The sequence below is a fragment of the Garra rufa genome, chromosome 14 (assembly GCF_049309525.1).
Source record: "Garra rufa chromosome 14, GarRuf1.0, whole genome shotgun sequence".
In the NCBI taxonomy this organism is placed as follows: Eukaryota; Metazoa; Chordata; class Actinopteri; order Cypriniformes; family Cyprinidae; genus Garra; species Garra rufa.
In genome coordinates this window covers 35,462,555-35,534,135 of record NC_133374.1, presented here as the reverse complement: position 1 = coordinate 35,534,135, position 71,581 = coordinate 35,462,555, and the positions used below count along the sequence as shown (strand labels likewise).

The window sequence follows — 71,581 nt, the reverse complement described above, 5'->3', positions numbered from 1 at the left end:
CCATGCCCAGAATGATTAAGGCAGTGCCAGATAAAAATGGTGCTAACACAATATATTGACACTTTGGACAAGTTCACTTGAGGTGTATTCTCACTTTTGTTGTCAGCTATTTTGACAATAATGCCAGTTTGTTGAGCATTTTTCAGGGGACAATAAATCTATACTGCTATACAAGCTGCACAATGACTACTCTAAAATATATCAAGGTTTCATTTCTATAGTATTGTCCCTTGAGAAGATATACTAAACTGGTTGCTGAAATGTGAGGGGTGTACTCACTTTTGTGAGATACTGTATTTGACAATATTACTATTTAAAAAAAGATTAATATTGGCCTATAATGGTATAGTCAACAATATACTGTGCATCACAACTGATAACGTTATTGGTTGAATCTACCACTTACATTGAGACCTTGAGTGAAGAAGACTTTATTGCACACTGAAGGGAAAGACGTGACCAACACCATAGACAGCAGACGAGGCAAAGGAATCATTTCACTTGTCTGGAAAGCCTTGGACACCTCCGGCTGAGCTTCATAGATCTGTAACAATATCAAACCATGAGTAAGTAATATCTGTAAACCATTTCAGAGTTTGTTAAGGCAAAAGGGTGTACTTGTTATTACAGCTCAAATGAAATGAAAGCACTCCATCACACGATACAGCATAAAATCACAAAAAGGAACCAAAAGACGAAAAAAGATTTCATACTCACTTTCTTGAGAAGAGTAACATTTTCCAGCCAGGCGCTTTTGTTTCGTGGAATGAATGAAAAATTGGATTCTTTGAAATATCTGGCCAGTATATCAGGACTGGCCTTCAGAACACTAACAACCAGCTCCGCAACCATCTCATCCTCTTGTGCCTGCTTCAGCCCCACCAGAAACTGCAGGAGAAGAATGTTTCCGGCTCTGGATGAATACAAAGGGTGATACAAGGGTGAACTTAGTTTCTTTTTCACTTGTGAGATTTTTTTTGTGCTATTATAGCCATTTTTTACTTAGTACACAATACGAATTAACAACAGGCACTGTCCCACTTTTGCAAAATTTGCATTACACATAAAAATATGGCTAAAGACAAGCCAAAGATGCACTCATTAAACAATCTGCAATCTAGTAACCTGTTACATTATTGACCTCTTCTTTATTCATACCAATGCATTTTATTTATCACAGTGCAACATTGTAATGTATTTTTAAACATCAAGTGCCAGAGTCTGCTGATGAAATTTCTCTCTGTGGCAGTTATGGACTATTCACTGTCCCTGTTTAAAAGAATGAAAATATGAAGATCTCAAGGGCTTACCTTCCAGCAGTGCCCAAGCTCAGGTCATGAAAAATGATGCCATGTTTGCGAGAGCAGCAGAGGTCCAGCAGGAAGTTATGCACTAGCTCCCTTACTATACGTTTCCCTTCATCTTCATCCTTCTGTTTTTAAAGGATGTTGAACACAAAAATATTACATTGTTATTAACAGAAAAATGTTAAAGAACTTAAAAAATGTTATTGTCTAGAGGACGCAAGCACGTTTTCCCACTAGGGCTGTCACAAAGTCAGACTGGCTATTCATTTCTGTGGGGAAAATGAAGATTTTCCAAAAGATTTGGCTATTTTATTTAAAAAAAAAAATAATTTGTTCTGATTAATTAAAACAATATTTTTGCTAGCCATTTAAAAAAAATCATATTTATAATTCTAATACAGCTAAATATTGGATAACAATGTCTGTATAGAAATAAATGAATAACTAATATAACTGGGATTTGATTTCCCCATGCTAAATCATGAATATACACAGTTGTGGTAAAAAGTTAACACCCCCCTTTCAGAATTTGCTAAAAGTTATTTTACCAAAATGAGAGGAATCACACAAAATGCATGTTATTGTTTATGTAGTAATGACCTGAATGAGATATTTCAATTTCACATAAGAGACGTTTACATAAAGTCCACAAGAGAAAATTATAGTTAAAGTCATAAAAATGACCTGGTTCAAACGTTGACATCCCCTTGATTTTTAACACTGTGTTGTTACCTGAATGATCTATAGCTGTTTTTTGTATTGTAATAGTTGCTCATGAGTCCCGTGTTTGTCCTAAACAGTTAAACTGCCCACTGTTCTTTAGAAAAAATCCTTTAGCTCCCATAAATTCTTTGTTTTTTAGCATTTTTGTGTATTTGAACCCTTTCCAACAATGACTGTATGATTTTGAGATGCATTTTTTCACACTGAGGACAACTGAGGGATTCATATGCAACTATCACAGAAGGTTCAAACACTCACTTTTGCTTCAGAAGGAAACACAATGCATTAAGAGCACAGAAAAAAAAAAACAGCTGTGGGTCATTCAAGTAGGAACAGTATTCAGAAGTCAGTGATGGTGTCCAAACTTTCACTGTACCTGTTTCTCATCCACGCTGACATCCACAATCCCATTCCATTTATAGAGAGAGGCAATCTGTCCCAGTATGGAAGGACTAAAGAAACGCACTTTCTGAGTTTTCGTGATGGTCCTATTCTTCACAACCTATGGCAAAATGCAGAGAAAAGTTATGACATTAATGAACAGCACTTTGGTAAGTGGTATTAAAAAGGAAGGGTCTTACTCTGGTTTGCAGGGTGGACAGAACCAGGTTTACGATGGATAATCTGTCTTCTTTAAGTCCACCGGTCAAGATCTCAGTCAAAAATTCTAAAGAGCAACAGAAAAATAACAATTTAAATAGTAGTTTACTTTCAGAACAAAAATTTACAGATAACGTACTCACCCCCTTGTCATCTAAGATGACCATGTCTTTCTTTCTTCAGTCGTAAAGAAATGGTGTCTTTTGTGGAAGACATTTCAGGATTTCTCTCCATATAATGGACTTCTATGGTGCTCTAAACGATCCCAGCCAAGGAAGAAGGGTCTTATCTAGCAAAACAATGTTATTTTCTAAAAACATTTACAACTTATACTCTTTAATCTCAAATGCTCATCTTGCCGAGCTAGACAAGACTAGCATTTGAGGTTAAAAAAAACTATATAAATTGTATTTTATTTTTATTTTTTTTTAGAAAATAACCCATTGTTTTGCTAGATAAGACCCTTCTTTCCTCGGCTGTGATCGTTTAGAGCCATTTGAAGCTGCATTTTGGAAGTTGAAACTCGGGGGCACCATAGAAGTCCATTATATGGAGAGAAATCCTGAAATGTTTTCCTCAAAAAACGTAATTTCCTTACGACTGAAGAAAGACAGACATGAACATCTTGTACGTTACCTGTACATTATCTGTACATTTTTGTTCTGAAAGGTTCCTTTAAGACAATTTAAAGGCTCTACTCATAAACAAACACAGATTTAGTTTACTGATACCTTTAGTGTCCAGTATCTGGCCAATAGTTGTATTGTCTCCAGACATCAGGAATGAAAGGACAAACTGTATGTAAGCCATTCTAACATCTGGCTTTCCCTGGAAAATGAACACCATTATTAGAATTGCATTTCATTTGCAAGTCATTGAAGTGTTCATGAATGTTCCTTTGCAAGTTGCTTTGTAGATAAATGAATAAAGGTACAAGTTATCTAAAAGTTAGGCTATGTGATGTTTACAGTTTGTGAAGCACTTACCGTTTTGTCTCTTCTCCGTGCAAGGCTTGTGAGACCTTTACTAAAGTGCATTTGACTGAAGACGTCCCTCGCAGCTTCAGCACCCTGAGATACCACAGCGGATAGAAAACACAGACACTGGCGGACAAACCTGTGGAGAAATAAAGGTACACAAACCACATTGAGTGCATTCGAAACATTTGAAGTGATTAATTTCGCCTGTTTTTTAACATAATTAAGAAAAATAACCTAAAAATATCATGAAACGAATGCAAATATCTGATGAAATACCTGTGACTCTCCGAATGTAGAGAGGACAGCAGAAGTTTCATGTGAGTGGTGACAATCTTCCTGACTATGTTGGAGCCCACCATGCTCAGCTGAGACAGATCACTGGCCGTCCTCAGCAAGATCATTTCTAGACTTTGAAATATCAGCATCATCTACAAAACATATTAAATAGAATTTAAACTGATTATGATGCAACTTTTATACAAAAATTCTATAGTGTTTTTCCTGTAGATTTTAGGTCTATTTCTTTGTTTCTGCAGTCTGCAGCATGCATAGTGTGTGCATGGTATGAAAAGTTGACTGTTGTTATTTACAAATGTAAATACATTTTTCACAATGAAACACCAGTATTTAGAGGTTACAATAAACATCCAACAGTGCTGCAAATCTGTTCAACAATTTAAGAAGTAAAAGAAATACATACACAGAGACATAAACAGACTTACTTCAGACTCTGAAGTATTTTCTTCCTCCAGTAATGCGAAAATTTCTGAACATTCAACTGAGATCTTAATGTAGCCTTCGACAACGTCATATAATTCTGCGCATGGAAGTTTCTTCGCAATTCTTACGAAGTTCTCCAAACCTGCATAATATATGTGAGAAGTGTATGTTTAAGTACAATGGCAACATTAATTTTTTTCTTTTTTTTTTTGAGCAATATAACTGTGGCTTGGTTTAGCTGTTTCAATCAACGCATAAGTTTTCATTTTGTATTAATTCTGCGTTTCCAGGCACAGTATAATTTGAAAACAAAATAAAAGTCTGGGGGAATGAACACTGAAAGCGTTATATTCACCAGTAAGAGAAAAATAATAAGCAATGTAACGTTAAACGAATCGAGCCTTTTTTAAATAAAACGTTAAAAAACGTAACACATGAGCAGCTTTCAGCTGTAAACAGATGACTAGCCAGCTAAAATACACTCACCCTTTACCGCTTTAGATGGATCCTTCAGCATAGATTTAAAGATAGTGCCAGTAAACTCGCTTTCGTCTGTTTTGGTTTTCTTAGCTGATGTAACGGATTTAGGAGGATCCCCATTTTGACGTTTAGTAGCCATTGCTGTATCTCACTGTAAACGAAAACAGACACATGGAACAGCGGAAGTGGAAAACTAGAAGAAGCAAAACACGTGGAAACGCTCATCTTATGAATATTAAGTTTGACGTGCTGACGTTTTTAAGAAATTTTCTAGAGCGTCACAAGATCTAATTAATATTCATAAGCTAAGCGCTAATTCCACGCCCACTTTACAAGCGGATCACGTAACGTTTGAAACAGCGGCAATTTAAAAAAAAAATTCTCCTTTCGGTTTGCTTCTTATGGCTTTTTGTATTACATTACTTATGTAAATTATTAAACCACTTGTTTATTATTAAAAGCATTTGTGTATGTTTTGTACGTACTGTAATCTTTGTTTGTTATTATTGCAATAAGAAAATGATTACAAACTAGTGATTATCAAAAACAGACTTTGTCTTCCATTTATTTTTCACCAAAAAATTAAACCATGTCAGTTTCATGAATTTCCTATATTAAGTTCATTAGCATTACAAACGATGAATTAATACCAACCTATCAAATTCAATTAAGGACATGCATTAGAAAATTGAATGTTAGACATAAACATATAACAGGAATATAACAGCTTCAAAGTAAACTGTTTTAGCATATTGTCTTAAATTCACGTCCGTTAAAGCATGACTGTAAACAAACAAAATGTCTCCAAAATTATTTTACTTAGTTATGACAGACACAGCAATGCATTATGTTCTGTAAGATCATCATGTTTGTAGTGTGTCCCAGGGGATTAAAACGTACAATATAATGTATAATACAATATATTTTATACCTATAATAGACACTAATAGTAAATGTGCAAAGTTGCATAAAACGAAAATACTTAATAAAGCAGGCTCAAACTACCTCAAATGTAACATTAACACAATTGACAAAATAAAACATAAATAATCATACAATACAACATTTACTGTAGTAGTTATAACATTTACTGATGATTTCATTTAAAAAAAAAATTCTTTTGTGGCTCTGATTTGAATGCAAGGTTCGCCAATTTTTGAGTAAAATGTGATGGATTCTGATCCCTAAATAATCTAAGCATGTACAGTGACTTTTTGCACTTTTTCGTGTCACACACTACTTCCCTGAAGCTACCGAAGCGCCACCTAGTGGCTGTTACCAAAAAAAGCATCAGAGTTTCTTGTTGCTAGGAGACCAAAATGAAAACAACGAGTTCTAAAATCGGCTGAAAACTTCAAACATGTTTGATATCCTCCGACTGGATGGAATCAAAATCTGAAGCTAAAAGTAAGTACAGTAAGTGGAAAGTGTGATAAAATAACATCTCTACAAACATCTTCAGAAGTAGAGACCACAACTGATGACAGAAGGGTCACCAACAAGTATACTTATGTTAAATAAATGAAAGAAAAAATATACTTTAGTTAACCTATAAGAAAAGAAACAAAAGCATAGTTATCAGTATACATTGTCAGATAAGTTGTTCTTTTCGAAGTGAACCCTTAAATATTTAAATCACATTTAAATTAACACACACATTAGTGTGTAAAGCAACACCTCTGCAATAATAACTCAATGCGTTTGCATGTCTGTGTCTTCAGAAAGAGACCATGAAAAATAATGAGAGTCACTCACAAATAAGATTTTAAATGAAAGCACAAAGAACATAGCCTGGAAAAATCCAGACCCTCATCTATTAAGAATCTACTAATCTATTATTGCAAAGACAATTCAAATTGTGCTCTCGCGAGACCTCTGGATTTCCAGGGTACAAAGAACAGTTAAATGAGATTATTTTTAAGCATAGGTGTAAATGCTTATACTTGTTGTAAACTATTGTGCGTTACTTAAGAACCACACGAGGCAGGTCACCATTAACCAGAATCAGAATCAAAATCAGAAAGAGCTTTATTGCCAAGTATGCTTGCGCATACAAGGAATTTGTTTCAGTGTTATTAGCTTTCAGACAGTACACAGAGACAACAACACACAGACAATAAAAATTAGAGAATAACAATAATTACACATATGTAAGCATAAATAGACCAACAATAAAAATAGAAAATAATAATAATTTGTAAAAAAATAAATTGACAAACAAATATGTATAGTTCTGCTATAGGTGATAGGATGGAATGCAGGTATGTGTTAGGGTGGAGGTGGTAGCAATAGATGTCAGATTATTCCACACATTTTTTGCACAATGGGAGGAACATTTTAACTGTTCATAGGGTGGATTGCCTGGGGAAAAAACTGTTCATTCATCTGGTTGTCCTGATATTTGGGGCTCAGTAGTGCCGGCCGGATGGTAAGAGTTCAAAGAGAGGATGTAAGAAGTCCAGAGTGATTTTCTGAGCTCTTTTCCTCACTCTGAATGTATACAGTTCTTGAAGGGTGGGCAGGGGAGCACCAATAATCCTCTCAGCAGACCGAACCGTTCTCTGCAATCTTCTGATGTCTGATTTTGTAGCTGAGCCAAACCAGACAGTTATTTAAAAGTAATATCCCCTTTTTAAAATCAGGTCATTCTTAGCTTCTTGTCATTGTGACAGCACACAAAGAGAGGCCGCTCCCACAATAGTTGATTAACATGAGTGCCTTACCTTAGACCCGCCCTAACCGAGCTGAAACAGTCCGACTCCGATCGCCATTGTGTGACAAAGTTGCAGAGGAAGACAAGAATGTCTCCGATTGAGCGATTGAGGTGTTCTGTTGTTGGATGTTTTAATGAACATAGCAGTAGTCATTTACTCCCGACATCTGAGTTGCTGAAGACACAAAGGATAACGTTACTTTATTTTTTAAAAGGAAAGCGCCGATCACAATCTACATATGCGTCTAGTTCATGCGAATCGTTCCTGATGCAGCTTCACCCACAGCAGACGTGAGTATAAAGGGGGTCGCACACCGAACGCGAAGCGCAGCGCCGCGTCGCGTCGCGTCGCACCACATCTTTAAAATTCGAACACATAGTTTTCTATGAGCATACGCACACCGGCGGCGCCATTCGGCGTCTGTCCGCGGCGCCCAGCTACGACTCCGGAAGCTGTTCAAATTTCTGCCGCGCCACAGAGCGCCATCTGCATAGTTTTATATTAAATAACATCATATTTGTCTCAAATCGTCCTATTAGATTAAAAAAACAAGATAGGCCTACCACTGCTGCAAAATACTACTTACATTAGGTTTACAGCTTGAAAAAAATGTAAACCTATATAATTAATTCATATTTTATTTTCTCGAGACATTTTTACATAGGCTACGCAAAATCTAAAGTCCTATGTAACATTTGCCTGTCATTATTACATTCACTGTCTTTGACTGCCATCTATTGGATTTACAAGGCCACAACCGTCATTCAGGTCATTTAAATAACGGTGTAGCGGAGCGCGATGGACGACGAAAAACTGATCAAGGAAGTAGGGAAATAGAAATAGCCAGAATTATTTGCAACAAATCATAGATTCAACATAAGGAATTCATCAGCTTGGAGGAAGATTGCCGATGTCATCGGTTTTTCAGGTAAGAATGTTCAATTTTGTTTACGTACGATCTGAGGTAAAATGTATAGTGAGCAACTGTATGTAATTGTACAGTACAATCATAAAATAATGTACAGTACAGGCATTGTCATTTCATGTCCTTAAAAATATCAATACTGTTGACCACAAAATGACAATTATTTTATTTTAAATACAAACCCTCATGTTGAATTAAGACTCCAATAAACTGCCTCAACAACAATACGATTATAATTGAAGTTTACAAAGAAATAAGTATAACAAAATAACAAAATAGCATGTAGTTTTTTATTGAGCAAACAAATCATATTACTAGCTACAGCATAAGGAATGTTGAAATTGCTTGTAATAATACAAAATGCTACTAATTGATGAATGGGAATCTAGCCTAAAAATGAGCTGGCGCGTATAGAATGTGCGTGTCCGGTGTGGGATACCTCCAGCTGTCCTCGGCGCGACGCGACGCTGCGCTTCTCGTTCGGTGTGCGACCCCCTTAAGGGTTTTTTATGCATCTTTGCAAACTTTGCCTTTCTTTATAATGTGCTTGTTTGCAAGTTTTGCCGCTAAACGCGGCTAAATGTGGCTAAAGTAAACATTACTGCTCATAATCCTACACCAGAGAGGGCCGGGGCGAGCAGAGCTCACTTGCATTTAAAGGGACCATTCAATAAAATGAGTTATTTTTTTGCAGAGTTGATTTTGACAAGGTAAAAGAGTGTTTTATTTCACTACTATTGAGAATTTTTAATCAAAGTATATTTCATTAAGACCCTAAAGAATCATATGAACTTGTGCAAAATGGGCATCCGATGACCCCTTTAAAACAATCGTAGTTTGTGGTTCATTATTAGCCTATTAATTATAACACATCAGCCATAAAATAGTACAATGGCAAATTCGCATATATTTCTAACTAATATTAACAAAATGAATGAGACAAATAGTCTAGTTATGCTGAAACCCAAATAAAAAACGACTACGTTTTTTTTCTAAAAAAAAATTAATGCTTAGTTTTTGGTACATTTTTTTTTTTTAATGAAAACACAGCAACAATAAAGACAACCTTACTTATATTAAAGGTGCAATGTGTAATATTTAAGATGATCTCTAGACAGAAATGCAATATAGTATACATAACTATGTTTTCAGGGGTGTATAAAGACCATACTTAATGAACCATTATGTTTTTATTACCTTAGAATTATCAGTTTATATCTACATAGACCGCGGGTCCCCTCACATGGAAGTTGCCGTATTGTTTCTACAGTAGCCCTAAACGGACAAACTGCTCTACAGATCGAGTTTCATCACTGTTGTTCTAGCGGAAAAACACTGACACAATGATGAACATGTAACTGTAATATTCACAATAACATTGTTTTATTGAATTATTAAGTAAATATAATTCCTTAATTTACGTTTTAAAAGAAACCTAATTACTCTTTGCTGTCTAAAACGACAACATCTTAATCCCGTGTGGGCCACCGTAGCTTCTGTAAAGGGAGGGGTGAGCGGTGGACGGGAGCCGTTGGTTGCAATTCACAATCTCACCACTAGATGCCGCAAAAATCTACACACTGCACCTTTAAACAAAGAAATTAAACTTACTTTTATTAACCAAAATTATGTTTTGGATCCCCCATCGTAGTTTTCTCTCGCCACTCTCGCCATCATCGAAGACGGGCACAGCTGGTCATGTGATAAACATTAAGGTACAAACCTTGATAAATAGACTATGTGTGTGTGTCTTCAGGGGGCGTGGTTTGTGGATCTGGCTGTGGTAGGGCTCTGCGGCTCCCGATGCCCCTCTCCGACGTCGAGGGCGACCTCGACCACGAGGGGCAGGACGCTCTGGGTGGCTCTGATGGACCTTCTGAGTCCGGGAGATCCGTCACAAAGTCTACCCGGAGATAGGACCAGGGTCTTTGTGGAATGGGTAGTGGCACCAGTTTTCCTGTGGGCAGATGACGAGGAGTGTTAGTGGAAGCACAGACTGAGCAGCTTTGGATGTACCTGGTGACATCATGGTTCATACTGGACCACCAGTAACAAGATTGGATGAGCGAGAGGGTCCGTCTGCTACCTGGGTGTCCAGAGCCCGGAGATTGATGAACTGTGTCCAGATGGTGTTGACGTTGGGAGCTGGGAATGTAGATCTTGCCTTCTGGACATTCCGGCGGAGCAGGATCTTGGAGAGTGGCTTCTTGGATACAGGTGTCGATGTCCCACTGGATGGGGCTAACAATTAGATCTGTGGGTATGATGTTTTCGGGTTCGGTAGATGATTCGTTGGGAGAATTTTCTGGATAATGCATCCGCTGGTATGTTCTTGGATCCAGGACGGTAGGTAATCTTGAATTGGAAGCGGGTGAAAAACAAAGCCCATCTGGCTTGGCGTGGGTTGAGCCGTTTGGCTTCTCGGAGGTACTGGAGGTTCTTAAGGTCCGTCAAGTCAAGTCACCTTTATTTATATAGCGCTTTAAACAATACAGATTGTGTCAAAGCAACTGCACAGTATTTAAACATCCGTGATGATCATAAACGGATGGTTAGCCCCTTCCAGCCAATGATGGCACTGTTCCAAGGCCAGCTTGATGGCGAGTAACTCACGATTGCCTACATCGTAATTTTGCTCCGCCGGACAGTATTCGAAAAGTAGGCACAGGGATGGAGGAGAGTGGAGTCACCAGCTGCTTGTGACAGCACTGCTCCGACGCCGCTGGTGGATGCATCAACCTCAACTACAAAATTAGCAAAATTCGCTCAGGATCGGGATGACGTAGGAGAGGAGCAGTGCTGAAGATCTTCTTAAGTTGTAGAAATGCTTCGTTGGCAGAACTCGTCCAGACCAGGGGTTTGGGTTGGCCACGTAGGAGGGAGGTCAGAGGTGCAGTGATGATACTATAGTTCTGGATGAAACGGCGGTAGAAGTTTGAAAATCCGAGGAATCGTTGAAGTTCTTTGATCGTACTGGGTTTGGGCCATTTCTGAATGGACTGCACTTTGTCTTGGTTCATCTGCACACCCTCGGGGCTGATGTTGTACCCCAGGAACTGCACTCTAGTTTTGTGGAACTCACACTTCTCAAGCTTAAGGTATAATTGGTGTTGACGTAGGACTTGAAGGACCTGACGGACATGTTGGCGAAGTTCGGCCTGGTTTTTGGAGTAAATCAGAATATCGTCAATATAGACAACCACAAACTTGTGCAAAAATTCCTGGAACACCTCGTTCATAAATGTTTGGAAGACCGAAGAACTGATGGACAAACCATACGGCATAACCAGATATTCATAGTGGCCAGTAGGTGTTATGAAGGCAGTTTTCCACTCGTCTCCCTCACGAATACGAACAAGGTTATAAGCACTCCGCAGGTCCAGCTTGGAGAAGATGTGAGCCCCACGGAGTTCCTCGAGGGTGGCAGGAACGAGTGGAAGAGGGTATGGTTGTTCAGTGATCTGGGAATTAAGCAGTCGGTAATCAATACAGGGACGGAGACCTCCATCCTTCTTGCCCACGAAGAAGAAGCTTGAAGCAGCTGGTGAGGTGGATGATCGAATAAAACCTTGCTTTAATGCTTCCTGGATGTACTCCTCCATCGCCTGGCACTCCGGGTTGGACAGTGGGTAGATGCGTCCCTTAGGTAATTGAGCACCAGGTAGCAGATCGATGGCACAGTCCCATGGCCGGTGGGGAGGAAGATGGGTGGCAGCTTGCTTGCTGAATACATCCGAGTAGTCCACGTACTCCACTGGGATTTCGACCATACTCACAGTATCAAGGCTTTCAATCTTGGTGGATGCAACGGCCAAAGGAGCTGAAACTGGAGATGGTAAGCGAGTAAAACAGTTCTTAAGACAATGCTTACTCCAACTGATGATGTCACAGGGGTCCCAGCGGAGTTCCGGATGGTGTTTATAGAGCCACGGACGTCCTAGGATGATGTCGACGGTTGAATTCTCCAGTACCAGAAATTTGATTTGTTCTTGGTGAAACAATCCAACTTGCAGAGTGAGAAATGGTGATGACTACCGAATCCGCCCACGTCCGAGTGGTTTTCCTTGTACGGTCTTGACGGAGAGTTCAGGATTATGGCGGTGACGTGGTAATAGAAGAAGGTCTAGGCATTCTTGTGAAATGAAGTTTCCGGACGAACCTGAGTCAAGTAAGGCAGATACACAGAGATTTTGTTCAGCAGTATGAAGAGTCACAGGAATTAAAGTCAGATGAGCAGTTTCGATGTCTGATTGGATAGTACTCACCACTGGACGTGGGGGTCTGACAGGACAGGTCCAGAGAAGATGATCAGATTTTCCATAATATAGGCAGAGTTTGTCCTTAATTCTACGTTGGCGTTCCGACCATGATAGGCGTGTCGAGTCGATTTGCATGGGTTCTGGTACTGGAGAGCAAGCTGCCACCGTAGCGGACTGAGGAGCGGTTACAGGTGGCTGGCAGGCGGCTAGACGCTGGGATACCCGATGGAATCATCATAAATCGCCACAGCGGCGCGAACATCCAGGTGAAGACCACGCCTATAGGCACCCAGCAGTGAGATCTCATTCCACCCGCTAGCCGCTGCCAGCGTCCGGAAGTGAAGTGTGTACTGCTGTGGTTGCATCTTGATGTATAGTTGGACTTGATGCAAAAAAAGGCTACACTCAGCAGCTTCTGCTGAAAACGTGTTTGGTAGAGACATGGGACTTCCTGAGGCATATGGCGGTGTGGGAGGTGGTGTTAGTGCCGCCTTGAAGGCCTTGATAAGTTCGGTGAGTTGATCTGGTGCGGGTGCTTCTTCGTTGTCCATTTTGTTGTTGTAGGTCTGGTCTTCTGTCATATAAGGAGGCAGAGACGGAGGTAAGTATAAAACATAAAAGGTGAGTTTATTGACAAACGGTAAGTATATTGCAGCAGGTTTTGAGGTGAGTATTCTTATCTGAGAAGTTCCAATGTCCTGGTAAATAGATCCAACAGAGGTGACAGGGAAACACAGAGTCCAAAACAGTCATGGAGATTCAGCGTTCGTTAGGGATGTGATCTGTAGACCAGACACCAATGAAATGAACAGTCCAGGTATTTATAGAGGTGTGGTAAGTGGAATCAAAAGTCAGGTGACTGGGAACGTGTGTGTGTATGTCTGGCTGTGGTAGGACTCTGACAATAATTTTGTAACAGATATTTTTTTTTATATGAAGATTGAAAACAATTATTCTGAAAATGAATCAGAGTTGAAACTAAATAGAGAAATCTGTACCAATGCATAAAGCTCTAGCAAGTAGAAATCAATCTTGCCATTTTGTTGTTTATTTCATTATTATTAGTATTAAGACACACATTTTTTTAATAAACCATAATTCTGAAGGTTCTTGAGAACAGCAGCACAAACTTTATTAGTTTAGTTTATTACTTTATTATAAGTGCACTTATAAGTGGATCTTAGAATAATTAAAAAAATAAAATTCATATCTGTCTTAGGGTAACTATAGGTGCTTAAAAGTTGCATACAACATCACTGGGAAAGAGAACACATTTGTATACTATAATTTGTAGAAAACTGAGAGCAATTATGTCTAGATATGCTTTCCATGTTACTTCCCTGAGTTTACCCCAGGTTTAGTGTGTACTTGAATAGCTTTCTGGCAACTGCTCCTGTATCTTTGGACTCCAGACACTCTATACAAACCTTTGGCTTCGATGCTGGGCATCACTGTGCATTCTGTGGCTCCCTCCTTGACCCTTGGGTTTTATCCAATGTAAAATAATAACCCACCAGCAGCATGTAGGAAGACAGGGCACAGCATGGATGAGGAACAGCCTGGACCTTCTCACCAGATCAACCGTGAGGCCAGTCCTGGTGGATCCAGAGCACCTGCTGACCTAAGCTCAGGCAGTACGGTTGAGTTAAGAGACAGGGCAATAAAAAAAAAGACTTAAGGCAGAGAACGGAAAAGGAGTCTGATTCTTCATGTGATTCCATCTCTGACGAATCACTTACATATGATGATCAATTGGACCATCTCACCAAGACAACAGAAAGGCCATAGCTAGAGTATCAAGTGCACCTGCTGGCCAGTATATTTTGATATAAAAGACTGCAAATGACTTACTGGATTTCATTTATAAACAAATGAACTTTTAAGAAGGTCTTCAGCGTATGTTGGCTTCTATACACAGTACTGTTCTATATCCTGTTGGCATAATCTTTATTGTGATTGTAAAATAATTGAAATGTTTAAATATGTAGAACTTTGCTATAACCAAACACTAATGTAACGAAAGATTTCTGCTAAGATTGAATCTATTGTAGACACTTTCCACACAAATGTGATTCCTTTGAAGAGCAAATATCAGAATGAATTTTCTACATGTTAAGACAGCAGAGCTGTGTGCAATAATGCATACAAATGAGTTTAATACGTTTATTAGTACACATCCATCATTAACATTACATTACAGTGCTTTGCACATGTTTTATTCATCATATTTTCTCACATTTATTTTTTATTTTTGTAATGACATTTCATAAGTTAAAATTTTGTTTCAATATACTACTGTTTTGATCTGTTTGCTGTTTGAAATGGCTACTGTTTAATTTAGTTTTTTTTTTTTTTTAATTTTATTAAAACCAGTATGACCTTATTAAGAATTCAGAAACCCATTGAGTCATCTTCTGATCTGTTGACTTATACTGAATCAGTTTAATTGGAATTGTTCTTTTGAATCATTCTTTTTAATGATTCATTCTTTTGAACCATTGGACTAAAAGAGACAAATATTTCTTAAATACTAATGTATTAGTTTAATATTTAATATAATAGTAGCCGTCAATGGAGAAACATTTGCTTTTGAAAGATCTAGATGTACAATAGCAACCCACATATACACAACACCACAAAATCATTTTGTATACACATTTTGTTTCATATGATAATTTGTTTTAATATTTCAAATAATTTATCATATATCAGAATAAATAAACATTAGCATGAGAACTTCAGGTATCCTGGTTCAGTGCAGTTTCACAAAATCTTTCAGTAACATCATTTAAAAGCAAATTATGCAAATAAAATGAAAGTGTATTTTCCCTGATAGCACACATACATTTCGGAGACGTCTATTTGACGTCTACATTTACATCTGCAAGACATAGCCTGCAATACGTCTATTGGACGTTTCCTATCACATGTCAAATAGACGTCTATTAGATGTCTTTAAGATGTTTATGAATTAGAATGTATGTAAAACTAACATCTTACAGACGTCTGCTAGACGTTTGTACACAGCAGATCCTTTCCAGATCAAGAGATCTTTGACAGAAATCTTGCAGACGTATGTGTGCTATCTGGGTTTACTCTCATGTAAGAAGTATTAAAACATCACATGATGCCATGCAGTATGAGGTAATGATGTCATAACCATTTCTCAAACATATTACCCTGTATAGTTTTCAGCAATGTGTTTTACATACATTACATCATTCTGAGAGATGAGTCATCTGTTTCTGCTGCTAGAGAAAGCAAGATAGCTTTTGGACTATTCTCAAACAGGGCAGCTCTGTTCTGTGTCTGGCCCTTCTTTACCCAGTGTCCATAAATCTTGAATGCACAGGCATCGATGAGCTTGCGAATAGGCTTTACTGCATAGGGGTCACTCTTGATCACATCTTTGGTAACTGGCTTGACACGGCGATAATTGCAGTATATGCGCATTGTTGCCAGAACTGTCATGCTGATTACCTGAAAAACAAGCGTTTGAAATAAACCTACATGGATTTCCACTGGGGCAATTTTTACCTTAGAAAGGGCAAACCTTTTCTGTATTCATCAACCTTTATGTAAAATTCTTAAATGTACAATACAATTCAAATCAATTTAATCAGAACAGACACGGCTGTTACCAACTAAATGAAATCAGCATCAGCAAAATCCAGAAAAAAAACAACAACAACTTACTTTTAAAAACTACAACCTTAAGGCTTTTCCAAAGAAAGTGAAACAAATATCGCACACGATGACGCACTGGAATAAAACAACAGATGCCTATAAGTGCTTCCACATAGACCGTGAACATTCACGTGTTTTTTTTAACAACTAGTCCGACGAATCTTTTCAGTTTCCCAAAGCGAAATAACAGCCGTCCAATAATATTTGAGCATTATATCATGTGCCCGGAGCAGCTGCTGTTGCACAAAAGGACGAGAGTGGTGGTGCTGTTTCGAAAACCAGTATAAACAAACATATAAGAAGAGTAATCCAAACGAACACAGAAGAAGAGTATTACGAGAGAGAGAAGAGGATGTGCTCTTGTTATAATTGCATTTGAGAAAAGATGGTTATTCTCACATGTTCTTAATATAATTTCTATTAATTCTCCACTGAATTATGTGATCTGAGGGAGAACACTGTCCGCAAACAGGCAATACAGTCAAGCCTGAAATTATCATATTCCTGGCAAATTCTGACTTAAAATAATTTTTATTCAACCAGCAAGTTTTTTTTTTGAGTGGAAATGACACAGGCTTCTCCCAAAGGATAATAAGATGATGTACAAGAGGCATCATAGTAAAAAAAAATTACATTACATTTCAACACAAAATACCCTTTGCAAACTGTTACAGTCAATGGGAAAATCCAAAGTTCTATACCAACCCAAATAGTCCAAGCTGTTCTAAAGCATCCTAATAACCCTGATTTATTGGGACCAGCTGTTTTATTCAACTCAACAGGTGAAAAACAGAAGCTCTCTGCTGTTGGTTTGTGGACAGTCATGGCTAAGACAAAGGAGCTCTCGGAGGACCTGCGGCTGTCAGGAAAGGGCTATAAGACCATATCTTAATGTTTTGTAGTTCCTGTGGCTACAGTGCAAAGTATTATTAAAATATACAAGACGTTCCCCACTGTGAAAAATCTCAGAGGACGTTTCGGAAGCTAAAAGTAACACCTGTGCTGGCCAGGAGGATATTGAGAGAGGTAAAAAAGAATCCCACCAAGGATCACCACCAAGGCCATCCTGATGAATCTGGGCTCTGCTGGTGGCAACATCTCAAGGCAGACAGTCCAACAGACACTGGACACCGCTGGGTTCCACGGACACAGACCAAAGAGGACGCCGCTTCTCCAGATAAGGCACACAAAAGCCCACTTGGCCTTTGAAAATGCTCATCTGGACAAAGTAGACGACTTCTGGTCTTCTTTTTTATGGTCAGATGAAACAAAAATTGAATTGTTTGGCCACAATGATGTAGCCTTCATTTGATGTAAAAAAAGGAGAAGCCTTCAACCCTAAGAACACCATCCCCACTGTCAAACATGGTGCTGGGAACCTAATGTTTTGGGGGTGTTTTTCAGCTGGTAGACCAGAGAACCTACTCACAGTAAACGGCACCATATCAGGCAGTCTGCAGAGAAACTTGGCCTTGGGCACCAGTGGACATTTCAGCACGACATCGACCCAAAACACACAGCAAAAGTGGTGAAGAAATGGTTAGCAGACAAAAACATTAACGTTTTGCAGTGACCCAGCCAGAGTCCTGACTTAAATCTAATTGAGAATCTGTGGAGGGACCTAAAGATCAGGGTGATGGCAAGGAGACCCTCCAACCTGAAAGAGTTGGAGCTCAGCGCTAAAGATGAATGGGCAAAAATACCAGTGGAGACATGCAAAAAGTTGGTCAGCATTTATAGGAAGCATTTGATTGCTGTAATAGCCAATAAAGGCTTTTCTATTTATTATTGAGAAGGGTATGAATAATTTTGGACATGCCACTTTTTGTTCAAATGTAAATAAAAGATGAATAATAATTTTTTCCACAATTATGCCTCATGTACATCGTCTTATTTTCTTATTTTCTGGGAGATGTCTGTGTCATTTCTAATAAAAAAAAGTCAGAATTTGCCAGGGGTATGAATAAATTCGGGCTTGACTGTATGTATATATATATATATATATATATATATATATATATATATATATATATATTTTTTTTTTTTCTTTTTTTTTTCTCCTATATCTGTTTTGTATGTAGCTCAAGTATTTTTATAACAATAAAGGATGTTTATGATAATAAGAAGGTGCCATTATTAAACATATAAAGAGTGCATGTCTGCCTATTATAGAATCAAAATCAACAGCAGATTACAATCAGAAGTTATTGCAAGCACTCAGTGATGGTTTAAAGTGGGTTTTTACGTATACAAGATACATATCTGAGGAAAAATGCATTGTTGGTCAATGCCACCTAGCGTGCAGGTGTGAATTAGCAGAAGACGAACAATCGGTTTGCGCTCGGTGTGAAAGCACAACGTCTGACTCTTAACCTAATGTTTTAATGTTTTGCATTTCCTGTCTCCAGTGTTTTTAGTCAAAGTAGCATATTCCAAGCTGTTAATCTGTTAAACCTATTAAAATGTTTTTAAAAAACACATGGCTCTATAGCGCCATCACTTTGCAATGTCGCAATGACCGTCATTTGTCAGTGCCTCACTCCAAAGTTTAATGAGTGTGTAAATGACACAAAGCCAATGTTAGCTACATTAAAAACAGATGGCCACTATTTGAATAGGTTCCTATGGTGACCGGAACAGAAGAGCATCCAGTCTGACGTTAGAATTCATAATGGCGGCACTCATCATTACTCAGGAAAAAGGTCTATAAGTGAGTCATTAAATCATTAATTCAACCAATTCGTTCAAAATGGCTAATTCATTCAAGAACAGCAAAGTGACTGTCTTTATTAATGGATCATTGAATCATTCACTCAACCGATTCATTAAAAAATGCAGATTTTGACGGGTTTGTTTATTACTAATTAATTCAGTAACTCTATATTATTCTCAATTGTATAGACCCTACCTTGAATTTCCTGTATGGGCTGAAATGTCGCACCTCTGCAACCACATACTGCTGGAAGAAAGGATGGTTTAAAGCATCTCTGGCAGTGTAACGCACCTCAGGATTTACCACCAACAACCTGGAGATCTGAAAAAGTTTACACACACCATTGAATATATTCATTGGCTGGTAAAGCTAAACAAGTGTATTCCACTATTTTGATATTTCCAGATCTGCTTCAGACTCACCAGATCTTTGACAGTGTCTGAACGGTCATCCCACTCCGGAGAGGTGAACTGGTAGCTTCCTGCCAGGATCATGCGCAGCATTAGCATCTGCTTCCTGTGCCAGAAAGGAGGAGAACCTGCAAGAAGGGTGTACATGATCACCCCAGCACTCCAGCTGAAAAACATAAGAAACGGTGCGGTTTCTCGATTCAGCCCTACTTAAAAGTGGAATGTAAACTGGGTTCATAAGCTTGTCTTTGGCCATCAAGACCAAGTTCTTATATGAGTGCTATGAAATGTCTGTCCCCAGGATATGAGGGTCTACTCACAGATCAACGGCGGTCCCGTAACCTTGGTGGTGAGGATCCATAGAGCATTCGATAATCTCTGGGGCTAGATAGCCTGGCGTTCCACATACCTCTATGTGTGACAACACAAGATCAAAGGAAGCTCTAATGAAATTTGGCTGTTATATAATCATGCATGCACAATTTGATAAAATATTGCTTTATCTTGCCTGAATGTCAAAATTGTTAGCCTACAATAATAGCTACATCTAAAATATATCTTTAGTAAAATCCTAATATTGAACATGTTTTTGCATTATCATGGGTTTATATCTCGCAATTCTGACTTTATATCTCGCAATTCTGACTTTATATCTCGCAATTCTGACTTTATAACTCGCAATTGCGACTTTATATCTCGCAATTCTGACTTTATATCTCGCAATTCTGACTTTATAACTCGCAATTGCGACTTTATATCTCGCAATTGCGACTTTATATCGCAATTCTGACTTTGTATCTCGCAATTCTGACTTTGTATCTCGCAATTCTGACTTTATAACTCACAATTCTGACTTTATATCTCGCAATTCTGACTTTATAACTCACAATTGTGACTTTATATCGCAATTCTGACTTTATAACTCACAATTCTGACTTTATATCGCAATTCTGACTTTATATCTCGCAATTCTGACTTTATATCTCGCAATTCTGACATTATAACTCACAATTGTGACTTTATATCTCGCAATTCTGACTTTATATCTCGCAATTGTGACTTTATATCTCGCAATTGCGACTTTATATCTCGCAATTGCGACTTTATATCGCAATTCTGACTTTGTATCTCGCAATTCTGACTTTATATCTCGCAATTCTGACTTTATAACTCGCAATTCTGACTTTATATCTCGCAATTCTGACTTTATATCTCGCAATTCTGACTTTATATCTCGCAATTCTGACTTTATATCTCGCAATTCTGACTTTATATCTCGCAATTCTGACTTTATATCTCGCAATTCTGACTTTATATCTCGCAATTCTGACTTTATATCTCGCAATTCTGACTTTATAACTCGCAATTGCGACTTTATATCTCGCAATTCTGACTTTATATCTCGCAATTCTGACTTTATATCTCGCAATTCTGACTTTATATCTCGCAATTCTGACTTTATATCTCGCAATTGCGACTTTATAACTCACAATTGCGACTTTATAACTCACAATTGCGACTTTATATCTCGCAATTCTGACTTTATATATCGCAATTGCGACTTTATATCTCGCAATTCTGACTTTATATCTCGCAATTCTGACTTTATATCTCGCAATTGCGACTTTATATCTCGCAATTCTGACTTTATATCTCGCAATTGCGACTTTATATCTCGCAATTCTGACTTTATATCTCGCAATTGCGACTTTATATCTCGCAATTCTGACTTTATAACTCGCAATTCTGACTTTATATCTCGCAATTCTGACTTTAAATCTCGCAATTGCGACTTTGTATCTCGCAATTCTGACTTTATAACTCGCAATTCTGACTTTATATCTCGCAATTCTGACTTTATAACTCGCAATTCTGACTTTATATCTCGCAATTCTGACTTTATATCTCGCAATTCTGACTTTATATCTCGCAATTCTGACTTTAAATCTCGCAATTCTGACTTTATATCTCGCAATTCTATTTTTTATTTTTTTTATTCAGTGGCGGAAACGGGCTTCCATAAAGTATAGTATGTCTACTAATAATTATAAAGGAATAAATCAGGTTTTACAGATGCAGATATGTTAGAAACAATGCATCGCGATACAAATGCCAATTTGTATCCGATGCACACTTTTTAAACAGATGCATCGCATCGTTAACTTTTTAAACCGATGCACCGAGCGAATCGGGGAATCTTCCCATCCCTAGTTCTGACACAGTTTAACTCTGAAGTTTTTGTCTTACTGTATTAGCACTTTCTAAACTATAGCAAATAAACTGTGATAATGTGAGGAATGTTGAAGGTGTCTGAATACATTTTGGTTTGACTGTTTATCATCATGTTATAAAATAAAATACTTTTTTTTTTTTTTGGTTAAATCTCATGTCCGGTTCTAAAATTAAAGTAACCTAAAATAATCAACTGTATTAATGCAGTATATTAATGAAAAACAATCTGATCAGAAAATTGTGAGCATAGATGTATGTAGTAAAATGATGTAAAATAAATAAATAATGTAAATACATTTAAATAATATATCTTAGATTGTTATATCTTATAATGTAATACAATAAATATGATAAGATTATATGATAGATTTTTCAATATTTCAAAAGTAAAAAAAAAATAAGATTGTATAATGTATAATGATTCATTATGTAGAAAGCATTCATACAAAATCGTATATAATAAGATTGTGCAATACATTAATAATAAGATTACTTTAAAATATTATGCATGTTAGAATATCTTACATTATATATTAAAAGATAATTTACATAATGATTTTGCATTACAGTAATTAAAATATGCTTGATGAAATTCACTCGTTTACAGTCAAGTATATTAAAAACTTACTTAACAGTTAGCCATGTATGAAAACACATTTATGTAACTGATTGGTTGATTCTTAGAACAGTGATGGCTACTCCTGGTTCCTGGTTAAAGGTCAGAGGACACCAAATAGCAAATAGCTCCTCCAGTTCCAGTAGCACACTGACCTCTCATATAAGATAGCATGAAACCCGAATCCAAGAATTGCACGAACCTGAAAACTGGTCAGAAAATGCAGGGCATCGAGCTAGTAGGGGTGTAAATTGGATATTGCATCATGATTTGATCTGACACTGATTCTATTAGCCACCGATACAACATTTACAAAACATGCCCTGATATGATTAAAAATAGACTAGATTCAGGGGCCTTTGATTGATATGTCAACATTATGATACCCAGGTAGCACACGGTCGCAGGGCTGCCAACTTTTGAGTTCAGCTTGGAGTGAGAATTCCCACAGCAGTCCCTGTAGGGGGGTCCGGGGGCATGCCCCCTGTAAGAAAATTTTGTGCATTTTACAATTAAATTCATCTAGTGCACTTTGAGAGTTCAAAATGAAGAGCTCCAATACAGGTTCAGTGTGCAAACTAAACAAAGAAAAAAAACTAGTGAATTGAGATGTTCTTGAGGTTTAAAGAGGACTCAATCATATTTTTAGTTGTGATATAGTGCCTCAGTCTAAATTACACTTACACTGCTGGCGAATTTGGAATTGTGTTATTTCACAGGTGTATTATTTTACCTTCACAATCCGTTTGTCCTCATTCCTACATTTGCAAGCAGGGCCTAAAACTTTTTGCCACATGTGCCATTTTAATCATGATTCAAAATTTTCTTATTTGATTTGAGAAAATTTACCAGCCATAAATTTTTTTTCCTGCCCATGAAAATGTTTTTAATAAAAAATAGAAAATGAGAAACAAACACTGCATTTTAATCACGATAAAAACAAAGATTCTACACACATGTAACATGAGCTTTTTTTTAATTTAAATTTGATTTTAACATTTCAACATATACTGTATATAAAACACCTGTCAGCAGAGTTTTTTGTCTGACATCTGGTTTTATTATAAAATCATAAATAAAAATTCACAGTAAAAAAATTGCAAGGTTTAGTCATTATACTTTTATAAATAAATGCAACCGCATTTAAAAAAATATTTTAAAATGACAATTCAAATATTTATCAATTAATCTATTATTCTGCATTGCTTCAACATCTGTTCTGAGAAATTATATTTTTCTCCATTTCGAAAATTAATCCTTCATTCATTAGGGAATTATCACTCCTGAAACTTTGCTGCTATATGTGGCTGTTAGCAGTACGAAAAACAAAACTCTAGTGCCTAGAAGTGCGCAAATTTCCTTGATAATCACTAAAAGGGCGTCACTTACTTCAGTTTATCCCCAGATAGCACACGTACGTCTGCAAGATGTCTGTTAAAGATCTCTTGATCTGGAAAGCATCTGCTGTGTACAAACATCTGGCAGACGTCTGTAAGATGTTAGTTTTACATACATTCTAATTCATAAACATCTTAAAGACATCTAATAGACGTCGATTTGACATTGCAGATAAGCAAACTACGTCTTGCAGATGTAAATGCAGACATCAAATAGACGTCTCCAAGATATACATGTGCTATCAGGGTCGCAATCTCACAGAGCTCCTTTATAATCTTGCTAATTTATTTAATTATCTATGTACTAAATTCCTTATTCTTTTTGTAAGGGTAGGCTAGTCTTGTTTATCAGCATTCTTGTTGGTTTTGTGTAATAAATGAATAACAACTGACATGTTTTTAGATATTTTATGTTCATGTATCACGAATAGACGTCTATTTGGACATCTGAGTGGAAAGTTCCTATAGACGTATCGCAGATGAGCAAACAATCTAAAAAATACATCTTGCAGATGTAAATGCAGACGTCAAATAGACGTCTTTATGATGTACAGTATGTGTGCTACCAGGTATAATATATTTATACTTTTTTAAATATTATCAAAAAGAAAAAAACATACAGACAAAAGTCAAACATGTTAAGAAAAAACTAAGTCACGTACCATTAAGTTTTTGTCCCGGTGCAATCTGCACAGCAAAGCCAAAATCAGTGAGTTTGATGTTCATATTGTCATCCAGAAGGATGTTTTCTGGCTTTAGATCTCTGTGCACAATGTTTTGAGAGTGAAGGAACTGAACCACCTCCAGCAACGACCGCATAATCTTCCTGCAAAATGAAAACATTTATAGTGCTGCAAATACATATGCAAAATGCACTATTATACTCTGAGCTATAATCATATTTCATACTAAAATCAAGATTAAAAACAATACATTTAGATTATAAAAAGTTCAATAATTTGAAGGAAATAAAAATTCTGGTTCACTCCAGCAGGTCAATCAGCAGAACTAAAAAATATATTGAAAATAAGATATTTACATTATGGTAATGAAAACTAAAGGGGAATGTGCTTCACTGTCATGAAAAAAATGTCAAAATACTTTTTTTTTTTAAGCAAAATTATTTTCTACTTTTGATTTTGTGGTGAAATATGACCTGCACATTTTCTTGCCATGTTTCATGAGATCCATTACACTAACCTTGTCTCTTTTTCACTGAGTGTAACCTTTTCGGTTAAGTAATCAAAAAGCTCTCCTTTCTTCATCCTGTGAGAACAATATTTATTGTATTTAAATGTTTTAAATAGTATTATAAATTATGAATGTTAATGTAATTTTAAACTCAGCAAAAAAATAAACATCTTTTTTTCAGAATACACTCTTAAAAATAAAGCCATAGAAGAACTTTTTTTTGTCTAAACGGTTCCATAAAGAACCTTTACCATCTGTTACACAAACAAGGTTCTTCAAATTATAAAAAGGTAAGAAAGAGATGGTTCTTTGTGGAACCAACAATGGTTCTTCTATGGCATCGCTGTGAAGAACCTTTTAAAGCCCTTTTATTTTTAAGAGTGTATTGTATTTTCAAAATCTTTTTGTAAAATCCAAATACGCTTTACAGATCTTTATTGGATAGCGTTTAAACAATGTTTTTCGTTCATATTTTTGCAGAGTTTATATACTGAAATATGGTATGAAATCATGCACAATGAACTCTACTTACAAGTCAAACACTAAGAAGAAGAAAGCTTTAGTTTCAAAGGAATCCTTCAGCTGAACTGGAGAAGCAAGACACAATGGGTTCAAATCATTTGAAAAAATATACTTCCTCAACAAGTTACATTTCATGATTTAAAGCTGCTAGTCTGTGTCTACTTACTGATATTTTCTTGCCCACACACTATCTTGAGGATGTCTATCTCCTTTACTGTGGCATTTCTGATCTCCTCGATCTCCTCAGGGCTCATCTTATCTGATGGCGTGATGTCTATGACCTTGACTGCATATTCCTGAGCGGTGCGTTTATGAATGCAGCGTCGAACTACACTGCTCACCCCTCTGCAACACAATCACCATCAATTAGGAGATGGATTTTTCCATATACAAAACACTTCAAATCAAACTAAATCAATGAATGGTCTTATTATTTGTCTGATGGTGAGTTGTAAAGTATATAACATTGTCCAATTACCTCATTTCACATTATATAATGCAAAAATATAAATAAAAAAGTTAATAAATAACCAGTTTACACACACCGACACCTTCCCGTAAAAGGAGTAGTTCACTTTCAGAGCAAAGATTTACAGATAATGTACTCACCCCCTTTCTCATCCAAGATGTTTATGTCTTTCTTTCTTCAGTCGTAAAGAAATGAGGAAAACATCTTAGGATTTCTCTCCATATAGTGGACTTCTATGATGTCCCCGAGTTTGAACTTCCAAAATGCAGTTTAAATGCAGCTTCTAAGGGCTCTAAATGATCCCAGCCAAGGAAGAAGGGTCTTATCTGGCAAAACGATTGGTTATTTTTTTTAAAACATCTACAATTTATATACTTTTTTAACTCTCCACAGAGTACAAACAGATCTAGACAAGACGGGCATTTGAGGTTAAAAAGTATATAAATTGTAATTTTTTTTTTTTTAAATAACCAATTGTTTTGCTAGATAAGATCCTTCTTTACTCGGCTGTGATCGTTTAGAGCCCTTTGAAACTGCATTTTGGAAGTTCAAACTCAGGGTCACCATAGAAGTCCATTATGTGGAGCGAAATCCTGAAATGTTTTCCTCAAAAAACATAATTTCCTTACGACTGAAGAAAGAAAGACATGAACATCTTGGATGACAAGGGGGTGAGTGCATTATCTGTAAATTTTTGTTCTGAAAGTGAACTACTCCTTTAAGTAACTTTAATGGAATTACTATTATTCAACATTTCCGTTTTAGTTTATAACTCTGGAATCATGAGTCTTAGAATCAAAAATGTATTTCTCTTTAAATTCATGAGACAATACCTTCCAAGGATCTCCTTTGGATCATACTTCTCGTAGAAGTCCTGTGCTCCAGCCCAGTCAGGAATTTCATCTTCTTTGGTCATTATTATAGACTCTCCTGGAAGAAAACAGTGTTATTGCAAACTTACAGGACATCAGCTAGTTCAGACATACATGTTTACATGTTACACTCGGGATAAATGTTTATAAATTGATTATAAAATATTGGTATTGGTTATATATCAATACAATCTTAGCATTTATTAGTAATATAAATATTAATAACAGCACAAAACTTGAAATAATAAAGCTTTAAATAAATGTGGCTCGGTAACAAAGAGGGGTTGGCAAGATGAGAAATTAAAAAAATAATTTAAAAACTTGTTTTAAAAGCATGCATCAGGTATTTTAAAATGTACACTGCATGTTTATGTTGATTTTATGTAATTAAAAATGACATATGCACCTTTTTTTTCCCCAAAAGTTAACACTGTACATGAATGTACATGAAAATGTCAAATGGTGTAACCACAAAGAGTTTACATTTAGAGTAATCTCTAAATGTAAATTTGTATGCGTTTTTGCAATATTTGGCAGGACATATGCTGAAAACACCTCTGTTTTCTAAATAATCTACTAATTTGTGACCGGTGTTTTGTTTTGCTCTCTCCTCTACGATTCTGTGTTTGTCACTTACTCACAGTTAGCAGAAGCTAGAGATTACAGTTTATAAAGTTTTATATAAGGATATTTTGCTCACAAAAGCGCATTGATTCACTTTAGAAGGCCTTTATTAACCCCTGGAGCCATCTGGATCACTTTTTTATGATGGATGGACGCAGTTTATTGGATTTCTATTGGACTATTGAATATCACCCACTGACTGCCATTATAACGCTTGGAAGAGCCAAGACATTTTTTTTATATAACGCTGATTGTATTCGTCTGAAAGAAGATCTCATATGCACCTTGGATGGCTTAAAGGTGAGCAAATCAGGTGGTAATTTTCATTCTTGGGTGAAATATGCCTTAAAAAGTTTTAAGTGAATGGAATAGAAATATGCATTAAAGTTAAACATTTCAAAAACACAAATGTTGTGCAACATAATTATTTTATCCTAGACTTACAGAGCTTCAATGATAAAGTTGTAGATAAAGAACCACTTTCTCAAAAAAAATATTGCATTAAACACTTGAAAATAGTTTCAAATTGTAGGTTAGTTTATATTACATATTTAATCAGCATCATAAACTAGTGTTATTTGACTACATTGGCCCCTACCAGAAAGGCTTGTTACCAGTTACACCACTTGACATTTCAATTTAAAATCAAATTTGACAGGCATTATCATGAACACAAATGCAAGTACATGGCCTTGGTGGGAATATTTCAAATGAAATTTTTAAAAGTTACCAATGTATTCCTGAGGTCATACCATTTGACATGTATACCTAAGAATATCTGACCATACCCTAAAAATCAGTTAGTATCACCACCAGAGGTCCTTCTCTGTGATATAATTTCCTGTCACATGATCTTCTTGCAAAATATTAACACAGTGGCTCCTTGAATGGTGGTTACATCACATTGAAACTTCAGGAATTTGACTTGACTCACATAATTCCCCAAATTAATTATATTATTCAGAACCATTGTGCTTCATTGACTTGTATTTTCTAATAAATAGTACTAAAGTAAAATTATGCCAAACCAGCTGATCTGATGTTTTATTGAGAATTCCACCTTTTTTAAACAAGATCAGTTATTTGGTACAAAGGTTTTATGGTTACACCACATTGACATTTTTGCAACCATCCCCCAAATATTATCTCTAAATGAATTTAAATCAGAGAATTTAGACTTGGTCCACAAAAAAAAAAAAGAGAATGTATGCAATTGTTTTGCACATTTATTTGGACATTTTAACACTTTTAAATTTATTAAACCATACGTACACAAAAATAGCGTCACGTCATTGATCTATAAATAAACAAATAAATAGGCAAATAAATATAAAACAACTCAAGCTTCACATAAGACATATTAGAAGGAAATACCAGGGTACTTTGAAATATACAAGTGTACTAAATAATTCAAGCAGCCTACCATGGCATTTTTGACACTGCAATGTCACATGTCCAAAAACAAAATTGCGTGATTTGTTTTTCTATAGTAATACCATGTTGTTGCTGCTCTACACTATGCCATGTAATACCATTTCTTGCATATGCAATGGTATTCTTCAGAATATCATGTTACATAGCGTACAGTAATCTTATTATACGGCTTCACTTAGAGCATGTCAGAAACATGAGCATGTTTTATATGCCTGCTGCTTTATTTCTGTTCGTGTTATTATTTCTGGCGTTCTAACACTGAAACTAGATTTATGATGAGCTTCGTAGGCAAAATGCACCCTGATATGCAGTCTTGTACTCGCGATGTTTATATACGGTAGCAGCAACTCCGCATCAATCTGAGCTGCAGCATCATGGACGGCGGCGAAATGCATGACGCAAAAGCGGATTACAAGCACGAATTTACAGCGTCTAAATTCGACATACCCGTTAGAATCAGTATTAATCCTTCTGTTCAACGGTGTTGCTCTCCTTCGATTCGTGCAGTCAGCGGTCAGTCCATGTTCCAGACTTCCTATATTAATATGCCGGGAGAGATATGACCGATCTGCTGCCTTCAACAACACAGCGCCGAAAGGGCAACTGTGAATGTCAAGATCCAAAAATAAAAAAGCCGTATTAAAGACAGGACAGTCCCATATCGTATTACCACTTACGGCAATGCACTGTAATAGGAAGAAAAACAGTCCACACATACATTTATGTATAAATGACCAATTCTGTATCAAAAGTTACGTAGATTTAAATAAAATAATCAGTCGTAAATTTATATAATCGGAGATGATCTGATATATATTAAAATTATTATTTAAGTTGAGACGATTTTACTGTACCTTTAGTGTCTGCCAAATGATTAAATGACTATATTCAAATAAAGGCTATGGTTATGCTATATATTTCAATAGAACGTTCTATTTACGTTCTTAGAAGGTTCCCAGAACGTTCTCCTAACAAAGGCGGACAGATGTGGACCTCAATAATCACTACTTCACACCATGTCTTGTTTTAAACTATTGTTTAATCATTACAGATAATCAAAGCACATTTAACCATCATAAGGACCATTAAATGAGATTGAATATATAATTTTTTTTATCATAAACGATATTTGCAGAATGTCCGAAATAAGCTTTTAATAAAGTGTACACATCAAAGTGGTAAAATCGCATTTTAATGCTAATATAATTCCAATTGTATAGCTAAAAATAATCCAATATAGGGTATGGTAGTTCTAATCTTACATATTCACTAATAAGAAATATAACAAAGTATACATATATAAATACATATATATATATATATATACACACACACACACACACACACACACACACACACACACACACACACACACATCAACATTTCAGCAAAAATAACCTGCAGGGAATGTTCTGAGAAGGTTCTTTTTAGGTTATAAAAATTTTATAGGTTTTATAGGTTATTAAAAAGAGAACCTACAGGAACGTTCCTAGAACGTTCTCATTTGGTGCCCCAAAAAAAACAGAATAACCAAATGGGAACCATACGGGAACGTTCTGTGTCTGCTAGGTATTGTGGGTAAAAAATGACAGCATAGAGCACTTGAATGTTTCTGATCCTTTTATTCACTATTCAAGAACACATCATTTGAATTAAACATTTTCAATAAGATCATACATCCTCCTGCAGAGAAATACAGTGATCTCTTCTACAGTAACGCAAGCAGAGAAAAAAAAATATTCTAAATGCTGTAGTTATCTACACCAAATACATAAATACTATGCATCACATAATGTCACACAGCTTTTATTAAAGTCACTGCTTTTATTATTTTTTTTTTTACATAGGCCCTAATTGATATGCATTTTAAAGAGGAAACATTTTACAGAAATATTCAGATTTGAATTTGCTTAGGAATATGGTTGTGTTCACGTCTCCAATCCAAACCTCATGACATTCCTGTGGGAGGAAAATAAATAAATAAGTTTTTTTATTACCTTAGAATACAACTAATACACACTGAAAAACTACGATAAGGGGGAAAATATAGCAAAGGAACGTTGTTGAGGAAACTGATAAAGGCATTAGATCATCTATAAAAAAAGCTTTAAAGCTGTACTCTGATCTAAAAACGTGCAAATATTGTTCAATACATTCGGTAATAAACGTTCAGTTGACTTCTAATAATGTCTTGCTGTTCCATCAGTCTGGCAGCAAATAAATCAAATAATTGAATATAAAAGTGGTCTACTGTAAGACATAGATGTGCAAATCTCAGTCCTTTCACCATATCTTAAAAATGATGCATTAGTGTAACTGATGCTACTAAGTACTAGTTGCGAGTACATACCATTGGAGAATTTGCATTGTTTAAGTACTTCGCTGAAGCCCTCACAGAGTTTGAGGTCGCTCTGTGTCTGAGCACATTCAATGAACTGCTTCAGCTCATATGCACAGGCACTCTGTCCCTGCTGCTGGTACATTGATGGCTGCTGCTGGTACGCGGGCTGACCCTGGTAGGGCTCCTATGGGACCATTTAGGAAAAAGAAGCTTTTAGGGTTAAGTGATATTAAAGCAGGAATCCTAAAAAGAAGTCATTTAGCAAGATCAACCAGATATAAAATATTAACATGCTTACAAATACATGGATGTACATGATGTTTGTCAGTCATACATACTATATTACAGAGGTGGGTAGTAACGAATTACATTTACTTCGTTACATTTACTTGAGCAAATTTTTTGGGTAACTAGTACTTTTAGAGTATATTTAAAGATAAACTGCGTTTGTGTACAGCTGTTACTATGGAAACTATGGAACACGTTTAGTGGTGCAATTTACGAGATACATCAGATGTACCATGTACGCCAGTAGCAAGCCATTCGAAAAACTCTGATATCTCCCTCAATGTTTGACTAAGGTAAAAAGAACTTCGGATGGGGTATTTACATGGGCTTCGGAGTGCATAGCAATGAAGTCAAATCTACTCCGAAACATCCCTTTAAAGGGATAGTTCACCCAAAAAGCAAAAAACTCAACCTCATGTCGTTCCAACCCCGTAAGATCATCGTTCGATCTCGAGACACAAATTAAGATATTTTTGATGTAATCCAAGAGATCTCTGATCCTCTAAAGACAGAAAGGGTCCTTCCACATTCAGGGTCCAGAAAGGTACCAAGAACAATGACAAAATAGTCCATGAGACATCGGTGGTTTTCGTAGCCTCATAAAATTATGGCTGAACCACTGATGTCACATGGACTATTTTGGATTTCATCAAAAATATCTTAATTTGTGTTTGAAAGACGAACAAAAATCTTACATGTTTGGAATGGCATGAGGGCGAGCAATTAATGACTGAATCTTTAATTGTGGGTGAACTATCCCTTTAAAAACACTACATAATATAATATTTTTTTATTTAAAAGCAATTAACATACAATAAAGTTTGCAAAAACAAGTGTGCAGTTCATGTACACTGTTTTCGTAACAAGTAGGAATGCACTGAAATGAAAATTCTTGGCCAAAGCCGAACAAAATTAAACAGTGGGCCGAAGGCTAATTACCGAACTCGTTTTTTTTTTTTATCCCCATGTATTTTGCAACTTTTTTTCACCACTGCATAAATTAAATAGCCAAAATGTGCTTTTTACAGTTTTGTCTTGCTTTTCAAAAAAACATCAATTAAAAAAAAAAAAAAAATTACTTAACACTGAACATTTTTAACATTCTAAGCACAATTTAAATTAAAATGAATAAGTAGGTAAAATAATATTATTTGGCCATTTTTAACACCCCCTTCTTGAATCAGGCATGTGTTTTTATAATGTCCAAACTAATGCAGCCTTGCTGAGCAAAGGAGAATATTATTATAAATGTATTAATAGAGCTGTTGTAATGTTTATCATTATTGTTGTCTTACTTTTTTATTTCATTTTACAGAACAGTAAAATTACAATGCTAAAATTTATGAATGTTGACTTTTATTTTGGAGAAAACCCACAAGAAGACCTCAGTACTACTTTTTGCAGACAACAGTGGATATAGGAATGATGCTCATCACTCCGTTTTAGCGCAGATTTTCCTGGCGCTTTGGACTTTGAAGCTCATGCAGCGCTGTCAGAATAAATACAATTTGTGTGTGTACTAGACATCATAACGTTCTATTGTTTATTCACTAATGGTTTAAGATATTTTGTGATTTCAGTCATCATAGAGTAACCAGCAACAACCACACCTTTCTCGTCTCATCGTAGACATGCGATGCGGTTCAAAACGGTCTCTCGCTGTCTGTGCTTGTAATGAGTTTTGCATCTTTCTCAGACAGTTTTAAATGCTTCCACACTGCCCACGTTTGCTGCTTTAGTGTGCGACTCTATTTGATCGCATCACGTCATTGTTGGGTGTAATTTATTCGATCTTTTCGCTTATTCGGTTATTTCGTTTGCCGAACATTCGGTGAATCCCAAGTACCAAGCACTCTTTTTAGAAGTGTGCAAAAGAGCACTACTTTTTCTCAAAAGAGAGCTGAGCATAAATATTCAAACAGGTAGTTTGGCTTTGCACTCACCTGATAGGTAACATCAGGCCTGGCAGCTTCTGACTGTCCACCTCCACTGAAGCCGCCGGTCATGGCGTGACCTAACGTGTGTCCGACAGCAGATCCAACCGCAACGCCCGCAGCAGTGGTAGCCATCTGAGCGAACATTCCCGGTTGGCGGGGAGCAGCAGCAGGAGCGCCTACTGCCGACGGTGGAGGAGGAGCGGGCGCTGGTGCGTATGATCGTGGAGGAGCTGCTCTAGCCATTGGTGGAGGTGATGGGGAGGAGTAACTAGAGTGAAAACACACAATCATTTACCTGTACAGTAAGAGCTCTTAATACAAGGCTCACATACTAATGAATTTGCATGACAGATCTGGATTAGCAAAAGAAAGGATGTGACCTTTGTCCAAGTATGGTGACTTGGAATTTGTGCTCTGCATTTCACCCATTCAAGTGCACACACACACAGAAACAAACACACTCGGAGCAGTGGGCGGTCATATTGCTGTGGCGCTCAAAGAGCAGTTGGGGGTTCGTATCATAAATATTTAACATTTTTATGGCTGTTGGTTGCTAAGCAGGATTAATATTAGGACTGTTCAATTAATCGAAATTCAGTTTCGGTTTCTGCTTCAAACAATCATGAAAATACAGTAATCTAGACGAAACGATTATTGCGCCCCATTCCGCCCCATTTCCAGTGTTGTGCTTTCGCTCCTCCATAAAAACCTTAGTTCACATGCAAATCAGCAAAATCATGCAACGTGACTTGCATAAAATGGGACGTGCTTGATTTATTAATTTTTCTTTGATGTCGTGTTTTTAAAAGTGAGAAATAGAACTCAATGTGCGCGCCTAAACGGTCAAATACACACAAAAATATTTCAAAATGAGGCGCTTGGTGATTATTCATGTAAACCCTTGTCAGTTATGTCTTAAATGATCATAAACCGTTTAGAATGAAAATATGTGTGTAACAGTATATTGGATCTGTGTGGCGCTTAAAGCGGCAACAATATCCCTTCTCCCGCCTCTGTGCTTAATATTAATAAAACGTAAAATACAAAGAGAAAAATCACTCACTGCTCTTGAATGGAGGACTTTTGTAGATTTAATAAGAAACAAAGCATGTTTAATTATTACAGTGAACACGCTGTTTTATTTTACATTCAAATAATTACATTCAATTTCTGTAGTATTGTTGGACTACTTAAGACTTGCATGAAAGTATTTTTTCCCAAAAAAAGCACTGTTTTTTATTTTTATTTGTCTTTTTTCGTATTGCATTGCTATCTTTAAAATAATCACTAATATAACGTTTTGAACCAGTCAAATAATCGTGATTACAATATTGACCAAAATAATCGTGATTATGATTTTTTCCAATATCGAGCAGCCCTAATTAATATACAATACATATTATTTTCACTCACATTAGACATTTTTTAGCCATTTGTAAGTAGGTACTGCACATTTATTAACAAATATTAACTTTAATAAATATTTACTGATGTCTGTTAATTAAAAAAAAAATAATTAAAGATTATTTAAGGTAAATTTTTTTTAGGTCTCAATATTAATATTTAAAAAAACTGAATAATTGTAATAATTTAACTAAAGACTGGCCAAAAGTTTGAAATAGTTTTGAAAGCGTTAAGTTTAAAGGTATTACGGCCAGGCAGCGAATACAGTCAAACCAAAAATTATTCAGACACTAGATATAATTTTTGATATGTTTTACTAGTGGGTGCAGGACACTATAGCTCATTTATGCAAGCCAGGATAGCAAAATAAAGTAAACTGACATACTATACCCAGCAAAACTGAGAAAAATATGGAACCAAAATTATTCAGACAATTTGACCTGACCATGTTTTGCTTAAGTCATTTTCTTTTAATTGCTAATGCAACTTTTTTACACCATAGACTGAACAAAATTAAGCATTGCTTGGTAATTGGTCAATAAAGTATTGATAGCTGTGTAAATATTGTCATACTGACACTGAATTTTGGTTGATTGTAATCCATATCTTTCTATTAAAGTTTTCTGACATTACCAAGATGAATTTGTTCTGACTGACACAGGTCTGAGTTCTTGACATAATTGACTACCATTTTCTAAACTATAGCGAATACATTGTGATAATGTAAAATGTTGATGGTGTCTGAATACATTTTGGTTTGACTGTAGCTATAATTTAATATAGACTTATATATTATAAACTCTTAAGGAATTCTAGAATTAGAAAACCACTGCATTTTAATATCAGTACATTTCTACACAAAACATAATAAGCTCACACTTGCAAGTATACGTATGTTTCACATCAAATACTACAGAGAGAAAATACTAAATAATACTAATAAGAAGAGTTATTTGTGCTCATACATTTAATATTGTACACAAATACTAACCAATGCCGGCTCGTTCATATACACTTACAATCATATGAATGTAGCCTATATGTCCTCTACTATCTCTATCATAATTACTAATATAATGCTAATAATTAATATGGCTAAAGGAACATTACGTGCCTTTGTTATCTGAAACTGTAAGTTAGCTGTCAATGATGTTAAAGATGACTGTTGAATTAAACTAACGTTACGTTAAGTAAGTGACACATGACTAGCACTGACGCATGTAAACTCCTGACAATCGTTCTCTCTAACCAACCTTGGAGGACTCATCCTCGAAGTTCTGCTTCGGCTTCCTCTTGGCATGTTTCTTTTTGATGCCGAATTCCAGAAAAGATCCGAGAGTTGCAGAAAGTTTAGTTGTTTTAATATTACCGAGCAGTCTGTGCGCTACTGACCTTCGTAATGTACTTACTATCCGGGAACTTTCTAGCTTATTACATCAGAACGTTGAACTTCCGCTCATGCGCATGCTGTACTTCCGGAATGTTTTTTTTTTTTTTTTTTTTTTTTTAATTATTTTTTTCAGTAATTTTTTTTTTTTTTTTTTTTTTTTTTTTTTTTTTATTGCAACAATTTACAACCAAACAAGGTACATAATCACAATCCAGAAAATAACCAATCATGTTCAGCCTTGGTTGAGCATAACCAAAAAAAATAACAAAAAAAGCATAAATAAACCAGATGAGAAAGGATAACTACAAAGTATAATATATCAAAAGTAAAATACAAAAATACAAAAAAAAGGGCTTTTACAATAAATTGTACAGATCTAGGAGAGAAATCAATTTAAGGGCTTTCTTATTCTTAACCAATTTTAAAGATTTGTATAAGAGTTTTACCTCATTCTGCCACTGAATAAAGTTAGGTATAGATTTACACCATCTGCACTTGTGAATAAAAAACTTTCCAAAACATAACAAGACATTAATAACAAATTCAAAGTCTTTGTTTTCAAGAAATATACCAAACCTGACTACCTTCACATCAAGTGGTGGAAATTCAACATCCCTGGTACATAACCAGTTACGCAATTCTCTCCAAAAAAGGTTGTACCATATCACACAAAAAGAAAACATGATCTAAAGATTCAATACTGGTTTCACAAAAAACACAATTATTTACATCAAACTTAAATTTCAATCTTAAGAATTCGTTAGTAGGGTAAATCTCATTTAGAATCTTGAAGTTTACCTCCTTAGCTTTTGGAGGAAGGGGGAAAGACATACATTTTTCTAATTTTTTTAATTTCAAGCGTGTCAAAATCTTTAAGCACGTATTCCCTTTTAATTGGGTTTGGATAATAGACCTGTAAGATACAATTTCTAATAATCTTATTGGTGCATTTTTTTCCACAAAAGTCAAAACCTTCTAAGGAAAGCTGCCTCAATTCTTGAGAAACTTGAGAGTGAACAATATCTTCTTTAACCATTAATCTCAACACAACTGGAATGGCTCTGATCATTTTATTATAAATATTAACAGTACACTGTAGTTGGAATTTCTCACAAAACTCACTATGCAGTAACAAATTTCCATTATCATCCAAACAATGGGCAATAGCCCATATCCCTTTGGATTCCCATTCCTCAAAATAAACAGACTTTCTGCCGAGCTTAATGTATCTATTATTCCAAACTGGAGTGTTATGAGGTGTAAAGTTATGCTTAAACAATAATTTCCAATAAAGCAGCACTTGCTGATGAAAGTTAGAAAGTTTCACTGGTAACGAAGTACACTCAAAATCACAACGTAAAAATAAATGTATTCCCCCAGCTTCTTAAAAATTGCATTGGGGATAATAAACCAAAAAGACTGGTCATTACCAATGAATGATTTTAACCATTTTAATTTCAGTACACCATTCATAATATCAAAATCAATCGCATTTACCCCCCCATCTTCATGCTTTTTAACCATATCGTCTTTTCGTATGTAATGACATTTATTCCTCCAGATAAATTTAAAATTCATCTTATTTACTTCTTTAATCATTCTTACTTCCGGAATGTTTGTATGCTGCAATGGAAGTGAAGTGGATTGTGTTTTTAACTTACATCAGATAAACTTACTTTTAGTGTTATCTTTTCATTACTAATTTAAAATTTAATATTTTGTACGATTAAATAAAAACGTTTTGCTTGTAATTGTTATTTGCTCTTAATTATTCAATTTTAAGAATGGATTTTAGAACTCAATATTATATAGTGTATATATATATATATATATATATATATATATATATATATATATATATATATACAGGGTGCGATTTGTGAAAAAAGCTAAGAGGGGTATGCTTGAAAAATGTTTTCTCTCTCTATAGGCAGAGGTTGATCCAGCTCCAGTAAGCCCATAGCCTAAGTAACCTAATGTTAACAACGCATATTATATACCTGTCTTTTTAGGCAAGTACCAGATAATGAGTGTCATGTCATGAAATGTTTTTAATACCCCGTTGAAAAAAACAGCATATGCTGGTTAGGTATGTTTTGGTGCTGGGATGCTGGTTTTAGCTGGTTTATGCTGGTCCTTTGCTGGTTAATGCTGGTCCTTAGCTGGTTTATGCTGGTCTTTTGCTGGTTAATGCTGGTCCTTAGCTGGTTTATGCTGGTCCTTGACCAGCTAAGGACCAGCATAAACCAGCAAAAACCAGCATCCCAGCACCAAAACATAACAACCAGTTTTAACTGGTTTATGCTGGTCATGTTGCTGGTCAAGGACCAGCATAAACCAGCAAAGGGTCAGCATAAACCAGCTTTGTCCAGTGGTGTCAAAAGTATTCACATTCATTACTCAAGTAGAAGTATAGATACTAGGATTTAAAAAGACTTTTGTAGAAGTTGAAGTATCAACTCAAGCTTTTTACTCAAGTAAAAGTATAAAAGTACTGGTTTTAAAACTACTTAAAGTAAAAAAGTAAAAGTAATGTATAGAAAAAAATACCATTAAGGACAAAAGATTGGGCCGCGCCACAGGGGCCTATTGTGCACTACCCCACCTCCCCAAAAAACATTTCTAAAGGCCATAGTGACTATGTTATATTAAAATGTTAATGTTAAAAAAAATTGAGATGCACTAGGCTACCTGTTTCAGCCACATATATGCCCAATGAAAATAAAAGCATTTTAATACAATGCAAATACATTAAAGAACCATAAATGTGTACTACTGAGCATTAACATGTTTCACAAAGCAGGAGATATGATGACTAGTTGCTGACTATAAGTATTGTGTTATCACAACATTGTCAATCGCAAACGCTAATTTATTCAAACATCCCTCTACCAAACTACCTACTGTAGCTTCATTTGCAGAGGATGAAGAGAAAGCACCCGTTTGATAAATAAGCTAGTAGTGGAGAAATAATAACTTGAGAGAAATCATCATTTTTGAGTAACGACCCGGACACTGGCTATATCCTTGCTGGAGTGCAGGGCTGGACTGGGGTTAAAATTTGGCCTTGGACAAATCCAGCCCACAAGTTCCCCCGTGAGTTTTGTTTGGGTTATAGGGCCTTTAATTGAAGTAAATAAATGTATGAATAAAACAGGACAGAATCAAATAATGATTGATACTGAATTCAAATGCAACAAATGAATAATGCATTTTTGTCACATAGAAATACATGCAGTAAAGCACAGATTTTGAGCTAGAATGCAGGACATGCTAATAAATTCTGTAAAAATTACTTACTTTTGTAGAACACAAAATACATTTTGTAGAATGTAACCAAACATATTCATTTATTGATTTCTACTCAAAATTCTACTCTATTGATTTATACTAAAGACAAAATGTTTGAATTTCTCAGAGTATCTTCCTTTATGTACCACAGAAGAATGAAGAAGTTCATACAGGATTAAAATTACATGATGTTGTATACAGTATAATGACAATTTTTATTTTTGGGTGAACTGTCCCTTTAAGAACTTTAATATGTGTAGTAAACACCTTATTTATATAAGGCACTGATATTTATCCTTAATCAGGCTCTTACTGAATTAACATTTTTCTCCAATTAAAATGAATTACAACTTAACATTTAAAAAGGAAGAAATTTTTGCTTAAAATCCAGATATTAACAGACAAGTATTAGTACGAAATCGTCACAAGAAAACATTACAATAGCTATTTTTTTTAATTCATAATAATAAACAATAATTTTTTTTATAAAATGACAGTAATTATGTATTGGCATTTATCACTTTACCTCATCCTGCAGCTGTTTTCAGCAGCCCAGCAGAACCTACAGAACCTTTAATGTTCTCATATCACACAACTGCCTAACACAACTCTTTTTAAATCTGAATGCGTCAAGCAACTTGCGCTGTTTATCACTTTACATCGTGGTGGAAGCGCAGCGTACGTTCGTCAGCGCTGTGCGGGTGACTGATCCCGCCGCTTCACACATTTGGGCTATTTGCAGTTTCGAATGTCATTTAAAATAGCGCCTAATATGGAGGAGGTCTGCCTCGGTTCGGCGATCGGCCCAGTGGGCCCACCGGCAATGTCCCGGTTCTCCCCGATGGCCAGTACATCCCTGCTGGAGTGTGACGTGATTTGTGTCACGTGCAGGTGTGATGGATCGCGTACAAACCAATAGGGTGTCGGAATGGGATATGTTTATACTTCTCATCCAACCACAACCAAATTCACAAATTCATGTGAATGGCGCAATTTATCTGGATAGTTTTTTTTTCTTTTTTGAACGATGACATGAATGAACACAATTGAGCCGAAAAAAATAGGAGTAACGAGTCTATTTTTAAAATGTAAGAAGTAGAAAGTACAGATAATTGCTTGAAAATGTAAGGAGTAGAAGTAAAAAGTAGGCTGAAAAATAATTACTCCAGTAAAGTATAGATACCCAAAAATTCTACTTAAGTAAGGTAACGAAGTATTTGTACTTCGTTACTTGACACCACTACGGTGTACATTTTAGGACATCGTCAGACCTCAGTCATACAATGACAAGGCGTCATGCCTCAGACTAAAAGGCTTCAGTCACAGGACAAAACGGCCTCGTGCCTCAGACTGAAAGGCTTCAGGTCTCAGGAAAAACTACGTCAGGTGTCAGGTCTGGTACAATTAGACATCGGACAAAACGGACTCAGATTAAAAGTTATCACACAAAAAGACATCAGCCGAAAAGTTATCAGACAAAAAGACATCAGCCGAAAAGTTATCACACAAAAAGACATCAGCCGAAAAGTTATCAGAAAAAAAGACATCAGCCGAAACGGACTCAGATTAAAAGTTATCAGACAAAAAGACATCAGCCGAAAAGTTATCAGACAAAAAGGCATCAGCCGAAAAGTTATCAGACAAAAAGGCATCAACCGAAAAGTTATCAGACAAAAAGGCATCAGACAAAAAGTTATCAGACAAAAAGACATCAGAGGAAACGGACTCAGGTGGAGTGTGACGTGTCGCGCTGCCCCGCCCCATATGACGTCACGCGGTTCATAACAAGCAAACTGGTGTGGAACGGTAGATGATGGCAGATGGAGGTAAGTCGCTCCTGATATATTTTATTTTAACGATTTTAATTAAATGCTAAACTAATTCAGTTGTACACACAGGAGAACATGCATTTCATGAGTATTGTGTGCACGTTTAAAAGTTTGTAATATTGCAACTAGCATAACGTTAGCTTTTACGTTGGCAAACTGTAGTAACAAGTTAAAGTTAAAGCGAATTATTTCGAGCTATTAGACTGCTTGATGAAAATGTAGCCTAATTGTATTATATAAAGACACATTTTTAAAAATAATTAAATTAACCAGATAATGCAGCTACCTAAAACGTTAGGCCAAGCAAAGCGAGTAATATGGGGCGGAAATAAGTCATTATCTATATCATTATGTACAGTACAGTGCCTTGCAAAAGTATACACACCCCTTCATTTTTTCACATTTTGTTTTGTTGCAGCATTATGTTAACTGCTTTAAATTAGTTTTTCCCCACATAAATTTACAGTCCTTTGTTCCAATCGTCTTCCATTATAGATAATGAGGCTACATGCTTCTGTGAACCTTCAATGCAGCTGTTTTTTTCTAGATCATTGCCTTAACGCAAGTCTGTCACTGAGCTCTACAGGCAGTTATCTTGACCTCAGGACTTGGTTTTTGCTCTGATATGCATTTTCAGCTGTTAGACCTTTTCTGAGAGGTGTGTGTCTTTCTAAGTCATACTCATTCAATTGAATTTGCCACAGTTTAACTCCACTCCAAGTGTAGTAACATCTAGAAGCAATATGAATGCTCCTAAGCTAAATTTTGAGTGTCCCAGAAAAGGGTATGAATACTTATGCAACGGGATCTTTTCAGTTTTTATGTTTAAAAAATTTGCACAAATATTAAAAAACTTTTCTTTTTTTTTGCTTTGCCATTATGGAGTAGGGAGTGTAGATTGATGTGAAAAAAATGTAATTTAAAGTAGTTTAAAATAAGGCAGCAACATAACAAAATGTGAACAAAATGAAGGGGTGTGAATAATTTTGCAAGGCACTGTAGATAATACAAATTTTTTTTTATGTGTAAATACATCTAAAACAGGACCAACTGGTGGCCTGCAGTTATTTTTCGTAAGGGTAACTTTACTACAGTTTGCCAACGTACAAGCTAAACGTAGCTAGTTGCAATATTACAAACTTTTAAACGTGCACACAATACTCATGAAATGCATGTTCAACTGAATTAGTTTAGCATTTAATTAAAATCGTTAAAATAAAATATATCATGAGCGACTTACCTCCATCTGCCATCATCTACCGTTCCACACCTTTTTTTTTATTTTTTTTTTTTATTGCAAGACAAAAAGGTAAACAACAATAAACAGCACTGCATAGAAATACAATAACATAAAAGGAAAGAAAAAGAAAATAAATAAATAAAAACAGCACCTCAATCAGTAAGAAAAAGATTGTCATATGCCTTAAGAAACTTCTTATTCTTGTTATCATCAATAAGTTTAAGAGAATGAACAATAAGCAAAATCTCTGCGAGAAAGACATCAAATCTAGGTAACATATTAAGAAATTTGGATTTATGAATAAAAAATTTACAATGCAAAACAAAAAAATTTACAACAAGTTCAGTAGCATGGTCACTACTAGAAAAATATAGAAATATTTCTTTTAGTGTAAATTTTAAATTTTAAATTGCTGGCAGAGGAAGATTGTACAAAATCATAAATTCTTTATATTCCAGTATAGTGCCATCATCTTTAAATAAATCCAAAACAAAAACAATACCTCTGTCATGCCACTTGTCAATAAATAAAGATTTTCCACGGATTAAAATACATGAATTATTCCACAGAATTTCTTTGTGGGGAGAAAAGTTGTGCACATAACACAGTTTCCAAGCAAGTAGAGCTTGTTGGTAAAAATTAGAGAGAGAAATCGGCAATTTAGAAGGGGTGAAATTGCATTTTAAAAGAAAATCTAAACCACCTAATCTATGAAATATAGTTTTGGGGATATAGTACCAAATTGAATCATTACTACAGAGACATTTTTTTAACCAACTAACTACCGTTCCACACCAGTTTGCTTGTTATGAACCGCGTGACGTCATATGGGGCGGGGCAGCGCGACACGTCACACTCCACCTGAGTCCGTTTCGTCTGATGTCTTTTTGTCTGATAACTTTTCGGCTGATGCCTTTTTGTCTGATAACTTTTCGGCTGATGCCTTTTTGTCTGATAACTTTTCGGCTGATGTCTTTTTGTCTGATAACTTTTAATCTGAGTCCGTTTCGGCTGATGTCTTTTTGTCTGATAACTTTTCGGCTGATGTCTTTTTGTCTGATAACTTTTCGGCTGATGTCTTTTTGTGTGATAACTTTTAATCTGAGTCCGTTTTGTCCGATGTCTAATTGTACCAGACCTGACACCTGACGTAGTTTTTCCTGAGACCTGAAGCCTTTCAGTCTGAGGCACGAGGCCGTTTTGTCCTGTGACTGAAGCCTTTTAGTCTGAGGCATGACGCCTTGTCATTGTATGACTGAGGTCTGACGATGTCCTAAAATGTACACCGTACACCTCTGGCTTTGTCCAACGTGATCACAAGTTAGATTGTAAGTTAGGCCTATTAACTGTAATGATTTCATTTCAAACAACGAATAAATTATATAGAGAAACAAGTAAAGAACACAGTATTAAAATAGCTTTTTCAAATTCCGAATCAGTAAACAGTATGGAGTGTAAATCAGTAAAAAGTATGGAGTGCCACAAGGATCTGTCCTAGGTCCTCTACTATTTTCAATTTACATGTTACCCCTCAGTAATATTATTAGGAAATATGGGATTAGTTTCCATTGTTATGCTGATGATACTCAACTATATATTTCAACAAGACCAGATGAAACTTCTAACTTAGCAAAGTTAACAGAGTGTGTTAAAAATGTGAAAGACTGGATGACCAATAATTTTCTACTGTTAAATTCAGATAAGACTGAGATATTACTTATTGGACCAAAAAACAGTACACAGAATCTCTTAAACTGCAACTTGCAACTAGACGGATGTACTGTTATTTCCTCTACAGTCAAAAATCTGGGTGTTATTTTAGACAGCAACCTGTCTTTTGAAAATCATATTTCCTATGTTACAAAAACAGCATTCTTCCATCTTAGAAACATTGCTAAGCTACGGAACATGTTACCTGTTTCTGATGCAGAAAAGTTAGTTCATGCATTCATGATGTCTAGACTGGACTATTGTAATGCACTACTAGGTGGTTGTCCTGCTTCTTCAATAAATAAGCTACGGTAGTCCAAAATGCAGCTGCTAGAGTCCTTACCAGATCAAGAAAATATGATCATATTACCCCAATCTTACAGTCTCTACACTGGCTACCTATTAGGTTCCGTATCACTTACAAAATATTACTTCTTACCTATAAGGCCCTTAATGGTTTAGCTCCTGCATACCTAACTAGTCTCCTACTACGCTACAATCCCTCACGCTCCCTAAGGTCGCAAAACTCTGGACTTTTAGTAGTAGCTAGGATAGCAAAGTCCACTAAAGGAGGGAGAGCCTTTTCTCATTTGGCTCCAAACTCTGGAATAGCCTTCCTGATAACGTTCGGGGTTCAGACACACTCTCTATGTTTAAATCTAGATTAAAGACTCTTCTCTTTAGCCAAGCATTCACATAATGAATCTCATAACGTTGTACTTCAGTTACATCTGATCAAATGCACATTAATATTCTTCAGCTTGGGCTAAACACATGATTTTTGTTTGGTTGGAAGTTGGAACAGCAGCTACGCTAATTATTTCTCTATTTGTTTCTCTGTCTCTGCCTAGGATTTACACAAGATTCAGCCCGGATTCAGAAGAAGAGATGATGCCAACCCCTCAGAGGACCGCAGATGATGCCAGCCTTGAAACAACATACAGCACTACATAATTTTCCTACAAGTTTGATTGCAACACATAATCATTACTATTAGTGTTCATCATCTGTTTGATTACACAGTTAATGATTTTAACATTTATATCCTATGTACATCGACTTAACATACAGTAGTCACCACTAACAAGCTACTAAATATATTGTAGTAGCCTAAACTTTTGTACAGCTGCTTTGCAAGATTTGTATTGTGAAAAGCGCTATACAAATAAACTTGAAACTTGAATTAAACCACTGCGTCGCAAAATGATTCACTGTTCGAAACGCTCCAATCGGCTTGTGAATCATTTGATTCAGAACGGGACTTCAAAGTGCATATGGCAAATCATTTGATTCAGACTGGGACCTTAAAGCATGCATCGTAAATCATTTCATTTAAAACGAGACTTCAAAGCACATATAGTTAATAATTTGATTCAGAACGAGACTTCATAGCACGTATGGCGAATAATTTGATTCAGAACAGGACTTTAAAGTGCGTATGGCGAATCATTTGATTCAGAATGGTTCTTCAAAGCACATGGTGAAAAATTTGATTCGGAACAGGATATTAAAGCTTGATTGATTCAAAACAGGACTTCAAAGTGCGTATGCCGAATCATTTGATTAAAACAGGACTTCAAAGCATGTTTTGCAAATCATTAGATTCAGAACAGGACTAGGAGCGGGTTCACGGGCGGATGTTTTTCTCCTCACTGTGAATAAAATTAATTCAGCAGAGGTAGGGATGCATAGACCAGATGGTGGAAATGCCCCCATCCCCCCTCTGTAATTCAAGTTTAGTACTTAATTGTCTACTTTACATTGCACTCTTCCTGCAAACGTTTCATGTTATGACCCCTGTAAATAGCTAGACATCAGTTGTACTGCTGTCATTTTTAAGAGTCTGCATCATGATTTATTCATCACATCAGGAGTCCAAGCCAAGCCCCCTTTCATGACATTCTCTATTACTGCATGCATTTCTACTCATTTGAATTGAAAGCATTTCATTGGATGATTTGGATTTCTGAGCCTTGTCAAGGACTATAGGGACTTTGGGACTTTTCTATAGTCAAGTTTCTGGGCCTCGCACAGGACAATCAAAGTAAATTGATATGATTGTCCTGTGCGAGGCCCAGAACCTTGACTATAAAAATAACAATGACTACAGATAAATCAATTAAATTCTATGAGTTCTCAAAGCCCGGAAATTACAAAAAAAAAAAAAAAAAACGGCAGCAATTATCAGCAAACGGCAATAGCCATATTTGAATACGCAGATTATTTCTTTATTAAATTGATTACATTTTGATTTCCAGATTCCAAATATACACTGGGCAATAACATCCAGGCAGCTCTTGAAAGAAAAAAGTTTAAACTGCAGTAAAACATTTTAAAACGTGAGTCACAATTGTTCTCTTGCAAAAACAATAACAACAGAGACCCATTATCACTATTTTTATTTAACAATCAAAAAAAAAGCAGTCTTCTATAGAGGGTGACATTTCTAAAAGTGAGGTGCTGAGCCCAGACATAACAGTCAATCATAGTAAGCAATAAAAAAAGAACAAAACAGTAACAAAACCAAAATACTGGTACAAAAGCGTTTCAACTCTCCTCTTTCATTAAAAACAATGAGTTCAGTCAGTTTTACTCTCAGCTTGTGCTGCGGCTCAATCAACATAAGATTAACTCAACACGTCTGCACACCCACTCACACAAATGAGCCATTAAGGACAATAAAGTAGCAGGAAGGTGGAGTGATGGGGTGAATGATGACACTGGGACATGATGATAATGACAAGATGCTGTTCAGTTTGCATGCTGTGCAGTAGAGAAGCACAGCTTAAGTGTATATGGGTATGGGCCATCTGCAGAGAGAAACACAGGATAAGTACACATTTTTACACAGCAAGAATAAAGATACACATATTACTGTTGTTAATTACAACTATCCTGTAAAAAAAAACTATATATATATATATATATATATATATATATAACAATACAGATTGTGTCAAAGCAACTTCACAGTATTTAGACAGCACAATAGTGTGTAAGTAACGCATTATTGTACACAATCAATTTTCAGTTAAAGGCAGAATTCAGTGATATCAGAATCCAGTTCAGTTCAAACAATATATGATATCGCTGGAAAGTATATATATAGTTTAAGAAATTTCTGATTGTAAAACGCTACTTCTTTTTCGTTATTATGTAGCCTACTGATACAAATTACTTGGGTGCGGGTGCAGGCGCATCAGATATCATCAATCATCAAGTATAAGCAAACCGGCGCAACGGTCCTGTCTGCATCATGTTTTTAGCGAATATTTACATTTATTCACATATGACTGGATTTGTTGGACTGTCATAATTTTGGCTAATGCAGGACACTACTGAATGATGCGCATCAAGTGGGTATACGCAAAGCCGCCTGATAAAGAAGTGGGTATGCGCCGCATACACCTTCCACCACTACACCACTGCTGCTATGTACCCTCCATGTTCATTTAACGGAGTATTAAAACAACCCGACAGCACTGACAACTGCAGCTAATCATCAAACCCTTTAAAACACTCAAGTAAAGCCTCAAGTAAAGCTGCATCTTCTCTTCGATGAGTGAAACTTCCTCAGCAGTAACTCTTCCATTCTTGCCTGCCCTGAACTTCCTATTTTTCAAACTTTCTGTTTGCTTTCCATAATGCAAGAAATTTTACGTGAGGTTAGGGTTGGGGAGGAGGACGCTTAATCAAATGACGAATCAAAATTCGACCTTGCCTATCAGACTCTCCTTAACTAAAATATTGCTATTTTAGCTTATTATTCACTCTAGGAAGAAAATACACTTCCCAAATGAGATTTCTAAATAGTACATTTTATCATTAAAATCCATTTTAACATTAATGGTGCTCTAAGGGGGCAGGATAGTGCCGGTGAGGGGGCGATGCCCTGTGTCACACCCTTACATTCATATTTTGGCTTATCTGCTTGCCTATATAAAGTATGCATCATCAATAAGGCGTGTGGTGAATTAGATCTTTTAACACGTTAAGGCACTTTAAGTGTTTTTCACATTAAACATAGTTAATGTATTAAAGGGATGGCTCACCCAAAAATTAAAATGTTATGTTTATCTGCTTACTCCCAGGGCATCCAAGATGTAGGTGACATTGTTTCATCAGTAGAACACAAAGATTTTTAACTCAAACCGCTGAAGCCTGTCAGTCATATAATGGCAGTCAATGGGATCCATGGGATCAAAAAAAAACAACATACAGACAAAACCAAATTAAACCCTGCGGCTCGTGACAATACATTGAGATCTTAACACACAAAACAACCAGTCTGTGCAAGAAACTGAACTGTATTTATATATATATTTTTTTTTTTACCTCTGACCCACCACAATATCCAACTGTCCTGAGCTCAGCGATCTCTCTGCACTGTGAATATGTGCAACAAATTGTTTCTGCATATGCGTCTACTAGGGGTGTGCAAAGCAGCCGGTATTTGTATCTGTATCTGTATTTGTATTTGTTGAAGGGGGGGAAAGTATTTGTATTTGGAATTTGTATTCGTATTCGAGTAAAATTCAAAATAGGTGTAAAATCCTGTTGTTGTTTTTTGTGCGTTACACTCATAATTTACGTTATAGTGTAAGTATTCTTTAATTATATCCATTATAATAATTATGTAAATGCAATATTGGTTGATGTTTTTGAATATGTAACAAGGAACGCCATTGAAAAGAAAATAACATAATAGCCATTACCTCATTCCTGGTTAAACCAACAACTAATAAAATACCATTGTGAACATTATGAACCCCACCACCACCCGTCCTTGTTGGAGGACGCCAAACAGACAGAATACAAACAAATAATACTTAAAAGAACTGTTCTTCTTCTGAATGAACTTCTTTCCAGTGGCGTCTGCCGTTGCTAAGCAACCATGACCTGATCTCTCAATGAAGACTCGGAAGCTTCAGCAAAGCATAAATGGATTTCCAGCAATAAAAATCGCTTGCAGTAGCTCTGCTATTAAATTTATTTTAAAATGGTTATTCCTGTACAGATATGATGAGCTGTTCCTTCAACTTGGCTGTTTTTCAATGTTATTAAGGGAAAGGGAAAAGCTGATTGGTTGGTTCTGGTCACATGACCTGCGCTGCACTTGAGGCATTCTGAAAAGTTGAGATGTATTTATCTGGAAAAAACGAGCGCGTAGCACTGTGTCCGCGTCGCTTCCATTTTGAGCGTGCATACCGCGCGTCTACATGTGAAACAACGAACTTGAGTGCGCATGTGAACGGCCCCTAATGGAATAATCTCCCGATCAAACTCTGCTTCCCAAAAGCTATAAACTGCCTCCAGAACCCAGTTAAGGTACAAAAATCTATTCAGCAAAAATAGTGATGCAGTGAAGTCTTTTTTCACCCAGCCGAGTCTTCTCTGTTGCTGTGTGTAGCAGCCTGTGTCAGTCACCTCTTTTAACCCCACCCCCGACTCCTGAATGTCACTCACTCACGCGGGCATGCACTGACTGCGCTCTCATGAGGAAACGCAGCTTTTTGATAAAGTTTTTCTTGTTCCCGAATACAAATATTTTTTTAAGTATTTGTTCGAAATAAGTATTCGTAAAAAACACGCTATTTGTGCCTTTCTGAATACCGTATTTGGGTTCGGCTCCACCCCTAGCGTCTACTATGCCCTGAGCACATTGACGCGTCACGTGCCAGCTGCTGTGAACGCTCAGGACAGTTGGACATTGCGGTGGATCAGAGGTAACTAATGATATAAATACTGTTCAGTTTCCTGCACAGACCAATTGTTTTGTGTCTTGAGACCTTAATTTATCGTCATGTGCCGCAGGGTTTAATTGGGTTTTGTCTGTGCCATTATATGACTGACAGACTCAAACTAAAAATATTTCTTTGTGTTCTACTGAAGAAACAATGTCACCTACCATCTTGGATGCCCTGGGATCAGATAAATGTCAAGCAGATAAACATTAGATTTTCATTTTGGGGTGAATATCCCTTAAACTAACATGAACAGAACATGAATAATACATTTATTAGAGTATTTATTCATCTTTGTTAACGTTAGTTAAGTACAGCTGTTCATTGTTAGTTTGTGTTAGTTCAAAAATTGTATCCCTTAAAATAAATCTTTGATCACAATGACATATTTAAATGTTTTATCATGGGAAAATTCTCTTACGCCTGAAAATAGCTTGAATGAACTCCCCTTGCCTCATTTACTATACTCAGATCTATAAATATGCAAATTAGCCCCGTCTTCACTCCACACCAGCCTCATACCGTGAAATAAGATGTGTCATATTGCCCATTCCTAGCAGTTATTTATTTCCTTTAATTTTACATTTGATTTAATTATTAGCGTTTAAAACAGATGACACTTACTGGGGTTTTTCATCTGGTAATGATTCATCATAGCAAGAGCTTCCATGGCGTCATTAACAGACTCCCACTCCAGAAGCCCTGACGAACTCCTCTCCGACGTGGAACCTATTCATTAAAGAAAAGCACTGGAATCATTACAACAATGAAGGGCCACAGACGTCACTACAAATGAATCGAGTGTAGGGCAGAACGATATTGGGAAAACATGCGATATTATTGTTGAATATTGCGATAACGATATTCCTTGCGATATAACATTTCCCTAGAGAAATGCCTTTTTAAATTATTATTATTATTATCTATTTTTTTTATCATTTATGTATGTAATGATCATACTAAAATAAACAGGTAATAGATATTTATCTGTCATCCAAATTAAATCTAACTCAGGCAAAAAAAAAAAAAAAAGTCAAGGAAGTTGCAAACATTTAGACTTTATAGATATTCTGATTTCTGGTTTGCTGTTAACATAGACCTGCAAACACAAAATTAATTGCTTTCAAACATTACTTTTTATTTATATGTAACCATACACTCAAGAGCATCTTTTAAACAAAGTATATCCTTGCCTTGTCAGTTTTTTTTTAATAAAAATAAATATTATTAAACAAAAATAAATAAAAAAAATACTATTATACAAAAAGTTTACTATTAAACTTCAAAAAGTTAGGAGCATAAAAAAGTTAGTAATTTTAGTAATGCACTGATCTTGATTCTTCATGGCTGATTCTGATCACTTATGTTTTACAAGCGAATGGGTTGATTCTGAAAGCCTTTTTATATATTTATTTATATAGCAAGGGACAAGAATGAATGAAAATGAGTACATAAACAAGATGGTTATTTTCTCTATTATATGTACAGCCATTTAAATTAGAGACATCCACTACATTTTTAAAGAATCTACAGTATAAATAACAAAAAATAAAAATAATAAACGATAGTCGTGTAGACAATAAATGCAGCCATAATCAAAGTAGGCTACTCTTTCAATATTCAAAGTGCAAATAGAGACCGATTTTTTCAAGCATGATACAGTTATAGACAACCACAAAACTTAATATAGCCCACATATTAATAACAGCCTAGATATTTTATGTAGCCTAATTTGCGTGCATTGTGGAGTCGCTCTCTAAAAGTGGGGTATTAAAATTCGCGTTTTACTTTTGGTTTCGTTTTAACGACCGTGCGAAACTCTCAGCAGCGCTGAGCGTCCATTCTACAATACAGGAGATTACTTCAACAAAACCATTTGAAAGTGGGAGGACACAAACGGGATTTTGACAAGCGTGCCTCCACAGTTGAAATAATGCCTCTGCGTGATGGAACTCGGCCGCTGAGGTATCACTTGATGTGAATGTATGCCGCGTTGTACAGTAGAATATATTGAGACTGAGGCGCCAGAATTGTATCTGACAGAATGTGCTCACTGTTAAACAGCCAATTGTGGAGACCTTTTAACTGTCCACAATAAAAAATCGTCATATCACACACCCCTAATTGAAATGCAGTTTGTGCAGATCCGGAACAGAGGTTAGTTGAAAGAGGAAAAAAAAATGTCTGGTTCCTAGTTGAGCAGAGCTCAGTGACAGGGAGTGATTGACGGCTAATATCTCAAATCTTCATTATAGGCAATACTATAAAGATTAAGTTTAAATGGTTATGTAATGTTGGAGAGAACTGCGAACATGTCAATGCATCAGCTCAGAGCAGATTGTGCAGTAGTTAGGCTAGCGAAAGTTTTGGAAAGAAATGAAACCAATTAAATGTCTTTTATCGCAACTTTCTGCGATACCAATATCGCGATAACGATAATTCTTCGATATATCGTGCTGCCCTAATAGAGTACACTTCAAATTAGTTCATGCCGAGTTAGGTTTCTACGCTGTGATTTACAATGCAACGGTTAAAGAAAGCACATTTCCACATACCTTTAGCTGCAAAAAGTTTAACATTGGAAGGGCTCTTAACCCCAAGTTCTTCACAGATCTGAAAAGAGATAAAGGTTGTAAACATACACATCAAATAGCATCATGTACCAAGAAAGGTCCTGACTTCCTGTGATGTGAACTCACCCTGGTAAAGGTGTCTGGTGAAGCCTCGGGTGCTGCGTTGAAAAAGTGTAGGACGTTGCTGGGGTGCTGAATGCGGTTCTTTGCCGCCTGCTCTGGAGAAGTGAAACGGTTATTTCTGCTCCCGTGAAAGTCTTTAAAGCTGCTGCTCCCATCTTCCAGCTCATAGGACTGACCGGGCATGATGGCCTGCTGCTTAGACACACTGACACAAAGAAAAGAAAGAAAAGAAAAGAAAACAAAACAAAACAGATGAAACATTTGTAGTACAGTGTAGTACAGACTTATCAATGATTAAATACAAAATGAAAGGTATTTATTAAGATTGATGTGGTTTGGAATTGGTAAAATGTGCTTGGGGAAAAAATATGACCAGAATATCAATGTGCCTAATAATTATGCGCACAGTGTACAAAACATGCAATAAATCAGGAAGCTATCATAGCAAAATTATTTAAAAAAATAAAAATCCAATTGGAACATACCACACATTGAGCTTCTGGTTGAACAGGAAGTTGTTGTTGAGATGCGAGATGGCACGATCCACAGCATAGCAGTCTCCCATCTCAACCATTGCAGCTCCAGGTTTGCTCTTCATGAATTTCACCTTCATTTAAAGGGGAAAAGTGGATCTGAGATAAAGTTGTTTGCATTTTGACAGTACCCAACTTACTTTCAGCTGTTCTACATACCCGTTCAACATTTCCATACAGGCAGAAGATGTTGAAGACCCTGTCTGCATTTATTTTTGCGGGATCCAGACCATAGACCATGATCACGGGTGAGTCTGCATGTGCGCCATATTCTCCCGGGGGCGGAGGTGGGGGGCCGTACTGTCCACCGTAACGTTGACTGGTTCCACCGCGCCTTGGAGCACCCATAGGTGGTCCCATCCGTCGGCCTTCATAGGGTGCGCCAAAACTCTCGTCTTGGTATCCGTGATAACCACCTGAGAATACGCAAACGACAAACAGACGACATTGGGGTGGGGGATGTGGGCAGGTTAGGGGTAAACAAACATTTTGCACACCCTTCATTTTAGTTTAAGTTTTAACGTCAACACGGCACCATCTTGCTGCCACTGTGATAAATGCACCCCAATTTGTTGTCGTTTTAACATTCACTCCCCTGTTTGCGAGCAAATGAGGCAAATGTGTTAACGCGTGTGCCCCCGCAAGCCTTACCATACTCTGGAGGGTGGTCTCCCAGCAGAGCCGGCTGCCTCTGACGCTTGTTGGGGTTGGCGTTCATATCTGAGAGGCGAGAGAAGGAAGAAGGCCAAGAAAGGAAGGGGGTAGGGGCCAAAAAGAGAGAGAAAGAGAGAGAGTGAAAGATGAGTTTGCTGAGAGGCGACAGGACACTGACTTTGTGAATGTTAATTTGATTGGCATGAGCTTTAAGTTCAGCAGAGAAGGGGACACATAAAACACCAGAAAAAAGGGCTGATAATATTAGGGTGAATCTCACGAAAATGCGGGATACATTTCACCCCCCAAAAAACTACTTTTAAATCTTTGGATTTTGTATGGTAACATTTTCTCCTTGCCATTGTCAGTGCCTGATTTGTCTTTCTTTGTAAAGGATTTGTTCACTTTCAGAACAAAAAGTGGATTTACAGATAATGTACTCACCCCCTTGTCATCAAAGATGTTCATGTCTTTCTTTCTTCAGTCGTAAGGAAATTGTTTTGTTTTTTTGAGGAAAACATTTCAGGATTTCTCTCTATATGGTGGACTTCTATGGTGCCCCCGAGTTTGAACTTCCAAAATGCAGTTTAAGGCAGCTTCAAAGGGCTCTAAACGATCCCAGCCAAGGAAGAAGGGTCTTATCTAGTGAAACGATTGGTTATTATCGAAACAAATTGACAATTATATACTTTTTAACCTCAAATACTCATCTTGTCTCGTCTCTGCGAAGCACACGCGTAGCCTGTGTGATCTGGGTCAATAAAGAGTCGAAAAACTCCCATCTTGTTTTCTTCCCCAACTTCAAAATCGCCCTAAGTCGCTGCAGAAGTACCAACCCAGTGTTTAAAGTGAACATACAAAGATAATAAAAAAGAAAGGCAAAACAGCGTTGTAGGGCGATTTTGAAGTTGAAGACAGAAACAAAATGGGAGTTTTTCGACATTCCCTAACTCTATTGACTGGGCATTTGAGAAAATAACCAATCGTTTCGTTAGATAAGATCCTTCTTCCTCTGCTGGGATGGTTTTAAAACCCTTTGAAGCTACATTTAAACTGCATTTTGGAAGTTCAATCTTGTGGGCACCATACATATCCATTATATGGAGAGAAATCCTGAAATGTTTTCCTCAAAAAAAAAAAAAAAAAAAAAACAACAACATTCCTTTACAACTAAATAAAGGAAGATAAGAACATCTTGGATGACAAGGGGTGAGTACATTATCTGTAAATATTTGCTCTGGAAGTGAACTAATCCGTTAAAATTAGAGCATTAAAATACTGCAATGGGACTTAAAAATATTATGATATAAATATTTTACAGCTCTAATTTTATTTACAAATAGTAATGAAACATAATTGAGGTTGGGATTTTATATTCACAATAATTAAGTTTCTTTTGATTCCGGTTGAAATATGACAGGTTTCGTGAGACTGACCAATTAAATTATTACTTACACACCTGTCTATCACAGTCGGCTGGCTAATAAACATACAGGCTTTTTTTTTTGCCCCAATAAAACTGGTGTGTTTGCCTGTGACAATGTAAGCGTGTCATATATTATGTTTGGGAGTGAGTGGGTGGGGGAGGACAAAATGTCTATTGCAGACACACACCTTGATTGCCCCCATTGCCATCAGCATCTGCACCTGTTCAGGTACACACAGTGCAAACATCAATCTCACGGACATTTTGGAAACAAGCACATAACAAGTTTCTAACTCTATTCAAGATCTTAAATGTGGAGGGCACCATGCCTTTATTCGTGTAGCTTTTTACAAAAAAACGCAACAAACTGAAAATAATGGCAGGCCTCTTCTCCTATACCCCTTTTACCACCAAAACGGTGCTGGTGATTGCGTCTCAAGACAGACTCTCGTTTTTACTGACTACATCACTTCATGACGATGTGCCATAAAACACATATTCTTTACCTTCAAGTCATACTTACTAGTTACTAAAAATGCATTTTTACATTTAAATACCGTATTGTTCCAAATATAAAACGATCGTCCCTGTCACCCCCCCTTTTCCCCTAAGATGCACCCTTTGAAAACTAAATCTTGTCTTGAGCGAATTTCTAAAAAATGTATACCATTTTCCAGTTACATATTTTTTTGGTAATTTTATATTTTACCAACATAACTCTACAATGTTGAACACTCGTATTACTTTCTTTTGAGATTTATTTATGAGATAAGCACGCCACTTTAGCTTGAGCACAGTACAACGGCTGTCTAAGAAGAAAAATATTTTTCTTCTGAGGTCAGAGTGATTTTTTGTCAGACTGTGTCACTATCATTATTCTAACGGTATTAGAATCACGACACTGACATGTAACCCGATAAAATCTTATCTGACCGCAGGTACTAAATCAGGACAGCACGTTTTTCTCTGGCACTCTAAAACTGCGACTGACCAAAGTGTCAACAGCTTTCATGCATGACTTTCAAAATAAAAGTCTTGCATCATAATAACTGAATTTTTGTTTCTTTGACTACACACTCCATGACTCACTCAAAACCATCTTGCAACCCAGCACTTGAGAAACACTGGGCTAAATGGCATAACACAGTGAAATAAACAGTGGGTCACTTCAGTTCTGAGGTGCACAGTCGTTTTACACATTTAGCGCCTCCTATTGTTGCGGGTCTAATATTGATGTAAAAGCCTAGACCCTGACTATAAGGCAACCCCATTTTTTTTTTTAGATGCATTTACAAAAAAACCCCAATGTGTTATATTCGGAACAATACCGTAATGCAGTGACTGTATGTAATCATAAGCTACACTACAAAAAAATGCTTTTCTTACTTAGATTTTTTGTCTTGTTTCAAGCCAAAATATCTAAACATCCTTAAATCAAGGAGGATTTTCTAGACGAGTAAACACTGTTGTCTTGTTTTCAGAAAAAAACAAGTCAAAATTAAGTGTTTTTGCTTAAAACAAGCTAAATAATCTGCCAATGGTGCAAGAAAAATAGTTTTCTGTTTGAAATAAGATTTTTTTTCTTACCCCATTGGCAGATTATTTTGCTTGTTCTAAGCAAAAACACTTGACTTTTTTTCTGAAAACAAGAAAATTTTTACTTGTCTAGAAAATCCTTCTTGTTTTAAAATTTTTTAGATATTTTGGCTGGAAACAAGACAAAAAAATCTAAGTAAGAAAAGCATTTTTTGCAGTGTAGCTTTGATGTAACTGTCAATAGTTTAAATATATAACCCAAAAAAATTAAGTAGTTGGGCAGCATGGGATATTTAGAAATGGGATTATTTTGCACAATCTTGCTTTGTTTTACATTAGGCAGACTGGCTAGCTGTTTTTAAAAACTTTTTACTACAACCAGTGATTCTAAGCCCAAAGTATACTTCAACTTTGTAGTGAAATATTAGAGCTGGGTTTCTCAACTCTGGCCTTCAAGGTCCACTTTCCTGCAGAGTTTAGCATCAACCCTAATCAAACACAGCTGAACATGCTAATCAAGGTCTTCAGGATCACTAGAAAGTTACAGGCAGGTGAGTTTGATTAAGGTTGGAGCGAAACTCTGCAGGAAAGTGGACCTCGAGGGCCAGAGTTCAAAACCCCTGTATTAGAGTATACGTACAACCAAGCACAGCGAACAAAGCATACTTCATTTGACAGCAAGTGAAAACACAGGCGTGCACTGTAAAGTTTGTTCCTTTAAAACTGATATTTTTTTTTGTATTTTCACAGCTGTCTACTGTTGCTGGTGTCTCTTGTAAGTTGAGGCTGGAAAACAGTGTTGCCACCTTATAGAGCAACAAGTGAAAAGTATTAGGCACATATAAGAGCTTACCCATAGAATACATGTGTTTAGAAAAGATTCGGTATGCATATATAGTAATACTGCGACAAAGAAATGTGTGCACGCTCCAGCAAATGCACAACAACTAAAGTATACTTTGGGCTTTAGTGGCTTTAGCTGCATAGCGGTCTTTTTTGTCATAAATGTAAACACACAGAATGGTGCCAGATTAGGGAACTAGCATCCCGTTGGTGAAAAAAGGGGTACTAAGCATGCAAAACATCTCTGAGGATCACAATAATGTTGCTCACAGAAGAACAACACATCCCAGGAATACATTTTAATGCACCTTGCTGAACTACATCAATTGGTAGCCCAATAAAGACGACGAAAAAAAAAAACAACAGCACTCAACTGGGGAAGAAAAGATCAAGTTAGTCAAACATTTGGTCATACACCCCCCTGAAACATTAGGCTATAAGCGTATCACTCCAAGACAACAGAAGCTTGGGGTTACTTACAGTACAAACGCAAGGGTTGGGGGTTGAAGGATCGGGCAAGTAGAACATGCCGTAAATTAGCCCCCGTTGAGCGTCTTCATGGCGTCCTCCTCCATATCGCACTTATGAACTTTCCACTTCTTCCCCCCACCAGTCCATTCCACTGATTTCCCAAGTACTTTTGCTCGTTTCAGATGAGTTTCAATGCTCCACTGATGCCAGCATTCTCATTTCAATGCCTGTCTTCAAATGGTGGTTGAAAAGCTGGAGCAATTTATGCCCATTTCAGACTGACTGGTACTTCCACTAGAGACACAAAGCCAACCTGCATCATACGGAAGGTGTTACACAGTAGTCTGGAAAAAACGTCACATATTGATAGAAAGAGAGAGGAAGAATCGTGAAAGGGTAGTACTAGAGGAGGAGGACACATGTTGGGGGAAGAGAGCGTATCTGAAACACCAGCCTCCAGGGCAGAATGTCGGGGCTTAATTGAGTAAAAAAAAACTTGATGTGACGGCTGTCTGCGTGTCAGTGCGTCTGCTTGTCGGAATGTTGTCTGCAGAGTGGTTTAGTGTCATCAGATGTTGACGAGTGAAGAGTCAGGCATGTCGATTTGTAGGTGTCGGGGTTTGTGATGCAACGATCGGCACGGCGAGAGAAAGACGACGTAGCCCAGAAAGACAGACGGTTTCAGAGAAGGCTGTTTGTCTGTGGACATCAGCAGTTTGACATGAATGAAGAGAAGAGGTCTGTTTGCATTGTGTTGTGGTGTCACTTGAGGATGTGTGTCAAAAACATCCCTTGTTAGCAGTGAGGTTAAGGTGATGTGTCACAGTGGAGTGTGTCTCATTCTTGACCCGTAAGAAATAACGGGAGAAAGTTGAATGGGTGTGGGAGCCATAACTACTTGCACCGACAACCCCAAATCCTTCAATTGTCTTCGTTGGCAGTGTCATTGCTGTAGGAGGTGATGAGTGCTAAATGTTGCGTGATCAGGTGTTTGTCAGGATGCCTTGCAGTTTCACGAGAGTAAAATGAGTGTTTGTCCTTCTGGAGAAATATGCTCGCAGGTATAGGAAGCAGTTGTGGTTTGATGACTGGTAGAGTGTTGGAAGTCTGAGGCACTTGTGTCTTCAGTGAAATCTAGGAAATATCCCCCAGTGTCCAGATGTACTGAGTGTTCTGTTGTTGCACTTGATATTCTGGAAAGTTCTGTGCTTTCGTATTGGACTCTAAATGTACCGCATGAATGTGAGGAGAAAATGGCCAGAGTGAGCACCAAAGAGCATTTCATTCTAAAGATCTTTGGTTTGGTCTGCAATTAGTTTGCGAACAGGAATTTCTTTAGGCACACAGTTGGTGGCCATGAATACCTTTGACCAAAATCAAAAGTCAACACGAAATCATAATTGTCCCCATATACTTTTTTATACATATTACTTGTCGTTGTGAACAATTAATCAGTGCATTCCAAAGAACAACATATTACAACTTTAAGCGTCATAATCAAGACCTGTTGTTTTTCATACACATTTATAAAAGTTTAACAAACTCCCAATAGACAAAATCAAGCCCCCCTTCAGTTTTTACTTTTTAAATATTACTGGTTAATGGGTTGCGAATGTAGTTTCATGTCGACCGTAAAATGTGTCAGGGTAGACCATGGACTGATAATCCGCCTCTATGGTGCTAACTCAGTAAGCCACTTGCCCCTCACACTACTGGCATGTGACAGGCTTTGCTGGAAAAGGAAGCTTGTGAGATATCGGCAGGACGACATTCTGAGGAAGCCTTACAAAGATCACAGGAATAAGGCTTTGCCTTCCCCTAAGAGAGCCATGAAAACATACACAACATGCGGTGTAGATGTTGGTATGCCTACCACTCAGCACAGGGGAGGTGAAACAGTGGATTCATTACTGCGGTTCTAAGAGGTCCCAATCCCACCCACTTATTTCCCCCACAGTGGCAGTAAGGGCGCTGAGAAATGTCAGAGCAGATGTAGAGTAAACGGTACCTTGGCTGCTCAGGTTCGGATTGGTGTAGTCCCATGTGTCCTGGTCATTCTTGAACACATTAAGGCGTGTTGGCTAAGAGTAAAAAAACGAAACATAAATTAATTAAATAAAAATTCGCTTTCTAATAGCTTGAGTAGGGATGGCAATACTGAGGATTTACTTAAAATATCTGAGTCGTGCTTTTTTTGGCCATAATATTTTCAAATTGATTTTGACTGTTTTAACTTCTTGCTTCAAGATGTTGACTTTGATGAACCTACCTTGGCATACTCGATCTTTAGTGTGCAACAGCCAGAGTATATATCAGCCCCATTGAGTGAGGCCTTGGCCCTTTGGGCGCTCTGAACGGAATCAAATGTGTGAGGAATTAAGGAGATACAAAGGTAACCTTGTGCACCATTATTAAAGACGTTATTACTTAAATCACTCTTGGAATGCAACAAGCATTGGCTTTGACAGAAACTTCCTATTTAAATGCCTGTAGAGGTGCATTCACATCAAACGCGAGTGATTTACATGTTAAGTCAATGCAAAGATACGACAGACATCCTGTTGTGTGAATCGAGCTTTTGGCGTTTAATGTGTGATTCGCACAAGTTGCGAATATTCTCGCTGCGTTAATCAATCAGGAGCTTACTCTAGTAGTGACGTGATTGTGACGTAGTGAACGGAGGCAGAAATCCGAAACAACAATGGAGGAGAAAATCATCATTCTTCTATGTGGATACTCAGAGCTGTACAATACATCTTCATACTTTTATAGAACCAGGAATAAAAACAATCTTGCTTGGAAAAGTGAGTGAGGACAATCTGGTAAATTGTACAAAATGCTCTTTACTCAATTTGAGCTATATATGTACATACTGAGACTACAAGATAGCTAAAGCTGACAAATTGAGCTTATTCTATGGCAGAAGCCCTCCCATGACACGAATTCAGTCTGTTGTGAAGTGAATTTCACGCACGAATGAAGCGAGTAAGCTCAAAATGTTCAAGCGTCCTACTATGCGCAATTTATTCATGGAAGCGTCTGGTGTGAACGCCCCATAAGACATTCATAGCCCACATGTGAAGTGGACTTAAATGACAAACTGAAACAACCATGACAAGCAAGCAGATCTGCAGTCTTAAGCAGTAAAGGATATTCCACCATGGCCTGGACTCCATTCTTCCTAAAGATGACGATTCTTTGAACAGGACCACAGTTGTTGCAAATAGTATAGAGAACATCCTGTAGAACAACAAGAATATTATTGTAAAAAGACCTAATCTGAGTAATAAAAAGCATTCGTAATATTAAACAGTGGAGGTGGGTATTACCGTGGTAATGGGATAAATGGGGTTCATGATTGTGAAGAGCAAAACATTATTAACACTTCTGGAATCATCAGGGTCACCCGGCCTGGATATCTTCTGACTGGTAGAGTAGTTTACAAACGCAGGATGTCCGGCGATGTAGATCTGGTTGTCGTTGGCATAAGTAACAGCATTGCAGGACCCATTCATATCCTCATATTCAACCAGGGCTTGACGCTTCTTAGGCATGAGTACAACATAGCTGCAGAGAGATGGAGATATATGATCCACAATGCATTCACAACCAAGATACAGCGCAACCTACGGAGGAAAAGCACAAGTTACCTGATGGTTCCAAACTCTTGCAGGGCTTCAACGATGTCTGCCTCCAAAACTCCGTCCACTAATCCTCGGACATGCACCACAAGAGAGGGGAGGGTCTTATGTGGGTCAACATAGTCTTCCTGTGAAATAAACCATAAAAATGTGAAAACATAATTTTAGTCGAGCGAACAGTAATCAATCATAATTTATAACATGAAAAAATAATCTAAATACAAATACTGCGATTTGTGCGCAATACTCAATTTGTGAAAGCTGTTCATATTATCCTTATGTTGTACAAACCGAGCATAATCCACACAATTGTATGCATTAATTATCATGTACGTTGTGCTAATGCACAATATTTTCCCACTTGTTGGTATTAATAACATGCATCATATGTGATTACGGTTAACGTTACATGCAACATAATCCATTCATTCGGTAGCCTTTCAAAATATATGTATGGCGTTGGAAAAAAAAACAGGTATTTAACACACTAATACATCAAACATTCGCTACATGATTATTTAAGCGATAATTTGTGTGTTTTGTGATGCTTTTGGTGCAGAAACAAAAAAAAATCAGCGTGGTGTATCTCAATTGTTTGGTTAGCTGGTTCGCTAACTAGTGCTATTTCAACCAGCTAGCTAACTAAAGCTAAGTCATACTTAGTCCATAACAAAATAACTGATGGTGTGTAAGCAAAGATTTGTCTTACGGTCGCCATTCCCCCCTCGTTTTCCGTTTTTTGGCGTTTTGTTGCTCTGCCGCCTTCGCTGTAGTAGCGGGCCGTCTGCGTCGCCATGTTGTCCCGTTACGATTCACGCGCAACAAACTGAAATGGACGAAAACTACAGAAAATGGGACAGGCGGGGGTGACGCCCTCTGGACAAGAACTCTCAATGCTACTGGTGAACAGGAACTGTCAATCACCAGTGTAGTCCAATAAAAACAACGTGGATCTACGTTGAGATCCATGATTGGACAATACAGTAGTCATTCAGAAAAGCGTTTAAAATGGGATTAAGGGGATTAAAATGAACTTTTTCACTCACCAGCCAATTTGGCTGCTAAATTTTTAGGTTAGCAGCCATTCATAATTTCTACTAGCCAAAAAAAAAACAAAAACAGAATTAAACAGCTTGAGGCTATCTACACTGGACATGACAAAGTGACATGTTGCAAATCACTGTGGCAGTAGTAGGGATGTAAATTCTACATTTAATCAGACAAGCATAATAATAATACATTTAGACTGTTACTAAACAAATCAGTATCAACAAAAATTAATCTTTGAAGAAGTTGCATATGAAGTGGCATTTAGATGTATTTACACATGTGAATGCAGCTCAGAGGGACATGGAATGCTTTAACCTGCAGTTACAAATGCATAAATAATGTTTTGATATTTGGCAGCAAATGACTGTTAAGTGAGTCATTGCGATTGAACCAAATCATTTAAACGGTTGATTCATTCAGGAACGAAACATTCAGGTTGTGTTTGGAATCTTTTTTTTTTTTTTTGGCGAAATAGAGCAAAAACAGCCAATATGGTGTCTAAAACATGAGTCTCTTGATATTAACTATGTTTATTTAGCTGTATAAAATCAATATCACATTTGTAACCATGCTGATTTAAAAAAAAGTCACTCTTCGTCAACTATATAAAATGATATAAATATATACATTTTCTGCCCCCTTATCTTAAACTATGTTATAATTCTTAATGCATATATTAATAGACTGAATCATGCAGTGAAAGATTTTCCTCTCTTCCTCCTCCTGACTTTCCCTCAGATTTTCCTCTCTTCTTCTCCGTGAAGCCGAGGCCTGGAGTTCGGACGTAGAGCTCGAGGATATGGAGAGTGAACAGTTTTCACTTTCTCTCCCTCCATCGCCTGAGTGCCGTCGCGCAGTTTCTCCGGTCGAGTTTTCTTTCAGCCGTCTTGCGCCCAGCCCGGAGGCACGAGAATTTGTTTCCTTTGGTATGGAAGATATTTTATTTACCGCGGCCTCCGACTCTGAAGATTTCGGATCCATGCTGCTTGACGCTCTCCCGCCTAGCGGCCAGGAGGCGCAACCCTCCCCATCCCTGGCCGGACAGGAAGCTTTATGCCTTCCCTCCGGTCAAGCTCATTCCGGCGGTCTTGGGCAGGGTGAGGGTGCACGCCTCCTCCTAGTGTCCCCGTTCTGGCCATCCCAGACGTGGTTGTCGGAGTTGATCTCCCTCCTGGAGGGCGATCCGTGGGAGATTCCAGTCAGGAAATATCTATTGGGTCAGCTCCAATGCAAAATTTGGCACCTTCGACCAGAGATCTGGAAGTTGTGGGTGTGGCCGATCAGGGGTTGCTTGTAGACTTTGATCTCTCAGATGGAGTCCGGGAGACTATCAGTAGCGCCAGGGCCCTTTCTACTAGGAGGCTTTATTCCTCCAAATGGAACGTTTTTGAGTCGTGGTGTTTAGCTCACGCTGTGGACCCAGTCAGCTGCCCAGTCGGCTCAGTGCTGGAATGTCTACAGGATAAGTTTTCGGCTGGAGCGGCCGCTACCACCCTGAGAGTCTATGTTGCGGCTATTGCTGCTCAAAGGGGTTCTGACGATGTCCCTAGAGGCAGACACAGTTTGGTCTCCTCCTTTATGCGTGGAGTTAAGCGCTTAAGGCCAGTTCGTCCTCCTAGTTTCCCTTCTTGGGACCTTTCTGTTGTCCTGAAGGGGTTAGTTGAGCCCCCTTTTGAACCTTTAGAGTCAGGATTCTGACGTTAAAGGTTACTTTGCGATTGGCGTTGTCCTCGTTAAAGCATGTCAGGAATTTACAGGCATTGCATTGAGTTTGTGCCTGGCCTGGTCAAGGCATTTTTGAGGCCTAGACCTGGGTATGTCCCCAAAGTTCTCTCTACGTCTTTCCGTTCACAAGTGGTAGCGCTACAGGTTTTCTCTCCCTCTTCTTTGAGTGAGGACGGTAGTCTTCATCTGCTCTGCCCTGTCAGGGCTCTGAAGGTGTATGTGGACTGCTCTAGTCAGTGGCTTAAGTCTCTACAGTTGCTGGTGTGTTTTGGTGCAGGCCACAGAGTGCTAGCCGCTTCAAAGCACATGATATCCCATTTGGTTAGGGATGCTATTTGTATGGCCTATGAGGTGCGCAGTTTGCCATCACCTTTAGACATTAAAGCTCATTCTACCAGGGGAGTTGCCTCCTCCCTGGCTTTGTTTAGAGGGGTTCTCCTGGAGGATATTTGTATGGTGGCAGGTTGGTCCCCTCCTCATACTTTCGTTAAGTTTTATAATATGGATGCAAACACAGCTCCTGGCTCCTGGGTTCTTTCCGCTTGAGCCAGCTGTGTTAATATTCTGGTCTTATTGGGCCAATCCTGGCAGCGCGTTAGCTTGGCATGTTTGGTATATAACGTCTCAAGAACGCCTTGGGTTACCATGTTCTCTGAGTAGGGAATGAGACGCTGCGTACGCTGCCAAGCTCCTCACGCTGTTGACCTGCTTCCTCGATAGGAAAATCTGAGGGATAAGATGGCGCAGGCGCTGTCTAGGATGGTCACGTAAGACGTGGGGCGGTGCCTCGCACCATCAGCCAATGAATTGGTGTGACTCTATAGGGCTTCAGACAATCGTCACACTTGGGGGTGTTCCCAATGCGTAAGCTTTTACGCAGCGTCTCGTTCCCTACTCAGAGAACATGGGTTACGTAAGTAACCCTAGACGTTACTGTGGTAACTTACTCCGTGAACCTAACCTGGTCGGGAGCAGGTTATCTTTAGTAAACCCGCAGAGTTTCTTTCAGTCTTCTCTATCTTTTTAAAGCGTAAGCAATGTTTAAATACTTCAACGATTCATTCACGCTGCAAAAATGCTTTTCTTAGTGAGTATTTTGGAATCTAAATTAAGTGCATTTTACTTAAAACATGAAAAATAATCTTAATGCAAATGGAAACAAGCTTATTTTTCTTTCTTAGTGAGTATTTTGGAATCTAAATTAAGTGCATTTACTTAAAGGAACACTCCACTTTTTTTGGAAATAGGCTCATTCTCCGACTCCCCCCGAGTTAATAAGTTGAGTTTTACCGTTTTGAAACCCATTCAGCCGTTCTCCTGTTCTGGCGATATCACTTTTAGCATAGCTTAGCATAGATCATTGAATCTTATTAGACCAATAGCATCGCGTTCAAAAATGTCCAACGAGTTTCAATATTTGTCCTATTTAAAACTTGACTCTTCTGTAGTTATATCGTGTACTAATACCGGCAGAAAATGTAAAGCTGCGATTTTCTAGGCCGATAAGATTAGGAACTACACTTCTATTCCGATGTAAAAGTCAAGGAAGTTTGCTGCCGTAATATGGATGCAGCAGGCGCAGTAATGTCACGCAGTACATGTGCAAATGCTAACCTAGCTGGGAACTAATTTCAGGCTCTGTGTGATATTACTCCGCCTGCTTCGGCCATATTACGGCAGCAAACTTCATTGACTTTTACGCCGGAATGGGAGTGTAGTTCCTAATCTTTATCGGCCTAGAAAATCACAGATTTACATTTTCCGCCGGTATTAGTACACCATATGACTACAAAAGGGTCAAGTTTTAAATAGGAAAAATATCGAAACTCATTGGTGATTTTTGAACGCGATGCTATTGGTCTCATAGGATTCAATGATCTATGCTAAAAGTGATATTGCCAGAACAGGAGAACGGCTGAATGGATTTCAAAACGGTAAAACTTAACTTATTAACACGGTCCCCCCAAATGAGCCTATTTCCAAAAAAAGTGGAGTATTCCTTTAAAACATGAAAAATAATCTTAATGCAAATGGAAACAAGATTATTTTTCTTTCTTAGTGAGTATTTTGGAATCTAAATTAAGTGCATTTTACTTAAAACATGAAAAATAATCTTAATGCAAATGGAAACAAGATTATTTTTCTTACCCCGATGGCAGATAATATGCAAAATAAGAAATAATACGCTTGTATTGTATTGAATAAATAAATACGTTATGTAATTTTTCTTATTTCGAAAATGCATCTTGATTTTTTTTTTTTTTTATTGGAAACAAGAAGACAATAATACTAGTTAAAAAGCCATTTTACTGTAGGTGCATTGCACATATTGCACATATTTTCATCATGCAGACACGGTCAAAAGTGACAAAAACTGCATATACTCTATATAGCATAGGATTATTTTTATTTTATTTATTTAAAAATTTTACATATCCACATGCGCATTTGTTTGAGCTGTGCCATTTTTAAAAGGTAGTCAGAGCACATTTGTACAGCCGCTGTATGCAGAGTGCTAAAGAACATTTTTGTGTCATTAACTGAGCACAAACCCATCAAATATGAAGCTGATTACTGTATGGAATGGAAGGATGGCAGATGAAAAGGTAGTTTGAGATATTTACCGTAACCACCACCACAGCTTTTGAATTTACTTGGTCATCTTTATTTCCTATAAATGCACAAATGCAACATTTATTCTTTTCATGTTAGATTTTAATATTCTTCTAATACTCCCATCTCCTCTTCATCTGTCATTATTTTGTGAGCCTTCTTGCTGTAGGAGTCATGTAGCCTACACCCATGAAGCCTTTATGCTTACAGCTTTACCTGGTTGAATTATGTTTTTATACTTCATATTTAGCTGTTTTATTCTACTTCTTTTTTTCCTTTTGCCTGTGGGATACCATGAAAATTAATAGTTGTTCAATTACCATTCTGCCAGTTTTTTTTGTGAGCATTATGTTTTATATATTAGAGGCACAAATACATATCTATGCTACTGCAATTCATTAATACAGTCACAAATATAAAATTAATAACAAAGATTAGACTCTAAATGAGTTTAGTTCACTACATGATGATGATGATATTGATATTTGCGAAAATCAAACATCATCTCAGCATATTTTATTGTGGTGCTTTTGAAATAGTCACTGCAGATAACGAAGAACATTGAATCAAAAGTCACATTGCCCAACTAAAGCAAGTGCTTTATAACCTTAATCTAAACCTCTGTCAATCTCAATAAAAACTTGTGTAAATGTATGACAGAAATAAAGTCAGTCTGGTTTATAACAAGTGAAGCTGGTAATGCAGTTTTTGGAGATATTTGATGACGCTGGAGCTTGACATCAAACAAAGTTTGGGTTTTCACTTTTAACCAAAAGTTTACATAGTGTGATGGGAATGTAATGTTCTAACAATGTTATCAATAAACATTTGTCGAATGTTTTTAGAGAATGTTATCCTACCTTTTAGCAGAACATTCTGGGAACTAAAATAAAGCTTGCTGCTGAAAACATTACCCAAACATTAAACATTGCTAGCTGGGAAGGGTGTCCAATCCTGGGTCAGCATTCTGTTGTTTAACTCCACCTTCCTCTAATAGTTTAGTTCTGAAGTTCTTAGTGATCCTGAAGACCTTAGCTTGCTCAAGTGTGATAGCAGTGTAGCAGTGATTACTTATCTATCTGAACCTGGTAGATAGCACCACACTGCTTTTTCCATTGGCTTTCTTATCATTGGAGAAAATAAGCTTTGGGATCAACAAACATTTATGATTCTTACACATATTTGTTTATCATGATAACCTTTACAACTTGTGAAGCCTTAATACAATCGGCAGAATTATAGCACATATAGTCACATGACTTTTCCAACAATTTTCCCTGAAAATTTGACTAGTTTAGTTTGAATAGTTTGCAAGAGAACTATTATCAACACAGTGAATACCCATTTAATCACTTATTAGCAATTGCATTTTTCAAGACAAGTCACACGGGGCTATTTACTCATGCAGAATAAGCCTAACAAAAAACACATTTAAAAGGGTCAAGTTTACATTCATATTGTTTGAAAAAGGTTAAGCTTCTCTGAAACAGTGGATCCACACCCATTTCTGGATTAATCCAGTCAAATGATATGATATGAACTTTGATATACTGGTCTCAATAAAACAACACATATCATTAAATTGATTATACACCTTGTGATGGATTTTCAGAGCCTTTTATTTTCTGCAATGAAATTCTCCCACATGGAGCACAAAATGAATGTAGTAGGTTGAAGCTGTTTATTAAAATCAATTTAATAAATATGCACAGCATAACACCAAACCCAGGTGTGAATATCTAGTTATTTATGGAGCATTAGTTCTTCTTCTTGAAGACTTGATGGCAGACTTTGTCCTGACAATGGATCTCCTGAGAGAGAGAGAGAGAGAGAGAGAGAGAGAGAGAGAGAGAGAGAGAGAGAGAGAGAGAGAGAGAGAGAGAGAGAGAGAGAGAGAGAGAGAGAGAGAGAGAGAGAGATTTGCATGATTGATATATAGGCCTACATTGAAACATTTCTTAATAAACACTTGAAAAGTGCCAAATTGGAACTGGGACAAAAAGTTCCATAGTATTACAATTTATACTTGGGTATGTACAACAACCTTGGGGTGCCATGTAAAGAGAATGGTGCATTAATATAACCATGGTATATAGTAAAGTGCTATTGTATGCCATGAGAGTAAATATTTATTTCTCCCTTTGTTCACTCATTTGAGAAACATTGAGAACATTCTTTACCAAGTGAAGCAGATCTCCTTCAATCCATTGCCTCCAGCCACGGTTCTCCTTTTCTCCCTTTTGAACACACACCAGTTTATCACCATCCCACGTCACCAGGGTCTGAAAACAAATATTTCAATTTACTGTCAATGTAAAAGATGAGTACTGTTATACACCCCTATCCATATGTGACCTGGAGCTGCAACTTTGACATTAAGTGCCAATTATTATAGTTACATTTATAACCCAACATATTAAAACAGCAAATATGCTGTATTTGTCATTCATAACAATGCATTTAAAATGTTAATTTAGAAATATGTATTTGAATTGCATATGGAATTTCCACTCATTTGGATTAAATAATTTGAATATAAACAGAGTTGAGAAACTTAATATGATGCATATCTGTGAAACCAGCAAGAATATGTTCAGTGTAAAAGTTTTTTGTAATATTACAGAAGTTCATGCCGGCTTCATTTTTGTTTGACTGGCAAATTTGCATAATTTTATTCATTTATGTTAAAAATGTGTAATGGGTGGAAGACAGTCATATGGCCCTGTTTTGACACATTTGCTGCATTTTGGACACCTACCTTAACATCTCTGTTGTCCAGGCCTTTTGTGTGCTCATCAAACTCCTCCCCTATGTTGAAATTGACCTCATAGTTTCTGAAGGTGCTGAGAGTTTTGGTCTCAAATTTGTCTCCATTCTGCACAATGACCTTGGTCTGTTTGAGATGCACTGCAATCTTACGGGTGGCAAAGTCAATATCTGCAGGGGAGGCAAAGAATGATATATTAAAGCCTTGAAAAGGAAAGATCACAGTGATCCAAGTAGGAATGTGTGAAAGTAGTGAAAGGGAGCTTTGAAATCACTGGGGATGCTGAAGAAACAGGGTCATGTTTCATCCTGTGATGCAACAGACTGACGGAAATATCACATATATTTATATGCTGGGACAAAGGTGGCTGAAGTGTTCAAGTTCGCTCATCTCACAACTTTATCAAACTGACTGATAAGATACCTGGCATGAACTTTGACCCTGAAACAAGCAATCTATTTATTTCTTGCACAAGCAACGATAATCAATGTTTTTTGTCCCTTTATATTTAAATTTGTTTAATAATTAACAATGAACTATTTATTTGTTTGTTTTCCTCAGATTGTTTAAAAAACGCTATATAAAGTCTATTAAGCACAATAGGTAACGAATATTGCTCATGTTAGACTGAAATTTATGCAATCCTAGCACATGCATGAAACATAAAACACCTTACACAAATTATTCTGCACCACATCCTTTTTTTTTTACTTGAGATTTTGTGGCAACTGCATTTTCATTTTCAAGTTTAAGGTTTTTATATTATAATTTATTACAGTTAATGTTTATTTTATTTCACGTAATGCATTTTTTTTTTGTGAGTACATGCATTCATCAGAAACAGACAGCTTCTACCTTTATTACTTTGCACTACATCCTCTTCTTTAACCTATGATTCTACAACAATTGCGCTTTGATTTTTGCAGGGTTACAATGAACTGTCCACTAAGAACAACATACAAGAACCTGATCTGCATGCTGCTGTTGATAAGTAGTCATTCAGTAAAAGGAATCATACCTAAAGCCTTCATGACATCATCAAATTTGTCATTGCTGACCATCTCCCATGTTCCATTGAAATCAGCCGGCATTGTGAAGCTGGATGTTGTGCGTCTGTGTGTGAGAGGAGTGTTTGATCTAATGAACTATCGGGACAGAGTTCTTTTGATAAGACCCTTTATCTTCATTGAAAAAATGGGTGGGCTTTAGAAAGGGGATGTACTTTGTGTCAGCTTCCAATATGAACTGAGAGAAATATACAGACAAGCTGTGAATTTTGCAGTTGTCATGACATTTTAAAGCTGTGACAGCAGTGTTCCACACTTTGTTATACTTCCTCATAAGTATTTTTAATCAGCAGTTTTCAAGTAATCTTGTAGAATAAGTGTGCATTATTATCTACTGACTTATTTTCATATTTTTTACTGAAATTGCTAATAATATTATTTGAAATTAAAATATTGCATTAAACATGTGAATGTGAAATATTTGCATAAATAATTTAAAATAACTGTTTTCAATCAATTTTAAAATGCAATGAAAATTTTACATTTTAAAATGTGAATTTTCAGCATCAT

General features: G+C 36.9%; 5 protein-coding genes across 7 annotated transcripts in view; all 5 read right to left on the bottom strand.

The window, feature by feature from the left end:
- The window catches only part of urb1 (URB1 ribosome biogenesis homolog), a 43,830-nt gene extending 38,867 nt beyond the window's left edge, over positions 1 to 4,963 (bottom strand). The window contains exons 1-10 of the mRNA XM_073818384.1: positions 4,817 to 4,963; positions 4,333 to 4,472; positions 3,887 to 4,038; positions 3,617 to 3,746; positions 3,362 to 3,458; positions 2,612 to 2,697; positions 2,407 to 2,532; positions 1,311 to 1,432; positions 718 to 913; positions 407 to 544 (exon numbers count right to left, since the gene is read on the bottom strand). Of these exons, the coding sequence (XP_073674485.1) occupies positions 407 to 544; positions 718 to 913; positions 1,311 to 1,432; positions 2,407 to 2,532; positions 2,612 to 2,697; positions 3,362 to 3,458; positions 3,617 to 3,746; positions 3,887 to 4,038; positions 4,333 to 4,472; positions 4,817 to 4,949 (1,320 nt within the window). The 5' untranslated portion in view covers positions 4,950 to 4,963. The remainder of the gene's footprint in view (positions 1 to 406; positions 545 to 717; positions 914 to 1,310; positions 1,433 to 2,406; positions 2,533 to 2,611; positions 2,698 to 3,361; positions 3,459 to 3,616; positions 3,747 to 3,886; positions 4,039 to 4,332; positions 4,473 to 4,816) is intronic.
- A 10,037-nt stretch (positions 4,964 to 15,000) lies between these two features.
- Positions 15,001 to 29,460, bottom strand: phkg1a (phosphorylase kinase, gamma 1a (muscle)). Its single transcript, XM_073817936.1, has 10 exons — positions 29,323 to 29,460; positions 26,779 to 26,875; positions 25,643 to 25,821; positions 25,487 to 25,541; positions 24,964 to 25,029; positions 24,426 to 24,589; positions 19,839 to 19,929; positions 19,531 to 19,684; positions 19,304 to 19,429; positions 15,001 to 16,188 (listed from the first exon to the last, which is right to left on the bottom strand). Exons 2-10 carry the CDS (start codon positions 26,859 to 26,861, stop codon positions 15,922 to 15,924), a joined length of 1,185 nt encoding a protein of 394 aa, XP_073674037.1. The 5' UTR covers positions 26,862 to 26,875; positions 29,323 to 29,460; the 3' UTR covers positions 15,001 to 15,921.
- Positions 29,461 to 30,482: 1,022 nt separating this feature from the next.
- chchd2 (coiled-coil-helix-coiled-coil-helix domain containing 2) lies at positions 30,483 to 36,286 on the bottom strand. Its single transcript, XM_073817950.1, has 4 exons — positions 36,099 to 36,286; positions 33,448 to 33,709; positions 31,226 to 31,400; positions 30,483 to 30,834 (listed from the first exon to the last, which is right to left on the bottom strand). Exons 1-4 carry the CDS (start codon positions 36,143 to 36,145, stop codon positions 30,824 to 30,826), a joined length of 495 nt encoding a protein of 164 aa, XP_073674051.1. The 5' UTR covers positions 36,146 to 36,286; the 3' UTR covers positions 30,483 to 30,823.
- A 10,225-nt stretch (positions 36,287 to 46,511) lies between these two features.
- Positions 46,512 to 62,675, bottom strand: hnrnpl2 (heterogeneous nuclear ribonucleoprotein L2). 3 transcript variants are annotated; one of them, XM_073817578.1, is made up of 14 exons: positions 62,559 to 62,675; positions 61,859 to 61,977; positions 61,538 to 61,775; positions 61,363 to 61,448; positions 60,478 to 60,574; positions 60,217 to 60,289; positions 55,547 to 55,579; positions 53,930 to 53,998; positions 53,438 to 53,694; positions 53,231 to 53,352; positions 52,749 to 52,950; positions 52,605 to 52,662; positions 50,674 to 50,778; positions 46,512 to 47,115 (listed from the first exon to the last, which is right to left on the bottom strand). In XM_073817578.1, exons 1-14 carry the CDS (start codon positions 62,643 to 62,645, stop codon positions 47,057 to 47,059), a joined length of 1,605 nt encoding a protein of 534 aa, XP_073673679.1. In that variant the 5' UTR covers positions 62,646 to 62,675; the 3' UTR covers positions 46,512 to 47,056. The 3 variants fall into 3 exon arrangements, with proteins under 3 accessions (XP_073673679.1, XP_073673680.1, XP_073673681.1); XM_073817579.1 differs by lacking the exon at positions 55,547 to 55,579; XM_073817580.1 differs by lacking the exons at positions 53,930 to 53,998; positions 55,547 to 55,579.
- A 6,163-nt stretch (positions 62,676 to 68,838) lies between these two features.
- On the bottom strand, positions 68,839 to 71,148 carry rbp2a (retinol binding protein 2a, cellular). The gene is made up of 4 exons (XM_073817855.1): positions 71,023 to 71,148; positions 69,996 to 70,174; positions 69,418 to 69,519; positions 68,839 to 69,048 (listed from the first exon to the last, which is right to left on the bottom strand). The coding sequence occupies exons 1-4, from the start codon at positions 71,093 to 71,095 to the stop codon at positions 68,995 to 68,997; spliced, it is 408 nt and encodes a 135-aa protein (XP_073673956.1). The 5' UTR covers positions 71,096 to 71,148; the 3' UTR covers positions 68,839 to 68,994.
- Positions 71,149 to 71,581: the final 433 nt, after the last annotated feature.

What these genes read in the sequence shown, in the direction of transcription:
- phkg1a (XM_073817936.1), bottom strand. Translation starts at nt 26,861, where the DNA reads ATGACCAAAGAAGATGAAATTCCTGACTGGGCTGGAGCACAGGACTTC. An exon ending in TTCTTCTTAGTGTTTGACTT is followed by an intron (nt 25,030 to 25,486) that starts GTAAGTAGAGTT and finishes TTGTTCTCACAG; the next exon opens with GATGAAGAAAGGAGAGCTTT. An exon ending in GCCCATACAGGAAATTCAAG is followed by an intron (nt 16,189 to 19,303) that starts GTAGGGTCTATA and finishes CTTGTTTTTCAG; the next exon opens with GTAATCAGCATGACAGTTCT.
- chchd2 (XM_073817950.1), bottom strand. Translation starts at nt 36,145, where the DNA reads ATGCCAAGAGGAAGCCGAAGCAGAACTTCGAGGATGAGTCCTCCAAG. An exon ending in TCGAGGATGAGTCCTCCAAG is followed by an intron (nt 33,710 to 36,098) that starts GTTGGTTAGAGA and finishes TTTTCACTCTAG; the next exon opens with TTACTCCTCCCCATCACCTC. An exon ending in GGCCTGATGTTACCTATCAG is followed by an intron (nt 31,401 to 33,447) that starts GTGAGTGCAAAG and finishes ATGGTCCCATAG; the next exon opens with GAGCCCTACCAGGGTCAGCC.
- hnrnpl2 (XM_073817578.1), bottom strand. Translation starts at nt 62,645, where the DNA reads ATGGCGACGCAGACGGCCCGCTACTACAGCGAAGGCGGCAGAGCAACA. An exon ending in TCCGAACCTGAGCAGCCAAG is followed by an intron (nt 55,580 to 60,216) that starts GTACCGTTTACT and finishes GTACCTGAACAG; the next exon opens with GTGCAGATGCTGATGGCAAT. An exon ending in CACCAGACACCTTTACCAGG is followed by an intron (nt 52,663 to 52,748) that starts GTGAGTTCACAT and finishes ATCTCTTTTCAG; the next exon opens with ATCTGTGAAGAACTTGGGGT.
- rbp2a (XM_073817855.1), bottom strand. Translation starts at nt 71,095, where the DNA reads ATGCCGGCTGATTTCAATGGAACATGGGAGATGGTCAGCAATGACAAA. An exon ending in TGGACAACAGAGATGTTAAG is followed by an intron (nt 69,520 to 69,995) that starts GTAGGTGTCCAA and finishes ATTTGTTTTCAG; the next exon opens with ACCCTGGTGACGTGGGATGG. An exon ending in AAGGAGATCTGCTTCACTTG is followed by an intron (nt 69,049 to 69,417) that starts GTAAAGAATGTT and finishes TCTCTCTCTCAG; the next exon opens with GAGATCCATTGTCAGGACAA.